The sequence below is a fragment of the Cebidichthys violaceus genome, unplaced genomic scaffold, assembly GCF_023349555.1.
Source record: "Cebidichthys violaceus isolate CVI_PGR_0920_01 unplaced genomic scaffold, fCebVio1.0.p SCAF_37, whole genome shotgun sequence".
Lineage (NCBI taxonomy): Eukaryota > Metazoa > Chordata > Actinopteri > Perciformes > Stichaeidae > Cebidichthys > Cebidichthys violaceus.
This window is the reverse complement of record NW_027176561.1, coordinates 115,037-186,666: the sequence shown is the minus strand read 5'-3', so window position 1 is coordinate 186,666 and position 71,630 is coordinate 115,037. Positions and strand designations below refer to the sequence as shown.

The 71,630-nt window shown below is 41.1% G+C and overlaps 4 protein-coding genes and 1 long non-coding RNA gene across 5 annotated transcripts; 1 reads left to right on the top strand and 4 right to left on the bottom strand.

The window, feature by feature from the left end:
- Positions 1–8,556: 8,556 nt before the first annotated feature.
- On the bottom strand, positions 8,557–10,563 carry LOC137884231 (granzyme G-like). Its single transcript, XM_068725959.1, has 5 exons — positions 10,455–10,563; positions 10,149–10,308; positions 9,824–9,950; positions 9,440–9,667; positions 8,557–9,283 (listed from the first exon to the last, which is right to left on the bottom strand). The coding sequence occupies exons 1-5, from the start codon at positions 10,510–10,512 to the stop codon at positions 9,137–9,139; spliced, it is 720 nt and encodes a 239-aa protein (XP_068582060.1). The 5' UTR covers positions 10,513–10,563; the 3' UTR covers positions 8,557–9,136.
- A 4,633-nt stretch (positions 10,564–15,196) lies between these two features.
- Positions 15,197–17,428, bottom strand: LOC137884242 (mast cell protease 8-like). Its single transcript, XM_068725971.1, has 5 exons — positions 17,347–17,428; positions 16,759–16,918; positions 16,462–16,594; positions 16,040–16,261; positions 15,197–15,872 (listed from the first exon to the last, which is right to left on the bottom strand). Exons 1-5 carry the CDS (start codon positions 17,402–17,404, stop codon positions 15,690–15,692), a joined length of 756 nt encoding a protein of 251 aa, XP_068582072.1. The 5' UTR covers positions 17,405–17,428; the 3' UTR covers positions 15,197–15,689.
- Positions 17,429–43,699: 26,271 nt separating this feature from the next.
- Positions 43,700–48,005, top strand: si:ch211-212d10.2 (uncharacterized protein LOC557710 homolog). The gene is made up of 3 exons (XM_068725975.1): positions 43,700–44,044; positions 45,006–45,121; positions 45,636–48,005. The coding sequence occupies exons 1-3, from the start codon at positions 43,855–43,857 to the stop codon at positions 45,732–45,734; spliced, it is 405 nt and encodes a 134-aa protein (XP_068582076.1). The 5' UTR covers positions 43,700–43,854; the 3' UTR covers positions 45,735–48,005.
- A 4,615-nt stretch (positions 48,006–52,620) lies between these two features.
- Positions 52,621–63,232, bottom strand: cilp2 (cartilage intermediate layer protein 2). Its single transcript, XM_068726024.1, has 9 exons — positions 63,133–63,232; positions 62,134–62,403; positions 61,633–61,815; positions 60,817–60,972; positions 58,801–59,118; positions 58,189–58,297; positions 57,423–57,580; positions 53,050–55,476; positions 52,621–52,956 (listed from the first exon to the last, which is right to left on the bottom strand). The coding sequence occupies exons 1-8, from the start codon at positions 63,230–63,232 to the stop codon at positions 53,060–53,062; spliced, it is 3,711 nt and encodes a 1,236-aa protein (XP_068582125.1). The 3' UTR covers positions 52,621–52,956; positions 53,050–53,059.
- Positions 63,233–63,515: 283 nt separating this feature from the next.
- LOC137884282 (uncharacterized) lies at positions 63,516–65,539 on the bottom strand. Its single transcript, XR_011104719.1, has 3 exons — positions 65,481–65,539; positions 64,413–64,469; positions 63,516–64,150 (listed from the first exon to the last, which is right to left on the bottom strand). It is a non-coding gene; the product is annotated as an uncharacterized lncRNA (long non-coding RNA).
- Positions 65,540–71,630: the final 6,091 nt, after the last annotated feature.

Sequence of the window (71,630 nt, the reverse complement as noted above, 5' to 3'; positions counted from 1 at the left end):
CACACACACACACACACACACACACTGATAGACTGTCTATCTGTGTGGGGAATGACTCACCTCCTCCACCTGGAGTAGAGCCAAGCCTTTCCTCGCCTCCTCCCCCTTCATCTGTGTGAGCCCTTCACTTCACTCACTCCAGCTCCACTATGGAAGCATTTCAATCATTCAAATTAGCTGTAATCACAGCCAAAGGCATAGAGTGGGAATGGCGGCACGTCACTCTGCATACTCGAGAACACTTAATACATTGATTTTTTTTTTTTTTTTTTGTATTGAGCATGCTGTGTTTAAAAAAAGAAAACAACAAAAAAAAAAAAAAAACGGGAAGCTGGGGCGGGAATATATAAGCTATATCCAGGCCGAGCCTCCTCTGCCACGCACATGCTTTCCAAGACAAAGGACGGGAGCCGCTAAGACTCCTTTTCCGTCTTCAGACCTGACATGTGAGAAGCGGAGCATCGGTGGCACCAGCTGCAGTCTTCACATAATGACACAAATTATTGGCTCGTTAATGGGCGGCTTAGCCTTGAGTGTTCAGCCGGCAACACCATTCTGGAGAACGAACGGGGGGAATCACAGGATCAATCTCTGCCTCCTTGGACGCGCGATAAAAACGCGGGATGCATCCAAAGGACATCTAATCCACGTCGCAGTGTCTCTTTCTCCCCCCTCCATCTCTCTCTCTCTCTCTCTCTCTCTCCCTCTCTCTCTCTCCCCCCCTCTCTCTCTCTCTCTAATCCATACCGGCCCCTGGAGACTCATATTATGAGACTCCTACACACGCCCCCACCCACACCTTCTCTCTCCTCCACACATCACCCTCAGAACCACTATCTGTCCACCTCCACAGTCGGCCTGTGGACAAACCCAGAATAACAATGTGATCTTGCCTCTTAAAGGCACACGGGCAGCTTTTCACATCATTATCTTTCAGTTCAGGACTGTGTTGCTGTACGTTTATGTGAGCCTCGTGATTCTGGATAGAGGGAATAAAAACCAGCCAGTCACACGTTCATCTCATGGGGATATAAATGTAAATCTGTGGACTATACCTGTTGGTATTTAAATGTGCTTTGATTTGTGTTGTGCAGTAAAGAATGAATAATCGTATAGATACGATTTTTTTAAAAAAGCATCACGGTCAAACTCCAACCCCGAAGCATCAAAAGTGGAAGCCTCTGCAAAGACTGCGGCTCCGGAATAGCAATCAACATCAAACAGAGAGTCAAGTGCAGGATGCACAGCACTTGTAGGCTGCAGTCAATGAAGCTCTCAGAGGAAGCACTGGTCCAGACTGCAACTCACAGGAGGAACCCTGCAATAGGTTTGTGTACAGTGCCCCCTTCTGTCATATCAATTACAGAAATGACACTGCAGAAATATTATTTACAACTTGATATATACATGTATCTATATCTATGTATGTACGTGTATAAACACACGCATATATACAGTATATATACATATGTACATATATACACAGATATATATACACGCACACACACACACATATATATATATATGTGTGTATATATATAGACACACATACATATATGCACACACATACATACTGTACATACATACATGTACAAACATACATATACACACACACACATACATATATACACACATATACAGTACATATACGCATACATATACACACACATACATACTGTACATACATATACATACACACACATACATATACACACACATACATAGTGTACATACACATACATACATACATACATACTTACATACATGTACAAACATACATATACACACACATACACACACACATATATACACACATATACACATACACAGACATACATATACGTACATACATGTACAAACATACATATACACATACATATACACAGACATACATATACATAAATACATATACATACATACATACATACACGTACATACATGTACAAACATGTACAAACATACATATACACACACACACACACATACATACATATATACATATACAACACATATACACATACATATACACATCTATGTTTATTCATTTCCCTCTCTCTTAAATATCTCGACAGACGTATTTTGCAAGTTCTCACCTGACTGAAGTTGTCAGTGAAGCTTCATTGGCCCAAGTCTACCACAATGGAAACAAGTGGTGCTGCACAGGAAGTCATGAGGTGCACTTGTGTGTAGGAGGTGCTGCTACGGTAGAAAACGGGTAGTTCAGAAGTTAGGGAGCTTACTACAGCAGTATCTACTTCTATTTTTAACCCCACTGTGGTCTTAACTTTCTCAACTCAATTGCCTGCACCAAGCACATTCAGTTTAGAGACAGTCCAGAGATCAAAGCGGCTTATTGCAAGTATATTTGATTGTATGTCTGCTCAGTTATAAAACAATATGTTATAATAGTTAACAAGTCATCATGCTTTTCCTTTACTTTTTTATTTTCAGTTGCTTTGACCTCTTCACAGTCTGCCTCAGAGACTTGATTAAAACGTGTTTGTCTTTCTACCTCATCCTATCCATACACACACATGTCCCTGCCCTGCTATAGTCTACGCTGAAAGGCATTGTTATTCACATATGTGCTGCACCTGGCCTATGGTATCACTAAACAGGTGAAGTGTCAGGTGTTCCTCGGCCCTAAATTTAACCAAACTATGCAGCAAATTGAACAACAGCAAAGGGTACTGTGAGGTTCAGTGCTGCCACCTAGTGTGCTAATGTAGAATAGCATCCGTTTGTTCAAGCTTCTTAATATAAAGTCACCCTTTTCACCATGGCCTTGAATATACAGATATTTGGCAGAGGCCATTTTATATATTTACCTCAAGTAAATATATATATATATATATATATACATATATATATATATATATATATATATATATGTATATATATACTATTGTTCAAACAACTGGAAAGTAAATGTTAACTCTAAATGTTTTACTTCAGTAAAAGTAGGCATACCTCCATATAAATATAAAAAAGTACTTAATTAAAAGCCCTGTATTTAAAGTATTACTAAAAGTAGTTAGCAGACAGTTAGCAGAAAGAATTCAGAGTGTTTATCATATACTATATATTGAAATATTAGAACCGATACCTTCAGATGTAAGTAGCATTTTAATGATGTCACGGCGGAGTTGATTTCCACAACTCTAGTACATCAATTTAAGGAGTTAAATCTACAAAGTGTCTTATTTTATAAACCGATAATGTGTTTTATAAGTAACTTTATCTGAAAGGTAAGTAGTAACCGGCTGTGAAGTAAATGTAGTAAAGTAAAAAGTACAATATTTCCCTCTGAAACGTAGTACAAAGTAGCATAAAATATAAATACTTAAGAAAATTCAAAGGATGGTTCCCAGGGACCAACAACAACCGATTAGTCAACTATTCGTTGAAGAGGGGCAGCTCTGACTGAAAGCTATCACAAGTAGAAGTACTGGTATTGCAGTACAATGTCCCCTGTGACTGTTTATATCATGTACTGATGCAACAATGTGTAAGCAGCATGCTACTGCTGTAGTTGGCGGCTCAAGGTGAAGCTAGTTTTAGGAAGAAAAATATTGATTTTATATTAATCAGTACTTTTTTTTGCAAAATATTAAATTTGACCTTTTTGGGCCTTGAACAATTTTTCAATTTAATCCATAGATGATGGAAAGTGCTGGTTTATTGCAATATATTTCATAAGCTTGCCATTCGCTTTATTTAATGTAATTTAATGTACTAGTAAAGTAACAAATAGCCGCGGCTCTCAAATAACTGTTAGAAGCATGAAGTAGCATAAAAGTAAAGCACAAGTAAGTACCTCAAAAACTGTACAGCACTTGAGTAAATGTACTTAGTTGCTTTCCGCCACTGCTGGCTATTGTTCCTCCCATCGTTTCCCCTTCATTTCAGGAGTCGGGGACGATATGCGGATCCACTGCAGAGCAGCTATGCTGAGTATCGCGGTGATGTAACTAAAGTAGGTTGTTATGGAGAGTCTCCGCTCTTAATGTGCAGCCATGCCGAAACGCCGAAAAAGGTCCTCATCCTCCCTTTCTGCGACGTTGTGGAAACTCTAAAAGCCCTAAACCTCATTCAGTACGACAAATGTTCAACAATCCCCTTTAAATGCGTCCAGCTACCCATTACAGAACAAAAAGTGGGATTACGACTTAGCGGAGTTCATTTTAATTTAGTGGTAGAAGATCTAAAAATCAGCTTATAACGTCCTTCAACACGACGCTCTACTGCTCCGATATGGAGAAAGATTGCACAGAGCTGTGTTATGAAACCTTCTGCTTTGAGCCTAACTGAATATTTATACCGAAGCATCAAGTATATTAAGTGTATTAAGTACAACCATGGACCGCCACACCATCACTGAAGCTATATCCTCTCTTTCTTTTTTTTTTTTTGCCATCCGACATGTTTTTGTTGCTATTTCTGGTTATTCGTCGAGGCGCATCAAACGCTTCAGATCAAATTGTTCCGTCCTTGTGCATTTGTGTCAAAACTGAGGGCTTACATGAGGACGGCTCTCCCTAGAGACTCCAAGGTTACGTCAAAGCCACTCACACATTTTAAAAGTACATCCTGCAGCGGGTTAGGACAAGCTGCACTCAGGTCGTCGTTAACAGGCTGCTTTACACAGAAGGCCACTCCTGAGCGGGAGAAAAAAAAAAAAAAAAAAAAACCACGAGTCAGGTCATTTGGTGATTGACAAAGAAATATTTTATGAGGACGCTGCACTAGAAATGACAAACAAGAGCTCTGCGACAATAAATGTATATCATCCCTTTATCCTGGCCTCCTTCGTGCCCTGCAGCCTCTGAATTATTCAGTGGAGCCATTAGAAGATTTACATCTCAAGAAGATTCCAAATTGGCTTCAACATTGAGTCATAGAGGTTGCATCCTCGTATGAATGCAAAGGAGATATTTATAACCGGCAAAACTTTCCAGATGGGTTTTCAGCGTGAGTAATGGATGGATGTACATATATATGCATATATATATATATATGCATATATATGTAAAGTGTGCACGTGCTGTCTTTATGTAGGTTTTAATAAAAGATCATTATGGTCATGTGACAAAAATTGGAAACTGATGTGTCCGAGGCACAATGCGACTTTTGACTATCGCAGATGAACAAACGGCGGGTTGAATGCATTTGACTGGAATACCAATGTGCCTCACTGCTACCTCTGGATCCAGACCATAACACATTCGGCCCGTTCCAGGAATGTAAAGCGCATGAGATGGTTATCACCACAGGTCGTAGATGAAACTCATACTGCAGGCGTAGATATGCGAAACAGATACCTGCAATACCTGCTGTTAAGATAATACAAAATAACATGCAGTGCAGACACAGACTGTCACACACACACACTACAGCAGTGAGCTGTCGATGTGTCATATGGATACGAATACATGTAGCGTGGATAGATAGAATATAGTCTACAGTAGTGAGACAGACGTATAAAAAAACAACATATACACTCCTACAAAAATGCGGGAAAAGCGCCTGAAAATGCAATGAGAGTCTGGTGACGGCGCACCAGGATAGAGAGAAAAAAACAAATAGAGAAATATTGGTGTCAGCGCACCAGTGAAGCATCAGACAGCAGACGACACAGAGCCAAACACATTTTAAAAAATACATACAAATTAGGCCTATATACTGTATATTAGGGCTGTACTGAATGCCATTTTTTTACGGTCAAAGCTTGTTTTTCGTTGTTGTTTTTTTTAAATAAAGCTTTGAAAATCTGTCTTCATATTTAATGATGTCATCACCGGAAAACAAACAAAGGGAACAACACATCTGTCTGTGGAACAATTCGTTTTTTGACCAGCGAGAAACATTTTTGAAAGGCTAAATGCCAACAAATATGGATTGAAGCAGAATATTATGTTGGATAAAAACATGACTTTTAGACTGAGACAATTACAGCGAGGAGGAGTGTGTGTGTGTGTGTGTGTGTGAGTGAGAGAGATGGAGGAAGGTGTAGACTGTATTGCACACAATGCTTCTGTAGGCTATTAATAATAATAATAACAACAATAATAATAATAACTGCAGAGAGCTGCAGGGATGACATAGGTTTGTAGGCCAACCCGGAGGTTAGCATCCCATTGGCTCCCTCGACTAACAGCCAATGGGATTTTTCCATTGGATTGTGGATATTTGCAGAAAACAAGATCTTTGGCGAACAAACATTTATGATATTTACAGGTTTTGTTCAGCAAGATAATCTTTATACATACAGACACTTTTATGACTTTTGAATGGATGCAATCACCAGAATTTTAAAGCGTAAATGCAATCGCGAGAAGTAAAAAGCTAACGTTAGGCTATAAACAAACTTTGGAAACATTGAAACAAACGTCTGCATGTTTTTTTTTAACCACGTTTGAACTGAAATGATTATACCTGCGTCTCGGTGTCCTCATATTGTATCGTATTTAGATTTTGTTTGTTTTGTTTTTTATATGGACTCATGTGTCTGGAAAATAAAGTTGAATAACAATTCCATCAGCTTATTTATTAGATTTTAAAAGAAGGCACTTACTTTTTTTCTAGACGTCGTCCACGCGCCTTTCCCTCTGGACAAAGATGTCAACGACTTTGTCGTTAAAGTCCTCCTTGTTGGGTGTAATTCCTCAATTTCACAAGCCAAGGAGGAAAGTCTCTTTTGGTCCATCTATGCACTTTAGTGCTGTAAACGTCCTCTCCACAGATGAGGAGGTAGAAGGCAGTTAAGAGCAGCTTTAAAACTTTTGTGGCCTGCAGATCATTGTCTGTCAATAAGAGGTAAGCAGCTGCGCAGGCGTCCATCCTTGGGCTGTTAATGAACAGAATAATCAGGCTTTAATCTAAACCAGAGCAAATCATTGTGCATGTCTGGACAGTTTCTTCAGTTTGTTATCATCAAAGTCAGCCTTAGTTGTTTCATCTTGTTGTCTGCCAACACATGCAACAGTTCACCATATTGTCCATGATTGACAATGGCTGCTGCTCTCCTCATTTAGCTCTAACTTGGGAAGATAAACAGGGAACATCTAAAAGTGCCGGAGGAGAAGAGGACACGTGGAGAGCAAAAATAAATAATAAAAAAAAAGAAGCTTGCTAGTCGTTTATTTTCGTCGTAACACTTTCAGCCCCAGAGCGAGTGGGTGTCACGTAACGTGAGGCGGGGTCTAAAAAGTCCTTTTCGCTTCGGAAGGTTCCCGTAACTGAGTGAAATGACCCGGAAGTGTCTGAGTGGCCGCCATGATAAGAGCCGTGTCTCTAAATGCGAAGGAAAGGCGGTTCAATGCTTCCTTTCTTTGCCCCTTCAGCATAGGACACACTGGACCTTCCTTTACCAGAGGAAAGAAGATAAAGAGCCGCCCCATAATTCCTTGCGGCGGCAACATTTAAAGTGACGCACCATTCGGCCGTCCGTGAAAACAAACGATATGTTTATGTTACACAGGTGTAACGATTATACTCTCATACAGTCATAAAGTAATGGGATACATGTTCATGAACATGAATAGACATTTCGTTACATTTTATATGTATTTATTACTTTGAACATGGAACAAATAAGTAAAAAAGAACAAAACCATAAAAATTATTTTATAAAAATAAAATAAATGTAAATATAGCAAATAAATTCTCATTCTCAATAACAAAAAGCATCAGTAAAAACAAACAAGCTAGGCCTATGATATATTATTAAACTGTTAAAAAGCTAAATATAACCAAACAGTTGAATCTACATTATTGCACAAAGGAAATATTGATATTGAAACAGCTTCATTGATATTGCTCAAGTGAATTGAAGCGGTGTTGATTGTTAAGTGTGACCTCCGTCAGTGACATCCGCCGTCGCATCAGAGTTACGTAGTTTAGTGAAAGTGGAGTCGGATTCTCTAATCCTTCTTTTCCTAACTCCTCCTGAATCCTCTTTCACACTCATGAAAATGAAGACATTATTAATATACACAGCTATCATGTAATCTCAACATTCATTTTTTTTTTATCTTTGGTGAGACAGAGCCAATACCCTGATGCACACTGCCTCCCGTACAACACACTAGTAATCATAATAGTGGACATATGTGCAGTTAGTAAAATAATAAGAGTCAGCATATATTTAATGAAGACATATTGTCTGTTATTAAAGGCCTATTTTGTTATTTTTTCTGATGTTTTTTATTTATTTGTATAGTTTAAGCATATGCTTCAGATAAATGTGAAGTCGTAATCCAACAATGTGGCCTGTTTTAATGCTTAAATTCATTTAATTCCCAAAATTAGAATCACATGCTTGTGTTATTGGAAAGTGACCATCCCTAGAATTGGCCTCTCTGTCAGATATTGCTAAAAAAAAAAAAAAAAAAATGCAATTACATGATCTGTTAAACAGACTTGATTAAGTTTAGAGTTCATGCATGAGAAGAGAGTTTCAGCTGTGACTTCAGTGAATGCATCAATACACACTTTGTTCACCAGGAGGCAGTGTTGTCTTTGTGTTGATTCAATTCACGCTCAAAGAGGACATGGTGAGAGAGCAACAGTTTATTGTTTCAAAAGATGGTACAAAACAAACTGTGTTCTCATTTGATCGAGTCAAAAAGAAGATGCACAAAGCAGACATGAATTTAATGCATATAATGTATTTAAGAGCAGGCTACAGTGTATAATATCAAGATATCACATCTATTAAACAGCATTGAGTCAGCATGTTCAGCTTTAGTACCATACTGAATTTGTGTGCCATGAAAGACCTTGAAAAAACCTGCATGGCATTGATTTAGATTTGCCTAAAATAATCTAAAGGTTATTCATAAAATAAACGTGGTGGTCCAGTTTGTAGCCCCCCCCCCCCCCCAAGAAAACAAGCAGTAACTTGAAAAACCAACACATTTCATTGATGTATATTTTCAGTGATTTGACTCAACTTGCTGAACAAAAATGTATTTTTTTGTATCAAACATCAAACTAAAAGAACATAATAAATCTGTGTAAAGCGAGGAAGTGCAGACTTTAAGTGAGAGTCTCATTGCGAAAGCAGAAGTTGCGATATCAGCATCTCAATTATCAGCTGTGCAACTTTATTATGCAAACAGTGAATTCAAATCAATCAATCGTCACCATGCATCAGGGTTTGTTTGATCCAGCTGGTGCAGTCAGGAATCTTGGCATAATAATTCAAATCCTTTTTCTTATAGAAGGACACCACACCGTACGCCTTTCCACCCTCACAGACCAGTGGGCTACCAGAGTCTCCCTGGAAGTACACACACACACACACACACACACACACACACACACACACACACACACACACACACACACACACACACACACAGTATGCAGTGATTCAACTGATTATCGTTGTTGACCAGCGTTTGTTTGTCCATGTTACGTTACAGAAAATACGTACCTGACCCGGTCCCATCGGTCCCTCAGAGTAGTACATGTTGTCCACAGCATATATGGCGTTGTCACTGAGTGTGATGTTGACCTCCTTGAGTTTGAGAGACAGTGACTTGTTGTTGTTCCTCTCTGTTCTTCCCCAGCCGGAGACGAGACATGATTTTGGAGAGACATCATTTTTGTCTGCCAGAGTAATGGGTTTCACATTTCTGGTGAAAGTTGCTTTGGAGCTCAACTTGAGAAACAGAGAGGGATAAAAAAATAAAATAAATTATGTTAAATAAAAACATCAATCTGTAACATCATTTAATGCTCCTCTGGATTGATGCATAAAATAAAGCATTTGCTAATTACACGGGAAACATATCTCCTCTCCTTTAAATTCTTTTACCTTAAGAAGCATGATGTCATTTTTTTTTTTAGGGAAGTCTTTATGTGGATATGATTGCTTCACATCGAACATCTGTACTTCATCTCGTTTGTGGTAATTGTGAAGTCCTAGGAAGACGGTGTAGGACCTGAAATGACAAAAGTGCAGAGAAGTTATGTGGGAGTAAAATTTAAAAAAAAAATATTAAAAGAATTGATGCCATAATTCACAACGCCGACACGAAACATACTTTCCAGACTCAATGCAGGAGACTGGGTTGAGATGAATCTCACTACGGGGCTCCAGAATTCACAGCTGATAATAGATAGAAGTGTGTTGAACTCACTTGGCTTGGCAGTGGGCTGCAGTCATCACAAAATCCTCACTCAGAAGGAAGCCACCGCAGTGGTTAATTTCACCGTCGGCCTTTACCGCCTTCAGAAGCGCCATGTATGGCCTGCTGTGCGGCACGGCCTCGCAACCTCCGATGATTTCCCCTGAATGAACTGGGAAGAAAAAAAAAGAAAAAAAAAAAAAGGACGAGTGACTGAAACTAAACCGACCAAAGGAACCGATTAAATAAGTTCAAAGAGTTTAAACAGCATGCTATAATACTGCTATTAACATTTAATGTCATAAAAACCAAACTCACCTCGGCCATCAAGAGTCAGCCCAAGTATGAGAACCAGCAGCTCACAGTGGATGAACATGGTGAAGGTCAGAGGCCAGCGGAGCTGAGCAGAAAGTGGCTCACATCACTGACGGCTTCAGTCTTTAAGTACTTCCCTGTATCAGGAAGAGAAGTGTTGTTTTTTTTTACGAGTTTGAATATGCAAATGATGTGGCTCTAAACCACATTCATGAGGACGGTGTCTCTGTCACCTCCAGAATTCAACAAAAGTTAGGTTTTCATAAAGTCTACATTATTTTCAATGCGTAATGGAGCAGATACGTTATGGTGCGTGTGGTTTACAAACATATTAGTGGTGGAAAGTAACTTTGTATTTTGTTACTGCTTTTAGTCAGCTTCATTTATTTTTGAAATCTTTTGTAGCGTTTACAGATTATGATTCATACAGAAGAAAATCAACCAATGCATTGTATTATATATTGAGCCTCTGTGGTAAAACACAGCCGTGAAGGGGTTTTACCAAAGTTGATTGAGTATCGCAGGCTTTTTGGAGCCACTACAAAACCGTGACTCACACCCACTCTCACACTATTCATACCAGAAATAAATTCACATCCGACAACTTGACTGGTGCCGCTGCAAAGGCAGCACCGGCACTCACCTTCAACTGTTTTTAAGAACAGATTTGGATGTACATGAATCTCAGCCCTGCAATCCAATCATTTATCAGCACTCTGAGGAAGTTATACGATGGTGAAATGCAGAACAGTCACTGGATGTAGAACAGAAATCTACTAAAGCAATACTGCTGCAGATTAAAAAGGATGTGGCTCTTTACTAATCGCTAGAGGAGAACATTGAAAAAAAAGTGCTTAATACGTTCTAGTTCCTGCAGGTGGAGGTTCAGAATTCTCCCAATGACAGTTCCTACAAGCAGAGAAAGTCTAGCCATGTAATTCATATTCCAGCAGTGAAGTCAAATGTGCACAGCTCTACAGGAAACACCAGTTTAGAGTACTGAACACAAACCTGAAAGATTTCCCCACCAAAGTTTATTTCATTTTAATTGTCATAAATGAAATTTGACTTCTGCATTCAACCCAACCTGTAAGCATTTTAGGAGCGGCGTGCAGCTTTGAAGCTCGTGGGAGCGACTTTAAGTTCAGTGCCTTGCTCGAGGATGCTTTGACACGCAAACCTCCAACCTTTTTATTAAAGTGACGACCCGCTCTGACCCTGGAGCGGAAGCCGCCTCTTGATGCAAGCAAGTTAAAAACCGATCGAGCTCAGCAGGTGGCACAGATGCTTGGGTCCCAAACATGTGGCTAAAAGTTCTGCAAGGGAAAGACCGTCAAGTCAACTTTCTGAGTGCGGCATCATGTCCCTGGTTTAGAAGGCAAGTGAGAGCACAGCCCAGCAGTTTAAAAAGATTCTCCCCCGTCCCCCCCCGTCCCCCAAATGACCAACGGAACCCAACCTGAATCTAGATGAGGATTAGGCAAGCGTTTTTGCAGATGTCACCGACACAAAGTGACAAAGATGCTGTGAGATTTGCTGTTCACAAGAATATAACAGGAAGCAGTGAGCCAAAAATAAGGCGTTTGGTCCCTCCTAGCAGCAGCCACCACCAGCACACGTCTAAAAACCCATCGATACACATGGTAGAGACCGTAGAATCCTCTCTGGACAGCCTTGTTCCTTGTTGTGTGGTGAGGGCAACAAGGAAAGAGTCAAAGAAACTTGGCCAACATTTTTGCCAAAAAAGGCCCGGACAACAAAAGACAACCCTTAAGCATCTGAAAATGGCAGTTTAATATAAACTAAGCAAAAGTGGAGCCTGAGCCGAGGCCTCTGGTGGAGGAACTACTTTAGGCTTCAGGTCCATCACAGAAGAAAAAAGAAAAAAAGACAAAAAAAAAAGGTTCAATTCATGTCCCAGGGCTTTATTTAAATACATAAGAGGTGTAGTGACCTCAGCACAGGTGCCTGCCCTCCCAACAATATGGCACTCTGCCTCACTGAAAGAAAGGGAAACAAATACAAAATGAATCAATGAGTTGGTTTCACAATGCAGGCGAAACTATGACTCAAAAGGAACAAAACAGCAGCAGGTGAATCCACACACAAAAAAAAAAAAAAAAAAAAAAAGGGGTAAATCAGGTATTAACAGGGTTCTCCATGCTGCATTCTAACATGAAACATTTTGCTGTTGTGACTCTACTCACCACCTCTGGTATTTAGGGGTTAACACATGGGATCACTTAAAAAACGGTAAATGGGGTTCCAACACACAATATGTTCGGCCAACACGTCAGCTCAAAGCTAAAACAGAAGGGAGGGAATTAAGTGTTCTGTAGAAAACAGCTAACATGTGTTACCTGATGACTTTACCGTTAAACCTGTAACACCACACACTACCAGCCAGAACAGGAGCCAAAGGAGGAAGTGCAATCCAACAGGTGCATTATATAATCTGGCCCTAATTGAGGAATTGGTTGTGGGCGGAGTCAGGCCTGGGCCTGCGTTCACCAACACGTTCATTCGCTCGCACTTGAGCAGCGTCCCCCCCATCACACTAGCTGTCCACAGTTGCTTTTGAGGTGTCGGGTACAAACGAAGCGGTAAGCTTCGGGGGGGAACTTCCCTCTCTCCGGGAGAAACAGGAAGTGTTGTAACTCATCGTAAACGTGATTTCGTTTGCAGCGTCTTTCGGAACAGGAAACCTGCGGAGAAGAAAACACAAACCTCTCAAGCTTCTTTGGTGGCATTTCTTTTTTTCTAAACATCTTCTCGTTTTTTAACTCATTTATGAGCTGCTTGTTTTTTTTTTTGCAACAGACAAAATAATAAACTTATGTCCCGTCTCAACCGAGGAGAACCACCCCGAGGGGTCCAGTGTTTATTTATTGCTGTTATTGATTTTTTTTTAAACTTTTTTTAATTTACTACCTTTCTTTGGCCTGAAGAAGCCGTTAGCCCTCCATTATTGGTAATATTTAATTAAAGTCTCCATTTCTATTCGCTATAAATAAAATCTGTATTTTCGGTACAGCAGGGTCTGGGTCTTGCGTATCTAGGTGTCACATAGTCACATCCGTTTGAAATGCTCTTCAGCCGTTTTATCTTGTGTGTAATCAACAGGAAGTTTAGATGAATATCATGAATCATTTCCTCTGCTGTGAGTTGCGAAAAAGCAGCACAGCACCCCTTGGTTACCTCTCCTTTTATATTTATATTCAGAAATAAAAAACTGATCCCGGGGCCATTTAAGCATGCGGATTAGTTTATTGGAGTGGCAGGTGAGTGAATGAAGGGCCGGTTATAATAGACCCTATGGAGAGACTGACTACAGCACAGTGCTGGTGTTATTCCTGACCTAGACAGAACCTGACGAACAGGTTGATGAAACAAACCAAACAAACCAAAAGCTGTGATGGGTTCGAAAGGACTGAATTCGGGTGTAAAAAGCCGGATTCTTTGCTTTAGATTAAATAGGAGGTCATCAGAAGAGGGAATGTCAGCCAGACATGCTGAGACAGGCTATAGGTGCAATGCTGTGAATTTGGAGAAAAAAAAAACAAACCCCAGAAGAACCCCAGGAGAAACGTGTTGGAGTCGATGAAGGGAGATTTATCGGGTGAGGTGCTTTGATTTCGGTAAAGGCGATAGCACGGTGCGAGTCCCCCTAGAACGCGCGCGGAGCTCTCTGGGACTAGTGCTGCTGCAGACGGATGGGCTGAAGGAGTTTAAAGAGTGGTTAGAGAGAAAGAGAGCTGTCGGTCACGGGGTTTGCAATGAGAAAGCTGGAGGGCCGTCAGGCGAAAGCAAGTTAAAGTTCGTGACCTGGGCCTTCTGGGGATCATACAAGTCTCAGTTTTGCAGCCCAGCTTTGGTCACACGTGGTTCGTATTGTTTCCCATTCAGATGAACTACAGATGATTATCATTACGACACATCCTCTGCCTGAGCTGTGAAGCAGTAATATATCAAGCGTTGCTTATCTCTTAAATTCTGCAGGGGATTTTATTTATGGTACATGTTTAGGGGCCAGAATCGCCCCTTAGTTTCTTATGGAAGTACTGAGCACTTGACCTTTGACCCTTGAGATCTCAGACTGGAAAGACATGTAAAAATATGTATTAATTTGAACATTGTGGTTCTAATGCTACTGGCTCACACTCAAAAGACAGTCAGGAAGAAAATGGGCCAATGCACAGGTAACTTCATCCGACAAGGGCAAGTTATTATAACTGCCAGATCTGAAGTTAAATGTATGAACATGGAAGACAAGAGGTAACTTAAATTGGGCCAGATTTTGTCAGCGAAGTGTGATAAAAGCTTTTTATGCGTTTAAAATGGGACCATTTGAACAAAGCAGTCGCTGTGACCTTTCAGCTGATGACATATTTCGAAAAAGTGAATAATATTCACGATGTATTTAGACGGTGGTGCATTTTAGCATATGAAGGAGGTTTGCAGCAACACTGCAGCACAATCGAAGTGAAATAACGAGTAATCATATGCTGATATTGCTGGTAATCAACAAGCCTGTTTATGACTGTTAAATGACGTTTTAAGTGAGCTAACACGCAGCATTCACACATGTGTGTCATCAACCAAACAACACCTTCTAATCCCAACTCTTTGGCTCTTTGAGACTTCGGTTAGTGGAACTCTTCCTGCTGCATCGATGCACTTTGTTCACCAGGAGGCAGTGTTGTCTTTGTTTTGATTCACGCTCAAATATAGCACAGAACACAGCGAGAGAGCAACAGTTTATTGTTTTTAAAAAAAAAGATGGTACAAAACAAACTGTGTTCTCATTTGATCGAGTCAACAAGAAGATGCATAAAGCAGTGATGTATTTAATGCATAGAATGTTGTATTTAAAAGCAGGATACAGTGTCTAACATCAGTAGATACTGCATCTATTAAACAGCATTGAGGCTTCACTTATTTATTTTTTTTAAGCAGTACTTTACGTCTGTGCCACGATCGGCTTGTTAAAGGCCTTGAAAAAAAAATGTGTTTTATCCCATAAATATCCAAACCATGTTACTTAAATGAATTCACATTTATATATTTAAAGTTTTTGGTCTCAACTAAATACAACTAAATAAAAAATTGTTTCAAAGTGATGCACATTTTCAATAAATGTGTGTAAAGCGAGGAAGTGCAGACTTTGGTCTAGCGTCTCAATTATCAGCTGCCCAATTTTTATGCAAACGGCGAATAGAAATGACGGGATTTGACCGATCAGTCGTCACGAGCGTCAGAGCTTTTTGACGCATTTGTCATCTTGGAATGGATCCAGCTTCTGTACTCAGGAATCTTAAGAAAAGTGTAGATGGTCGGGTGACCTGGGCCTTGATGGATCATTGTGGACACCACGCCGTACGCCTTTCCACCCTCACAGACCAGTGGGCCGCCAGAGTCTCCCTGGAAGTACACGCACACACACACACACACACACACACACACACACACACACACACACACACACACACACACACACACACACACACACACACACGCAGTGATTGAGTTGATTATCATTGTCGACCAGCGTTTTGTTTCTCCCATGTTCTGTTACAGAATATACGTACATGACCCACTCCTGTCGGTCCCTCAGAGCAGTACAAGTTGTAATCAGCACACTGCTTGTCGTCAGTAAGTGTGACATCCACCTCCATGAGTACAGAAGAGATGCTTTTGGTGTCTGTTCTTCCCCAGCCGGACACTAGACATGATTTTGGCAGAGCGACGTCGTCTTCGTCTGCCAGAGCGATGGCTTTCACGTTGTTGTTGTATTTTGCCTTGGAGCTCAACTTGAGAAACAGAGGAGGAATAAAAAAAAAAAAAAGAGAATACACATATGAGACTTTTTGTTAAGTGACATGCATTCTGTATATGATTAATGTGTTCAATAGAGCTTTTGCAAATAACATAGTGAGAAAAAGAAAAAAAATGTAGCGGCTTAAATAGAGTAAAGCTTATTGATGCTTTTTAAATTCAAGAATTCTCTCACCTTGAGAAGCATTATGTCATTTCTGTAATCAGTTGCATTGAAGTCTTCGTGTGGAAATGATTTTGCCACAGATATTTGCTGTTTTCCATTACTGTTTTGGACATTGTGAACTCCTAGTAGGACATTGTAGGACCTGAATTAAGAAGAAAAATGTCATTTTTCACAAAATAGAAGTATTATTAAGACGTGAATTTATTCGCCAAATAATATAATTGATTGGTGTATTTTGAAATTGAGGTCTCAGTGGGGCCCCGGGATTATAGTAGGTAGGTGAAAGGTGAAGTGCGTCGAACTCACTTGGCTTGGCAGTGGGCTGCAGTCACCACAAACTCCTCATTCAGAAGGAAGCCACCGCAGTGTCTCACGTCACCGTTCTCCTTGTACCTATTCAGAAGCACCATGTATGGCCTGCTGTGCGGCACGGCCACACGCCCGCCAATGATTTTACCTGCATGAACTGTTTAAAAAAACAACCAACACATTTATATTGTACTCAGTGGACAATTTATTATGTACACCTGTACAAAGTAATGCAATTCAATGCAACTGTTCTGCTATAAAGTCTACCTTCACGATGGCTACGTCTGCTTTATTTTATTATTGTTATTTTCATTTTATCTTATGTTTATTTTGTTTTGTTTTAAAAGGTGCTATATAATTAACGTTATTATAGTTATCATTATAACAGCCAGGTCTGGCATACACGTTTTAGCATTGGGGTGATTTTAAGTAATTGTGATGTACTGGACTGAATATTCGAAACACATCTCTTTATAATCCAGTACACCACTCACCTTTGACCTCCCACAGTGTGGAATGTCGTTCTTCGTCTACAACCTGCAGATAGAATCAAACACACGGCAGTAAAAGCATTACGAGACTCACCTGGACCGTCGAGAGTCAGCACAAGCAGCGCTACCAGCAGCTCACAGTGGATGAACATGGTGAGGATCTGAGGCCAGCTGAGCTGCTGAGAAGCAGTGGCTCACATCACTGACGGCGACAGTCTTTAAGTACTTCCCTGCATCAGGAAGAGGAAGACGCGTTTGTGCGCTTTGCGTATGCGAACGATGTGGTTTTGAACCACATTCATGAGCAGAGTGTCTCAGTCAAATCCAGAACAGTTTGATTTTCTTAGAACAAGTGGTTCATTTTAGTTCAATGGCCACATGCAGCCCAATTTGATCTCAAGCGGGCCGGACCAGCAAAACAATATACATAACCTCCAAATATTTCCCTTTCTTTTAGTGTTAATAAGTACAAATATTCACAATAAATGAACAATCCATTTACAACACATGTTGAGAGCCTGAGATGTCTCGGTGATCTCTCGGCCACCACTGAAACAGAATTTCCTCAATAATAATTCTTCTCTGTTCTCGGTTCTCCTTGCAAATTATTGTATATTTTTTTTGCCAAGATGAGTCTGATGGTGGCGCCTAATATTACATTTCTTGAGCACTGAAAGGTGCTATGAACACACCAAGCACGCTGGCTTCTCTTTTACCTCCGTGAAGAAATAAGAAATGGTTCGTTCCGATACCCATACTACTTAGTAAGCCAGAAAAATATTTAATATGTCCTAATATGTATAGCATGTCAAAAGCAGTAGGCAAAAATACCAGGTTTGTCCTTCTGCATGCGGTAGTATTTTGAAGTATGTAAGCCAGCAATGCTTTTCTGGCTATTCTGACCCACAATCCTCTGCACTGCCAACTTGGGTCAAAGTTCAAGGTGCCATGTTTTTACTTACTTGCGAGAAAACAATGAGCGTAACCGGCAACATGCCATAAACCAGCCTCACTAATACCTCTGACCTTTATACCAGCCCTGTAAAGAAAGAAGTCAAATATTAAATGTATTATCATGAAATACAAGTTGGATATCTTGTAAACAATTTGATTTGGTTGCAAATATTTACTCCAATGTAGATTTCTAAGACCTCTGGTTACTAAAGCATCTAAAAACAAAATCCTCGGACAGGCGTGTAGTTCTTCTGTCAGTGAACTCTTTGACGGTCCTGTCTAGAGCTCTAATTGGGCGCAACTAGTTGCACAAATTCAGAAGTGCGCGCAACCAAGCGGCGCACCGATTTGTGGAGTCTTCGCGAAAGACGCCCCAAATGCCGCGATGACGTCATTTTCCGACGCACCTGCGAGAATAAACCAAGATTTATTCGGACAAAGGGATAAATAGTTTTCAAAGTCATCCAGCAGGCCGGTCCGTTTCAGGCCCTAGGGCCGTATGTTTGACACCCCTGCTTTAGACACTGTGTAGTCAGGTAGATAAAGGTGTATGCGTGTTACATACACAACACGTAATCTAATATTTGAGCTGGGATGAAAAATATGAACATGGGTAAGAACATTACAAAAACGCTGAACTCATTTTTCAAGTTGAGACTGAGGTTACTATAAGTGACGCTTTCCACCGAAGACTCAAATATCTAGCTAATATATCAAAAATCCCTTTTCCATAATTTAACATCAAATGAAAAACAACCCACCTCTTAATTACATCCGTGACCGCAGGTGAACTTCTAATTGAGTGAAATGGCGCAGGCTTGAGCAGCTCTCAGACCGCTGTAGTGAACTGTGATATTACTGGTCATAACTCATCCGCTGATGCGTTCGCGGTAACGTCCGCAGCCTCGAGGATCTCCATTGGACGCTCAAAAAGCCGTGGCTTTCTCAGAGGAGCCTCAAAGTCTGTCCCGCGGCCCCCGAAGGCAACATTATTTCTGATGTTGTCACGTCATAAGACGGTGTGTAAAAATAGCCTTTTCTATGAAAAGTGTGGTTCGTGGAAAGTGAAACGTGAACCCCCCCCCCCCCCCCCCCCCCCCCCTTCCCGAGCTACCAGAGGAATGAAGAAGTCATCAGGATTCTGTTGGAGGGAAAACCAGATCAGTCGGCAGATTCTGTAAAACCAGCATTATAGTAAAAGAAAATCTCAGTCGGGCTTTTTTCTTTTAAAAGCACGGAGCCACTCTAATAATGTCTTTATTGGAAAGATTTATTCGAAACATAAACACAATTCCTTATGTGTGTTCATAGCTCGCGGGCTCTACAGAGGTATTTGTTTCAGCTTGGCAAAAATAAAGGAAAAATACACTTTGTGAGCTACTGACTGCTGTAACCAATGAGAAGGAAAGGAAAGCTGGATATCAGCTTCGAGACAATGAACGAAGCGCTGCAAAGAAAAGATATGAAGAGATTCTTTTTCGGTGACTATATAAGCCATTCCCCGTCACTGTAGTCAAGCCTAAAGTATGAAGCTCACTGACCACAGACATGTCTCACTTCCTCAGTCTAGACTCAAGTATGTCCCACTTGCATCTTCGTCACGAACTTTATCGTCGGTGTTTTGATTGATGGACAATAGAGATTTCGTGTGTTGGAGAAAAGGGGGAGCAAAAAAAAAAAAAGGAGGAGGTGGAGAGGAGGAGTGAACAGGTTTTTTTTGGGAGTTTTTTTTGTGGGATGCAAGCTCCTGGAGTCCAGGGCAGTAATGGGAATCGCAGGAGGGGGATGCAGAGATGGAAGGAGGCCTTCACGGTTAGCCCCGTCGTTTTTTTTTTTTTTACGGGGACCACGGGGCTGAGAGGCCTGGCTGGTTTCGCCATCGGCCACAGCGGCAAGGGAAGAGGGAACGTAATAACAGCCACGGAAATCCATCAATCACGGCGCAAATTACATGTTTATTAAAGAAAAGACGGGAAAAGGGGGGGGACAACAATAAAAGCCAACAGACAGAGAAGCGGACATTCCTCGAGCAGCGATGATAGATCAAACTGCGGGTTTAACGAAATCACATATGGCGACTGAGGTTTACAGCCTCAGAGCCACGCCGACACTGTTCCTGATATTAGCTGACTCGGGTCTTACAAAAAAATCTTTTTTTGGCAAAAAATATAGTCAAAGAGTCATTCAACTTTATGCTCAAATCACACTTGTCTTTCCCGGATGTTTTGTCTTTGTGGTTCCCTCCTGGATCTAGTTTTGATGGTAAACAGCATTTTAACGTAATTTCACGCACCATGATTATACATGTTAAGTTACATAACAGATTACAGTCATTTTAGCAGACACTTTTATCCAAAGCGACTTACAATTCAGTATCTATCTACACACCGTAGACACAGCTACCGGGAGACATTTTGGGGTTAAAGACACATTTGACATGAGACTAGTGGAGCAGGAGCCGGGAATCGAACCGCCGACCCTCTGATTGAAAGGCGGCCCTGCTGGGAATTGAACTGCCGACCCTCTGATTGAAAAGCGGCCCTGCTCTCCACTTATCCACGGTCACCCTTGAGTCTTTGGGAGTGTGATATTACGTCACTCGTTAGTGTGAAACGGCAACAAAACCACTTGAAACACCCTGGTTGCGCTTGACATCAGAACGTAAACTAAGAAAAACGTGAACAACGTAAGAACGGACAACACACAAACTTCACTAAAAGATCTCTTTGGGACACAATCACTGGTCTCCTGGTAGAAAGTCCACTCCCACCCACCATCAGTAGTCTTTGGCACTTTTTAGACAACGTCGCTCGCTCTTAGCGCAGCATATTCACCTGTATGGGTTGACATTGTACTCAGTACTACATGGCGTGAAATGGCAGGAAAAGGAGTTCCTATTTCATTGTGGTTTCATTCATATTCCATTGAGTGAAACTGGGCTGGTAAACCACCAGTTGTCTTTATTGACATTATTACATTTTTTATTTGTTCATAGTACAATATGAGCAACATGACAACAAACATATAAAAACACATGACACAACACATGTGGTAGAACTAGACAGAAACAAGCAAAGCATGATGTTTGGCTTAGACTTTCTTATACTCGTGTGTTTAGCGGTTTGTGTGGTCTTCATCGACTCCATCTGCAAGCTAAACACATAAGAGAATATTTCAGTTTTTTAAATAAAATGAAGTAGTAAGTTAACAGTGTTTGCAGCGTTCAGTTGTGTGTGAGTGTCTCCACATAGCGGCATCTAGAGACAAGCACTATATATATATATATATATATATATATATATATATTTAAAAAATATTATATCTAGCTTCAAATCGTAGAATAATAACAGGTAACAGCAGCAACCGAGCAGGTTTTCGGTCATGAATTAATCTAAAGTTACTCTTAAACACTGTTGTCGGCTGCCAGCAGGTTGGGTTTTATCTCAAACAATCTGTTGCATCTACCACCCTCCATAAAAAACAGATTAGACTTTTTCAGTTCTTTTTTCATACTTGTATCAGTTTCATTACTACACCATAAGCCAAAACAGAGCTGAGTGTCATTTGAAAGCTGGATGTGTACAAAAACAAAGTTGAATCAAATTCAAAGTATTCAGGATTTTCTAACAATGAAACACTTTTACTGGTTTCATACAGGCCAAATCTGGTCCATTGCATTCAATAAAGTTTTTCCTGTGATTAAAAGAACACATTCAGAGGACTGTTTACTGTATCAATACATCTAAATGGTTGAAAACTTGATTGAACGTGAAGTTTTTGCCACTGAATAATTTCACACTTAAATCAAGAAGTAACACATAAAAGAATTGAAACAGCCCCGACGATCTGACAACTGCTGGATCGGGCAGCACTAAAGAAAGCATCTAGGTTTGATTTGAACATTCATGTGAACTAATCCGTGACACTAGGCCACGTAGAGCTGCCATCTTTCTTGCTATCTTGATGTTGTCATTTGCTCTCCACTGAACAGGAAACTACAGAGCAAATGAAGCACGCAGGCGTGCGGTGACGAAGGTCGCGATTCAATCAGGGATGAAAATCGTTTCTGTTTTGAAATGATTCACACATCCTTTATTTGAAGATGTTAAACCTACTTGTTAATAAGATATGAACAATAATACTAAATTGCTCATTGCAGTGAGTTTATAACTCAATATTTAATGCCTAATCCTGGCAAACAGATATTTCCTGAAGGTTTGTCAGTGCGTTGGCCTCATGTTTTAAGCCTGCATAGATAATAATTCACTCGTTAATTATCAATATGTTCACAGCTAGTAAGGTAACGCTGCAGCAGCTGTTGATGCCTGCAGAGAGTCTTTAATAAGAGGAGAGAGAGAGAGTAGAAAGCATTCTGGGCTGCACCTGTGATGTCAACAAAACCAATTTCCACTTGTTACATGAATCCTTTTTCTTCTTAGGGAAACTAATTTCCCCATCTGAGACTGGGCAGAGAAATAACGAGAGCTCTACAGACTACAATCTTCACTAACAACCTGCATTGTATTTGACTTAAAAAAAAAAAAAAAAGGCACAAGATGACATTGTGAGTGTATTGATATTAGAATAAATATATAAATATTCATGTTTATTTGGGACAGTGCTGTAATGAAACATACGTTTTTCTTATGAACTCTTATCTCCGAACACTTTAATCCTTGTGCTGCACATCACAAGATAAAAGAAACACATTTTAAAAAGTTCACTTTCCATCCCCGGACTCATATTTAGATGATAAACTATGACTCAGTCCTTCCGCACCGCCCAAAGCTTCGGGAGATTACATCTTTGTGACTTGAACCTTGGCGTTATCTTATGCTGCTTCTGCTCGTTTGACAGCTTTCTGTAAAGAATGTGCCGCTTTTTTTTTTTGTCAGATCTCCGGCACACTAGCCGGTTCTCTGCTCCACCTGGCATGAAGCTCTGTTCTGGTCCCATATGCTGCTCGTGTCTGCGAGAGGGACACATCTTTAATTTCCTGTCTGCAGTTTTGTTCACGAAACCACAGCATGGCATGCGTGGTTGTGTAAGCACTCCGTCAAAAAAAAAAAAAAAAAAAAAAAAAAAAATACCTGAAAAACACATCGACCTAGAATGATGAAAATATGACTGAGCAGACAGTTAATAACAATATGTACTTACCTAAGGAAACCGGGTGACTCCGCACCTCTACTCAAGTAACATGGCCAGCAAAAAGGAACGAGAAATCCTTTGACTGAGCCTCCAACGACATCAATTATGTCAAGTCTATGGGTGTTTTTCTGTTCAGCTTGAACCATTTCAATCCAAAAAACATATGGTGTCTATGCGCTGTAGACATGGGATTCATATTTAGATGTATCAGATTTACACCGGAATAATGAGAGAATGGGAATTTTCTTCTTTCCTCTTTTCATTTTGTTGAGGAATGAAGCTTTCCCATCAAAACAGTTTTCTTTTTCTTTTTTTTTTTACAAGAAAAACGATACCAGAAGCTAAAAGCTTTCGTGTCTTAAGTCGTGCTATTCATCAGGCCTTTGAAGAGGATCTGTCAAAAATGAAGAAACGGTATGAAGTCACTAAAGTCAACAGCGTGTTTCTGTGTGTTGTTTTAGTCAATCGCTCCTGAATATGCGTGTATAATTTAAAAAGTGAAGATCTAATTTCTCTTCCCCACAAGATTATTGGCATTTTGCTGAGCCCTGCTCCCCGACAGTTACTGCTGCTGTCACTTTATCAGATGAATTCAACATTTTCAAATTCAGCCGAACACAACTCAAGCTTAAAACTATATTTCAATGGTCACATACATACACGACATGTGACCTCTATATTTAACCCGTCCTGATCACTAGGAGCACTGGACTGCTGTGAAGAGCATCCTGGGGTCCAATGTCTTGCTCAAAGACACTTCAAGGAGCCAAGGATCGAACCGCCAACCTTGCGGTCAAAGGACGACCCACTGTAACCCCCAAGTCGCCCTTACAGCTGAGATACAGTGAGATCAGCTGTGACTGCGATGTCTACACATTGGTGTGTCTTAGGCCCTGATCTGATTTTTGATTTATTGTTACAAAATGAATGGTAACGTTTGGTTAACCCAAACCATGAACTGTATGCTACCTAATAGTTATTTGTAAAGTTTAAATGAATAAAAGCAACTTTCCCAAAAAAATCGACTTAAAGGGTCCGTTTTATGTTTACGCTACGTAAAGCCCGACTGAGGCATTCAGGGCCTCCGGGAATCTAGAGATATAACAGAGGGCGACAACAGCGCCTCTCCTCCTGCACACAGAACACAGAATACCTTTGCAGTGTCTCCTCATCAGTCTGTCAGTCTGAGCGCACAGATCCAGTGTTGTGCGCACAGAGAGCGCCGCTGAAAGAAAAGCGCGTCGGTCAAACGGAGTGGAAACAAAAACAGACCGTCGAGAGGATGCTGTATAGGCTTTCACTGCGGCGCAAACGAGGTCTGCAAGTAGCACCAGAAGACTAATGAATCAGCTCTTTTTCACGGGGAGCAAACTAGGGGTCGGATGTAATAGATAGGAATGGTAAACTGATATTTAGACATTCCCATTAGCCGCGGTATAGCTGAGAGAAATGATCGAAGCGCCAGATGTGGAAGTTAGAACTAGTTTGGTCTGACGGTGTCATACTGGGTCATGGTATCCACCACAGAGTTGTTCAGCTCAAGATCCATTTCTATTATTATTGTTGTTATTGTTTCTTTTGGTTACGCTCTCTTTAAAGCCCATGTCTATAATGCATTATAAACACATTTATAATACATTCTAATGTGCTTATAGCACTGCATCATTATAGTAATAAGCACACATATATATTCATATTGCTTTATAACAATAATCAAATTCCCATAGTTGTGAAATACAATATAATCTTTTTATAAAGCATTATACTCAATATTAGAATGCATTATAATGTGGTTATAAGTTACTCTAAGTGCTTATTATTTAAGTATATTATTATATATATTATTTTAGTGCTGCGTTGTTCTTGCATAGATTTTAATAATTAATTAAAAATAAATGCATTGACGCTTTTCTTATAACAATGATAACTTATAGTGACTTAAAATTACATTATAATGCATTTTAACATTGACTATAATGCATTATAGTTGAATTACGTTTTTTTACTATAAACTATTTATAATACAAAAAAGTCAGTGTGTGACCAGCAATTATGAAGGATTATGATACTTAAAGTCATTAAAAAAAAGCTTTATAACATCGTTATCAAGCATTATGAATATTAATCACTGCTTATAACTATGGTTGTGTGCTGTACACAGATTATAATGCCTTTTAAGTATGTTTATAATGCATTGAAGTGTTTGTTTTTTGCATCTAGCTTGCAGTGAAGAACTGAAAAGTCATCATTACTGTAAGGAGGACAGGTCCCAGAGGAAAAGGGAGGACAGGTAGCCTCTCTGATTCTCAGCTTCACCCTCTGAGCCATAACTCTCCCTTCCTTCTCTGCTCTGGAGGGCTCAAGTGAATTTCACAAGACGTCATTTTGCATCTGTTCATACATGGTTTCCTTGAATTTGGTTTGTTTGTGTCTCTGTATAAATGTAACACACGTAAATTTAGTAGGTGTGTTAATCTTCTCTCAGATTGGAAACGTTCCCACCATATTACATTTTCATTCATTTCTTCAGTGGTGATATAAATCAGATCACACTCTCAAACGTCTTCTCTGCGTGTTGCAATGTGGAGATTTTAGATAGTTATCATTTTTGCGGACAAAAAAAAAAAATATGTTTGTGCAAATATCTGCAGAGCAGTTTGGATACCTTCCATTGGGGCCAAGCTTCCAATTCCCATTCTTCACTTTTTAACACAGGAAGCCTTGAGTAGATTGGTCCCACCAGATGGAAAAGGACACTGGTATTCCGGGTATTTGGCAGTCAGCGGGGGGACAGGAAGGAGGTATTTGGACTCATAGACGGGAAGGTGGATAGAGAGGATGAGAGCGAGAACAATAGAGCGTGTATCTTTAGCGTGGACTGCCCTGGGGTGGAAGAAGAGTCAGACGGTCTGTGATTGTCATTAAAAAGGAGATTTTTCAATGGAGAAAACAGACGAGCGCTTGTTATCTAATGACTCCTGACAGTGATCAGACAGGGTGAGCGTCTGCTGTGTACTGCATGAGTCTGTGTGGCTGCATGCATGCCGTGCCCTTTTAATGGACTGTTTTTCTAGTGAGAATACGACATGGCTCATTTTCTCACAAAGACCACCCGTGCTACTGCACATTTGTTCTCCTGTTTGACTGCAGGTCGAAGGCACAACAATAACACACACTGTTATCATCTTACAACAACCAGAGTCATTTAATTGCTGTGCAGCAATTCAGTTTTCAGGCCTCATTCCCAAGTTTGTTTTTGTTCGGGTTGGTTTTGCAGTTACACACCAAAGTGCCCTTTTTCCTTTATGATTTAGTAGTTGACCTCAACAGTTTAGTCAATCTCTTAAGATGAATACTTCCCCCATAAATTGAACATTTGTAAATCAATTACTCAGCCTGTGTCACCTTCAAGAAAACGTTGTTTTTCCACGGTTGTTGGAGAATCATAAAAACGGAGAAAAGTCTTGATGAATTCTTCCCAAACGTGTGCATCTTCGCTAAAACTTTACTTCTAAAAAATATTAAGCCTGAGACTGTTTATGCAGAAATGTCTTCAAATTTGAAGGTTTTAGCAAAGATGCACGTGTTTGGTAGTGTTTAATAGTGCGCATACAAGTGCATAAATGAGACTTAGATTATGCTGCACGAGTTGAGTGAGAGATTGTAAGCAGATGTTTTGATATCGTTTTGATGTTGTAAAACGCCGCCCTCATACACTTCAATTCATCAAGACTTTACTCTGTTTCTTGGTTCTCCGTTCACAAGGTTTCTTTAAGAATTCAAGGTAACATCGGTTAAGTAATTGATATACAAGTGGTCATTTTGTGGGTGAAGTATTCCTTTAATAGCAGCTATTTTCCACCGTCACACTTGCCGTTTACTGACCCAGCTCTGACTCCATTTGGCTGGGAAAATCTACCCATTCAGCACAAATGTTCAAAAAGAAAAGGAATGAACTGGAGGAGATGGTGAAGTAGAAACTTGAGCTGATGGAGAAACAGATGATAGAATGGGATACCTGAGGTGTTGGGGATGACTGTGCCAGTAGGTGTCTTATTCCCGTTATTACCCAGCTGAGGAGGCTTTTTTTTTTTGGAGGTTTGTGTTGCTTCACAGTATGCATTCAAACACACTCTGGTGATTGCGTGATTGTAGATCACCTCTTTCAGTCTCTTTGGCGCAAAATTGCAGCCTCTGTTAGTTTAATTTCTCCTTCTAAAAAAAAAAAAGATATCACATTCTGCTGCAGAAGGTGATTTTCAAGATTACTGAGAATATGAAGATTAAAGTGTTCACCATAGGATATTTTGATTCACTGATGTGGCAAAAAGAATTCCTTCACTTAGATTTTTGGTCCCTATTAATCATCTTGCCTTTATTGGGTAATTGATAGTGTGCTGGCAGACAGGAAATGAGGGGAGAGAGAAAGAGGTAAGACATCCGACAAAGATTAGCTCAGATGGTACGCATAGTTCCGTTAGCTGTTAGCTGCTAGCTTTTAGCTGTTAGCCAAACAAAACGTCCAAAACAATAAAAGTGAGAAAACTGTTTTACTCGCTGTGTCTCACTCGCAACGTTTAAGATACTTAAATGTTTTATTAAGCAAGATAATCTTCACACATGAACAGCACTTTTATCATTTTTGAAGTGTAAACACAAGCTAATAAGCTAACGTTGGTGCTATAAACGAACTACACCGCGGTCACGTGACTTCACGTCACCGCCACTGAGCTAAAAGCAGAGAAGTGTTTTGTAGTCTCATTTTAGGCACTTGTTAGCAACCGCCTTTTTTTGAGACACATGAAAGCTTCAAATATCCAGAGAGGGGTATTAACTGACATATTTGATATTGTAGAACAAAACGTTCAAATCCCTCTAGCAGGTGTTAATCACAGACCTTATTTCAGACATCTAACAAAAAAAAAACATTGTCTTTGAGACGAGGGAAATACTAGAACGAAAATGCAAACTTATTTCCATGTTGTAGGACTCATTCCAGCACTCTATAAAAAGGTGTTTTGAGAAAGTGTGAGTCATTGCAGCCATAAATGAACAGCTCAAAGGCTATGCAGTCTGGTGCAGCACTATACAATATTAGGCGTGGACAGACAAAGTCACACACACACACACACACACACACACACACACACACACACACACACACACACACACACACACACACACACACACACACACACTCTCCTGGCTGAGATAATGATACTTATGTTATATTGTTTGTGTGGTTAAATGTAGTATTCATTCATTCCTATACAATACATATTTGTGCAAATGATTATTTTGATGCAGAAAAGCTTCATCCTCAAGGATAACAGCTTTTCTGCATCCGACAGCTGGATGGGAAAAATTGTTTTGCTTTTCACTTCTTCAGTTTCACATGCTTAAAAGATGAACACACCTTTTTCTGCCACAATGATTCATGTCTCAAGCGTCTGGCCTTCAGCACCAGTCCCAGAATGATATTCCTTTCAAGGTCTCTGACTTTTTCATATCACATCGTGAGCTGGGGAAAGAAATTGGGAAATAAAGCATGATATCGCTCGGGTCAAATGAAATAGCAGTGATGTAAGAATCATAAACAGTCATAAATGTATCATTCTGAACTCCTTTTAGTGCTGACCATTTGTCACAATGATGTCCGAGCAACACACACACACACACACACACACACACACACACACACACACACACACACACACACACACACACACACACACAGTATTTAATCGCTGTAGGATGTTTGTGACTCATGAAGGTTGCTGCACAGTTCTGGCATATTATGGAGAAAATATCAAGGTCAAAAAATTGTCGGAACAAGTGAACTTCCTATTACTTCTGCAGAAGTGTTCTAGTTGCACAAGCAGTATGACCTGTGGAAAAGAAGAGTAAGCAGTCGGGATAGACGGATGGTATTTGGAGAAAAGGAGACTGCTCGAGTTCACCTACTTAAAACTGCAGTTTCAAAACAAGTAAGTGCCATAAGTACGGACTCAGCAAACCCATGCAGTAATTAATTTTTAACATGGAGGAAGTCATATTATCCCCCATTTGTTGAAGTCATTTCAGTGTTTTGCTCATTTGTTCTTCTTCTCCAATCTTCAGCGCTTGTCCCTCCCGAGAAACCTTCAGACAAGTAAAAACTGAAAAAGAACAAGCGTGCATGAGGCCATGTAATGAAGTCATGTTAAGTATCTGAGCAGCTGCTACAGTCATGATTCAATCTGCAACAACAGAAATGAGTTTGCAGATATCCGATACGCTCTTGCATCTACTTTCTAGTTCGCAAGAAGTATAGATAAAAATCAAAAGAACACTTCCTGTCTGAGTCCTGAAGCAGTAGAATATCACAGCATGGTTATCTCTCATAGAATGCTGCTTATTTTCTGCAATAACCCAAAATCCAATGGCAAAAATCCATTGGCTTCTTGTCCAGATAACCAGTGCAATGCTGACTTCCTGTTGCCCTACAAAAACACATTTTAATTCCTACAGCACTCTATTGCCTGAATCCAGACCTTTGAATCCACCCACTCAAGCAAGTTGACTGCTTCATCTGGCATCATGACATGATTTCTCAGTTGAAAAAAAATCAATTTCAAATGAGCGCCGTGGGAGCACTAAAGATTAGCCACCAGCGTCACAGGTGCGACTAGCTCCCATGTCAAGCTGTGCGTCATGTCTTCTAAATGGCACCCAACATCGTAGTCGTTTTTTTTTTACTCCGCTCCACTCCACCTTTTTGCTGTTTTGTTGTTTTGTTGGCATGGCTACGTATCAGTGTTGGCTTAAAATGACGTTTTAATGATTCAGCCAGATACATTGGTCTCTAGTGGGGGGGGGGGGGGGGGGGATGGTTAGAGTGGAGGCAATGTCAAGACTGAAGATGGAAACAGAGTGTAATGACTTGACAATTCTGTCCGATAGGCAAAATCTCTCACTCTTTGAGGGCTTACTTTCAATTATTTATGTTCAACGGCCAGAATCTCTGGATCCCATTCCCTTCAGTTTCTTATGGAAGTATTAAACTGGACAATTGCTGGACCTTTTGCCCTCCAGATCTTTGACTGGAAAGACACTCAACACCTCATTAAGTGTTCCACTGTGACTCTAATGCTCCTATAGCTCAGAGGAAAGTCAGGAAGACATGGAAGGATCTCTGGGCAACGCACAGGTTATTCCAACCAGTCAGCTACTGCCCTGACCTAGTTTTTAGCAAGTGCAACTTATTATATTTGCCAGATCTGAAGTGAAATGAAAGAACATGTGGAAGACCAGAGGTGTCTGAGGTTGGGGCAGATTTTGTTCCAGATGTTACTGCTGATCCTCACTGTTTCACCAGCGCAAAGAAAGTGGGAAAATAAAAGATAAAAAAAACAGTCAGAAGGGACATTCTCATTTAATGTCACACAGAGTGTATTGAGACGGTATTTGCTGTGAGATATGGTTTTGTATCTGGCTGACTATACTGCTGACCAGTTATGGAATTACAGACTGTATATAAGAGATGAACGCAGTCACTGTGACCGTCGCCCATTGGTTTGTGAACTACAGTTTTAAAGCCTCGAGCTCTGCATTTTGACCGTCTCGAGCTGTCACCATCCTGGTTTCTATGGCCATAGCCTTTATACATTATGACCATATAGTATGCATATCATGTATTTTAATGTATGTATATGGCCATAGCCATCTTGATTTTTTTTGGCCTGTCGCCATCTTGTTTTTTTTTTACAACCAGAAGTGACACGAGTGGGTGGAACCAAGTACAATGAAATGCTGCACAAGACATTTTTAGGCAACCAAAATGTTAAAATTAACTTTCATAACCTAAATTAAAAAAACAAACAAAAAAAAAAAAAACACTGAATGCATTAATACACTCAATTCAGCATTACTTTTTACTTTCACAACACGGTAGATGCAGTTTGGCCAGTCTGAAGCATTAGAATTGTAGTGATAAACCACTGTTAACGCTCATAAAGTAGGCAGATAACGTTCAAAATGGGTGCAAAGGGGACTTTTTACAGCCCTGAAACATGTCATGCCCCCACCCCCTCAACTCATACCCCCCCCAACCCCAACCCCCAGTGGAAACTACGCCCCTTGCATGACATTGAATCCAGGCTGTCGTAAAAACTTGTGCGGTTGGAGTCACTTTTACACGAAAATATTGTTTTCAAATGTATCCCCATTTGTGCAAACATTGCGTGAAGACGTCTCCCCGAAGACGGTACAAAGACAGCGAACATGCCGAGTTTAACTCCATGAGACCTTTGTTTCCTGAATGTTCACTTTCCCAGATGGACAAGTCCCCCCCACCTTACAAATCGATCGCTCCTCCATGAGTCCTGCCTGTTCTCATCCTCTGGCTGAAGAGGCCGTTTGATGCGGTGATGTGGTTAGAAGCTGTTGGCCAACGCCGATTTCATCTTTCCTTTCATGGTCTATCAAATGGCCTTTTATGGAGCTGAGCATTCTTTTCTTGAATCCTTACATTCAGTGTGTGACCTGCTTTAACATAAAATTGATAGACATGTCTAGGCTGGTGTTATTTTAGTGATCTTTTACATCTCCTCTGGCCATTACAGCATCCTCTCTGATGGAATTTTGGGGGAACATGTTAGATCGATTGATGCCTGAATGTAATTTAGGCAAAATTTATTCTGGTGGCTTCTGTTGATCTCTTGAGCAAAATAACTACAGACGCAGATGTTTCACAAGCTTACAACCTGGGAGGTATGTCTTATGAAATGGACCGTTTTATAATGTGTCTCCAATAAAACCAGGAACATGCACACATGAATTAATTTGTTGTTTACTTTGCGAGAAGGCCGTTGGTCTCCGTTATCCTGCCTCTGATCCGTCTTGTTCCAGACTATAATGTTCTTTCATGAAATGTGTTCTCGCTTTGTTTTTTGAGGAGAGCACAGCTCGTCTTAAGAGCGCCGTTATGGGACACATGCGGATCAGTGAGGCTTGAAGCCTCCATGAGAAGAAAGACTCCGGTTTGAGCCGGGGATGGAATCTGCAGCAGCAGCAGCAGCAACAGTCGGTCATCAGACGGGAACAGGTTTTACACGTCTCCATGGGCCACTTTCAAAACGCAATGTTCCAACAACTGTTTTTCTCTCTGTCATATGGGGCCCTAGCTACCAATATTTTTTAACACACCTGAATCCATGCATCATGTATTTCATGTCACTTCCTTTATTATCTGCCATCTCAGGGAAGATTGCAGTAGAGTTGCGTTGACCGTGTCGGATGTGTTCTGTGCAGACAAAGACATACGTTGTGGTCATTTTTTAAAAAAATTTAAAATTGGCAATCTGCCGCATAAAGTGGTTCTCAAGGCCGAAACACACTGTGGGCTGTTGGCCTGGTGGAGCCAAAGCGAATGTTTAAGAATCTGCCTCGGGGCTGAATATGAGTAATTATGTTGATGTGGAGGAGCGTGATGCATTTCAGAAGGTCTGGTGTGTAGAGACGTCTGCAGACTGAGCGAGGGTCAAGTGATTATAAGCCTGTTTGGTGGAGTAACTGCTTATCATGGTGTGTGTGTGTGTGTGTGTGTGTGTGTGTGTGTGTGTGTGTGTGTGTGTGTGTGTGTGTGTGTGTGTGATTTTTTATTATAAATATGTTATACAGGTTTGTGAGCTTGTCTATGCTATTGCTTTTTTTCCTCTTCCATCTTTTTTATCTGTGCTATATGACAAGCAACGTATCCTCATATAACTGTTGGTTTAACTTACGAAAAAGTTACCTCATTTTTTGGGCATTTTCTTACAAAAGGCCAGCGTCACGTGTCAATTTCCACTTGTAACATCCATACAGGTTTTTCAAAATAAACTTCTATCTATAGGCAAAAAAACTTTTAGGTTTAGGAAAAGATTGTGGCTTGGATTATGATAACTATAGTGATGTTAAATGACAAATAAATCAACATTGACTTCTCGTTTCAAACAGGAAATGAACAACAGTCTCCCGGGTGAAAGACCGGTTTTTATTTATGACCATCATGCTGTATTGAAGAAGACTTGAAACTAGAGATTGAGACCATAAACTCATGTTAACAATGTTTACTGAGGGAATAAATCAAGTGAGAAGTAGAGTCATTTTAGACTAGATGTCCAAACAATCTGACTTCTTTTTTCAACCAGAGGAGTCGCCCCCTGATGGCCATTAGAAAGAATGCAAGTTTAAAGCACTTCTGCATTGGCTTCACTTTTCAGACCTGTAGGTCGCCGTCTGGCTTCAAGTTATGCGTTGGTCTACGAACTAAACGCCGTCCTTTGATGAGTTAATGGAAGCTACGAGATGCTGCAACAGCATCACTTCTACCAGAAGTGGAGAGTAACTGGAGACATTCCACAATCGCGTCGGCAAGAGTTTGATTGAAATATGGTTCAACCAATCACCTGCCAAGTTTTTTTAGTTTGTGTTTTTTAAAGTGCCTGCGCCTTTCCAAACAGTTTCCATTGACTGCTTCTCAGATGGTTCTGTGTAACAAACATCTGGCGCATCAGGTTATTGTTTGACAGCGTGAGCTACAGAAAGTGAATTCAGTCAGTAAGACACGAAAAATAAACGGGACATAAAAAAAAAGTAGACAAAGTAAGAATAAAAACTCTGAGAACAAACAGGTCATTTCTCATTTATCCGGACTTAAACATCTATTATAAAAAAAAAAAAAAAAAAAACACACCTCTTAACAAGCCGGGAAATTTTACACAGGAAATGATGATCCGCTAAAGCTGAATCCTAATGACGTTGGTGATCCCCTGACTTTTGCTCTAGCGCTACAATGAGCTGAACATTTCATGTCTATTATTTGCTGGATTTTCCACTAAATTTGGTACAGATATCCATGGTGCACAGAGAATGAATGCTAATAACTGTGATGACTTTTCAGCCGCCATGACCACCTGGACAAAGCTTGACTTTTGCCATTTCTTTATGACCAAAACTCTGTGTGTGTGTGTGTGTGTGTGTGTGTGTGTGTGTGTGTATATATATATATATATAAAAAAACATTGTACAGTTCAACAACGTATACAAGTCATTTAAAACTGTTGACTCTATATGACCTACATAAGTACGATCAGCAAGAATATTGGCTATTTAGTTATTCGTAATGCTTGTCATCACTGCCAGCAGGTCAGATTCCAATAAAATCAGATGAAATTGTGAAAACTGTCATACCCCAAAAAAAAAAAAAAAAAAAAAAAAAAATCAAAGTTCCTCAAAGCTTTAAAATCATGAAGTAGCATTTAGTTGTGTATCATGTCTATTTATATATAATTAACTCAAATCGGGGTTTCCAGAAAACTACAGTGCATCACCAACAGCTTACACCTGATCCTATTTCCTCCAATCAACACAATACGGCACATCATTAAAAGCAACATCATAGAAGTCATGACAACTGCACGTCTTTGAGATAATGAACTCCCGCCTCCTCCTCACTGTTCAGACTCTACCTCCCCTAACAGTCCGTCTGCTAGGCTGAGAACCTTGAGGAACAAGACGTATTGTGTCTGGATATAATCAGGACTGAGGACATGAAGGAAGGAATGCAGCGTAGTCTGATCACTCCTGCAGACATGTATGCAGTGGAGGTTGGGAAGCGGGGGAGGGGGAAGGGGGGGGGGGCAGACTTTGCAGAGTGTGACTCAGCGGCTCGATGGTATGCCCTCGCTGTCTCAGGGGTGCCATTAAATGTCGAATTGGTTGGAGAAAAACATTCTAAGGTTTAAAAGATGCTTGCAGGTCAAATGAGGTGCACTTTACTAGGCGATATGCCGTTTGGCAAATTAGTCCGAATCCTGCTCTCTGTGCCCCTTACATTTTCAGAATGTTACACAAAAGGAAATGTTGCTGTATAACATCACATTTACCCTGTCAGACTACATTTACAGGAAAAAACAGCAAAATGTCAACACTAGCCTTTATTCCCGAAGAGTAGCATTGTTAAACAACATTAAGGACGTCAAAGTAGGTTTGTCGAGAGATGCGTGTCGACACGTTGAGAAAGCAGACTGTGAAAATGTGGACGGCGTAGAAAGTAGGAAGTGTCCGTGTTACATTTCAGCGCCATCGATCACACAAAAAGGCCAATCCCAAGAGAAGCAAACAAGGCCATTAATCACCATTTCAAAGTCGATGCTCGTCGGTTTCTATTTGAGTTTTTAATCTCGAATGATAAGAGGCGGGAAAAAAAAAGAGCCAGCTGCGCATAACAAATGACCGACCTTGAAGATGCAGAATCACAATGAAATCGGGAAACACAGATGTCACATATTAAGTTGATTGCCAGTAAGCAGCAAGAGGTCTGCTCGTCCTGTTTTCTGCAAGTTTCTGTAATTGAGACCAAAACCTGGGTCTGATGAGTCATCTCGCCGTTCACCCTTTTTCCTTCGCTCAGGCAGCGCTACCTTTGGAAAAAGCCAAAAGGATGCCTACAGTCTGCGTCGACCGCCGCCAAGGGTTTAATGTTGCGGTTCTGTAATGGTGCGAGCAGCCATCCCGTGTCATTAGATCTGATTATTGCTCAGCATGGTCGTATATTAGCCAGAGAATGAGACCATTTTACGGGTCGAGGTGGTGCAAACGCTGTTCCCCGAACCACGACCCAGGTTTTCCAAGATCCTGATGAGCCCATAAACACTGCTAAACAAATCAAAGAGTGGTCTCATGAACACTTATTAAAAACAGCATCCTTCCATGGCCTCCACAGTGACCAGATTCACACACACACACACACACACACACACACACCTTTATGCGAACCGGAGCATACGAGTGTGTTGTGCCCGTTTTTCCTCCCTCGCAGAGCTGGAGGATTTCCTTCTTGACAAATGATCCAATAACCTCCGCACTTATTTTAGGATTTGTGCGGCTTCCCTCAAGGAGATTTTAGGCCGTTTTCCCATTGTTTGGTGTTTTTAAGTGTATTGCCCACCCCTGACTCGGTATGGACTGCGGTTAGCCCTAATCAGTCCTCTCTTAGGATCTGACATTATTGGAGGCCCAATCCTAATGGCCGGAAACTTCGGTTAAAAGGGTTAAGTAAAGAGTTAAAAGAGGAGATTGATACCACTCTGATGTTAGTATGCTAAATATGAAGCCACTAGAGTAATTTGCATAATGTGTGTGCATGGCTGCGTCCGGTGCATGCATCCTGCCGGAGAACAGGTTGCAGCAAAAAAAAAGAAAAAAAAGACACCGCCCAAGATCCTCTTAAGTGCAGAAGTATTTCAGACAGAGACCTCATACCCTGGTGCTCTGTAAACTGCATATGATAATGGCTGATGACAGCAGTACAACTGCTGTGCACAAAAACCTGCGCTGACAAAAAAAAAGAAAGATGGCAGCAATACAGCACCGTGTCCTGTTCACTTCTTGTTCCCTCCAAACAGAGACTGTTTCTGTTAGTTGTAAATGTTTCTTCATCACACCCACATTCAAAGTCATTTCTGCACCGATGCTGTTATGGTAACGCAATGTTACACCGTATGTCATCCAATATGTCATGATATTTGTCCATTTTATATTTTCTGTTTCCTTTAATGGTCATGTATGAGTGAGAAAATTGCTTACACTAACATCACAGACTGGTGTTACAATCTTCAAATCGTTTCAGTTATTTCCCACACACTGATGCAAATTAGTTAAATTCACAGCAATCCCTCTGAATTTGAGGTCCAGTATTTCTGTTCAAGCTGACAAATAGAAGATAAATAAATACAAATATTGAAATTTTAAATCAGACAAGTTTTTGATATTTATTTTGGGTAAATAATTAATTGTTAATTTATCAGCAATTAAAAAAAAAAATAAGTAATTGGTAATTGTGAGGTGCTGCCATGGTCACAGTGTAGGGAGTACTTGAACACAAATTGGACTCGAATGCAGAGAGCTGAGAAAGCAGCAGGATTACTAAAGTGAATTATTGTAGATTCAGCTGACATGTGGCCAGAGTCCAAACAGGCAGACGGTCCGGCAGGCAAACAGGAAACAGAACGCCACATAAAAACGATGACAAACTGACGAAGAACAGAGGAACCGGGAAGGTATAAATAAGGACTAATGGGGAAGTGAGAACAGGTGAGCAGGAGGTCTGGTGACTGCAGAAGCTAACGAGGGACAGGTGAAACTAATCAGGGCGGGGCAGACAATCAAAACTGGTGGGAAAACACTTAAAGGCACGAAGCGAAGTGAAATGAGAGTAACAAAATAAAAAAAGGGAACTTGAATGCTATGAATGAAATAAGGTAAAACCAAAGAGCAACACAGATTATGTATGACAGCAGTGCTTCACATAAAAAAAAGAAAACATCACAAAAGAAACATGAAAACCTCTAAAACATAAGAGACATTTGACAACATGTTGACAACAAAAGAGACGAGAGGAATAGAAAAGTTCTAAAATGCTGTATTTATTGCACTACGCTCTATTGCAGATTTAGCGTCAGAGTTCAGCGGCTTGATGGAGGCTGGAACAAACGAGAGCTTCAAGCTGTTTGATTTGCGCTTTGGCCCACATAGTCTTCTTCCTGATGGAAGAGGTTCGTATTCAGAGAAGAGGGGATGTTGAGAGTCCGCAATGATTTCTGTTTTTGTTTCATGACTGCCCACTCGGGGTGCAGGTTCTGCAGCGGTCTTTCTTCTTTGTTACCTTAAATAACTGTTTAGGGAGGCCTGCTTTTCAGTCAGGCTGCACCATAGACCATGTGACATATATATATATATATATATATATATATATATATATATATATATATATATATATATATATATATATATATATATATATATATATATATATATAGTGATGGACGCTGCACAGAGGTGAAGCCAAAATATTCTTCTGCAAGAAAGCAAATAAATGTTGTACTATTGCGTTTCCATCACTGGCGTGATCAGTACGAGTGCAAGACGTTGTAAGGGCTCAAAATGTGGCTTTTGAGTACTTTACCAGGTGTCTATATGTCTCACTGCGATAGTGTGTAGTTCAGCTCAAAATGAAGGCCATATGTGAAGATGGGCAAGGTCAGAGCGGGGGGGGGGGGGGGGGGGGTCTAGTTTATTTAAGTTTGCTGCTCACTTTCTGGATCTAATGAGTCCATATGGTTTTATGTTTAATCAGAGCAGATTAATGCAAATCAACAGCATAGAGACTTCATGAAATAAAGAACTAGACCCTGCTGTTGGGTAAACTTGTTCTTTATTTTTGGACTTCCTGTTATGCCTATTTTTAACATGCTATGAATTGTGGGTATGTCCTTGAAGCAGTAAGTCAGCAGCACTGCAGGCTTGTATAAAGTGTGCATAAAGAGCTCCAGCGTTTATTAAAGGGCTTTTGACCACTTATCGTTTTCGCAGTGGGTCCATGCAGAGCATTGGGGCTTTTTGGGAACGCTGGTGTGTGAGGGCAGACATCGGGACTGGGCTTAGGAGTCAGATGTGGGTTCGGTTTCCTGTCCACTAAACATCAAAATTGAGTCTGGATTTGCATTTGAAGTGACATAACGACATTATGGCTATTCACGTTCCACAGTTATAAAAAAGGACATCAGGTACTGAGCAAAAAACAGAGTTTTATCCTTATATGAGCTCCTCGTGGGAGCTTTAAATCACGCCGCCCTCACATCGGTACATGAAACGAGAAGCTCTTGAATGACAAGATCTATTGGAACAAGGAGCAAAGCAAGCAGGTAGCGGCGTTTTCAGCTTGGCTGAAACATTTGCTCGGCTAATAAAAAAGCACGTTGGCTGGAGAGTTTGTCTTCCATCCATCCTTGGCGGATGAGTTAGGAGACATTTGAGGGTGGTTTGCTGGGTTGTGGACAAGATGAGGCTAATGATGGATGAGTTTGGGCTCCGCTCACAGTCTAATATCTCATCTGAGCCAGACTTTCTCAATACCAAATTTTGCCTGACACAAATAGCTTCACTGTCCAGTAGTCGAAGCAGAAGTCAAAGAAATTTATGGACAGCGCTATCCTCATTTTGGCCCGACTCTCGCTGTCTGCACCTTTGTTTACTAATCCCATCCAGCCCACTGATTCAAATTTTCCACAGTACATCATTTTGATGTCTGTAATTACTTTTTTTTCCCCCTCAAACTCAAATCATTTGGAGCTCATTTAATTTGATTCACAGCGTGTGCCTCGCCGTTTTCTCACCTTTCGGCTCGCCAAAGCGGAGCTGTTGGTGACGACTGTCAGTTTGTCACTTCAAACCTGCAGACATGCCCACTCACCGTACAGCTGTTTGGCTGAAATACTCTGAAGTCCGTTTCCTGACCTCAGGACCCCACTTTCTAATTAGTAATACTTGGCCGCGTTGTTGAAAATCAACACCTTTTTGGTGATTTTCCAATCAAACCCTGCTGCGTGAGTGGCGGCGGCATGATTCAAGCCAACCTGCGCTAATCAGCACCCCAAAATATCCCCAGCTGTGTTTAAAATGACTTTCCCATACAACGAAACTGCATTGTAATACGTTTTGATTAAGACGTATTAAACGTATTATGTTTACTTTTGGCATTTCACAAATAAGTCTAAAATGAGTCCGTGGAGCACCGTGTGAACTAGTTTTGTTGACAAAATCATTTTGTTCGGTTTTTGTTTTGTTCTGACTAAGTTTCATTGTAATCTAAAGCCAAACCATAATGTTTTTTACTTGTCCTAAAAAAGTAAATTTGTTGCCTAAACCTAGCAAAGTACATTTGTTGACTGAAGCTAACAAAGTACATTTGTTGACTGAAGCTAACAAAGTACATTTGTTGCCTAAACCTAGCAAAGTACATTTGTTGACTGGAGCTAACAAAGTACATTAATTGCCTAAACCTAATAAAGTGCATTTGTTGCCTAAACTTAGCAAAGTACATTTGTTGACTGGAGCTAACAAAGTACATTTGTTGCCTAAACCTAGCAAAGTACATTTGTTGCCTAAACCTAGCAAAGTACATTTGTTGCCTAAACCTAACAAAGTACATTTGTTGACTGGAGCTAACAAAGTACATTTGTTGCCTAAACCTAGCAAAGTACATTTGTTGCCTAAACCGAACAAAGTATATTTGTTGCCTAAACCTAACAAAGTACATTTGTTGCCTAAACCTAGCAAAGTACATTTGTTGCCTAAACCTAGCAAAGTACATTTGTTGCCTAAACCTAATAAAGTACATTTGTTGCCTAAACCTAACAAAGTACATTTGTTGCCTAAACCTAGCAAAGTACATTTGTTGCCTAAACCGAACAAAGCAAATTTGTTGCCTAAACCTAACAAAGTACATTTGCTGCCTAAACCTAACAAAGTACATTTGCTGCCTAAACCTAACAAAGTACATTTGTTGACTGGAGCTAACAAAGTACATTTGTTGACAGGAGCTAACAAAGTACATTTGTTGCCTAAACCTAGCAAAGTACATTTGTTGCCTAAACCTAGCAAAGTACATTTGCTGCCTAAACCTAATAAAGTACATTTGTTGCCTAAACCGAACAAAGTAAATTTGTTGCCTAAACCTAACAAAGTACATTTGTTGCCTAAACCTAACAAAGTACATTTGTTGCCTAAACTTAGCAAAGTACATTTGCTGCCTAAACCTAACAAAGTACATTTGTTGACTGGAGCTAACAAAGTACATTTGTTGCCTAAACTTAACTAAGTTATTTTCTTACATTATTGTTTTGTATTGTTTCAGTTTCGTAGTTATTTTAAGCCAAACCATAATGTTTATTTTACTAAATCTAACAAATGAAATGTGTTGCTTAAACCTAACAATGTAGTTTTGTAGCATTTTCCATTTTGTTTCATTTTACAACGTAAAACACGTGTTTCAAAATTTTCAAACTGTGAGCGAGAAAATACATTTCCCTCAAAACGCAGCTTGGGAACTTCATTTTGTAGGAGACAGAGTTACACTGGTAGTCATGACTGGGCAAAAACAAAACAAAACAATGAAACTCAGTTGCACAAAGTGATGCTGAGCAATGTCTTTAGAGGCAGAACTAAAGAGTCAAAGCAGCCAAACAAAGATTAGCATGACAATCCCAACTGTTGGCATGTAGAAGTCTTTAGTCAGCATTCACACTTAATACAACACACCATGACGTGTGTAGAATGAGTTATAATGATGATAACCTGTCAGTCTGCTGAGGCTGTTAGAGGCCTTGAACACAACATATTTGAAAATTTGTTCACTCAGCTTCAGGTTTCTTTACACTGGCTCTCCTCATTCTTCTGAGATTTTGCTTCACATTTACTCTCGCTGAGATCCAACTCCTGACAAGACGCAGTGCACATTCTCTCTTCCTGCCCATGACACGCTTTCTCGTCCCTCCTCCTGCTGTAAGGGAGCCTTACATGAGTCAGTTTCTCAAAGTCAGGAATCAGAACAAGCGGCCTCTGTTATGCATCACTCCGGTCTAGACAGCAACTCGCATTACTTCTAGGCTAAACCGCCAGCGGCATTATTACTGGCACAATGAAGCGATGGAGACAAAGCGAATAAAAGTTGAAGAAATACAGATCAGTTATGTTTGGTTTTTTTTTAGCAATTTGCCAATTGGATAAATTTGTATGTGGCAAGAAATCTCAACTTCAATGCTACTGGAAAAGTCAGTTTTATACACTGACGATAATTATGAGTAATAACTTTTACTTTGTCGTGTGGCACAAATATAAAAGGTTGAGGTTGAAGTGATTGACAGAAGTTGGAGATCCTGTTTATTGACGACGAGGTTAAGTTTTTTCTGTTCCATTAACTTTTTATTTGATAAAGTTCTGCTGACTGTAATGGATTTTTGTTGTTGTTGCAGCAAGTGAAAACATTACACCGTCGACACGCAAGCTCAACAACTAAAAACCTGGTAATAATGTTAAGAACCTGCACTGTGGAAACCTGAAGAAATCAGCCAAATACCTGTCTGGAGCACCTATGGAGTCTGCCATGTAGGAACAATAGCAGGCTTTATAGCTGATCATTAAGAAGTGGTTTTGAACCACTTGCACAGAACATAAAAAAAAAAGTAATGATCCTCATTCACCGCACTCTTTGGGAAGAAGTCCAACGCTTTGTGTATTAAAGCGCTCCCAATAAACCCAATAGGGCCACCAAGAAAGTCCGGAGGATTGGTATGTTTGCAGAGTTTTATTGTTTGAACATAAAACATGAAATGTGTGTCTGGTTGTGTTCTTAATGAAACATTGTAGCCTGTTCATTATGATGGACAGAAGTCCCCAAATTAAGGGGAAACACTTCATGTAAATAAGGGGAAAAATGTAACTAATAGATATCACCAGGGAATTTCCCCAGTTGATTAAAACAATTAATCAAATATCAAGACAATTATGTTTTCCTAAAGTTTGTATTCAAATATGTGCTGACACTTTCAGAACAGAAATCTGAACTTTGGATGAAGCCAGGTTCAAAATTCTTCTTTTATTTCGTTTTTACAAAAGGGGGATTTTGAATATATCTTTGTATCACTCCATAAAACAGAAAATACTGTCAACAGCCATTTAAAAAAAATCCATTTTCGCCACGTTTTTAAGAATAAAATGTTGTGTAAATCAGGCTCTGAATGATATTTGAACAAAGCCCTCTGTAAAAACCTTCAGAATATAGATATGAAAGAAACTGGAATGTTTGGTAAGTACTGAAGTGAAGATTTCTGGATCAGTCTGAGAAAAAAAAACAACAGCCTTTAAAGATATGTTTTGTAAAATTGCACACATTATGAAGACTCGACAGGGGAACAGGGTGAACAAATAAAGTACTAGATATCACCATGAAACTTCAGTTGATTACTTACATTAAGACAATAACTGTTTTTATTACAAATGTTCTAAAAAAGGAATGTTTAATTATCAAAGGCATTATCTAATGTTAACTTTAGGTGAATTTAGGGTAAATAAAATGACAAAGTAGTGAAATAAACATCTAAATGTATATTTTGGATGTTTTCTCTCCACTGGTCTGAACGAACACATGTTCTGGAAGCAAAATAGCACAAAATCTCTAAATTAATGTGTATTCAAGACACAGTTTTTTATTTTATTTTTTTACCTAAGGTGTCTCTAAAGCTCTTTGATTTAACATGAAAGGCCCATTTCTGCAAACTGGATCTAGCTGCTGCCTCAAATGTGTAATTATTTTAGCAGCAGCTGTATGATAAAGTGATACAACTAAGAGAACATAATAGGGACGTGAGGAATATCTGTGCCGATCGTTAGCTGTTAATTCGCATGTAGCAGAGCTGCCGCGCTCGTGCCTCTCGGTGTGACGGCGTCACGGCTCGCCGGCAGCAGGCTGCAGTCAAGCCCGGATGGAGGCAGCTCAGTCCCGCACCGCTGACCGTCGCACCGCTGGATAAACCGGAATATTCTCCACGGAGATAAACTGCCCAAATTGCATTTCGCGGCCGAGTCGTAGCGCAAATTAGAAATACAACCTCGGCTCATTTCGCTGTTCTCTTTTATGGCGTCTGGCTCCGGAGATGAAGAGGGAACCGCGGAGGGCGTCTCGTGGAGACTCATAGGCCCGGTAGCGGAGCTCTCCACGAAGCGCTGCCGCCTCATGTACTCCTCGCTCGGCTGCGACTCTGACGTCTGCCTCTTCTACGTGAAGGGGGAGTTCTTCGCCATGGACGCTCGCTGTTCACATTCCGGTAAAAAAAAAAAAAAAACAACATCCACCTTATCAACCTCTAAAAAGACAGAATAGTGCACAAGAGGATACAACACATTTCATTTTTTCTTTTAAATAAACAAGCGAATTCACTAGAATGCATCTGTGCGTCACTTCCTCTCATAGAGGTTCTGGTTCATTTGTCTCTCAGCTGGTACTGAAAGGTCTTATAAAAAGTGGCAGCCTTGCCGTCCTCTCATAGGTTTATCAGCTCCACACATACAGTCTATGGTTCCACACATACAGTATATAAGGAGCTTCCACACCATGTTAACAGGGCCACAACTATAGAGAGTGAGGGCACAGTGGTTGCTTTGGGGCCCCTGGAGCAGGGGAGGGGAGGCCCTCTAACGATGTGTTATATTGGATAACCTAGGATATATGCCTGTGTTCATTTTACTGTTATTTGCTAAGTATAGTATACACTCAAAAAATAAAACATATTATTATACAAATGATAGATTTTTTTAGTTTAAAAAAAAGTCAGTGGCAATCTAAAATTAAATGATATGCTTATTCTATACAAGCTATTACATCTACAAATACATTATTAAAAAATATACTATTTTCACATTTTTTTTATATATACAGCAATTATCGGTTACATGTATGTTGATGTTGTCCAATTTCAAATCTCTATTTCATCATGTGACGATACTTTCCGTATGTCGTACCGTAGCTGAGGACATCTGCAAGTCGAGCCGACAGTCATGCATTTTAAATATGAAAGACGAGAGAGAGAGAGAAAAGAACGGGAGACGATAACAAAGCTCCCTAAATTAGAGCCCAGCCCTCGGTGTGTGTTTGTGTGTCATAACTACTCCACTGCTTGTTATGCAAACCTCACAACACAATCACATTATCTCCAGAAGGACGACAGCAAAAGTCATCTCTTTTGAAAAGACGGTGATTAACAATTTCCTGTCTTGCGCGCGTCCCAGGCGGTCCTCTGTGTGAGGGGGACATCGAGGAGGCCGACGGAGTCCTGCAGGTCTTCTGTCCCTGGCACGACTACGACTTTGACCTCCGGACGGGGAAGTCGGGGACGTCCTTACAGGTCAGTGAAAACATCAGTTGACCCCAAAAAGATGCCCCAAAAATATCATCATTAAGTACTTGGAGACGTGTCAAATCTCCATCGTGTCCTCAGCTGCACATTTGCATCGACATGTAGACAAAATCGTCCACTTCTATCAGAAGTAGGAAGTTCCATTTATTGACACGAGATGAAAAAATAATAAATCACAGCTCATGAGTCAGAGTCAAGATTATATTTCCCCCTTTTTGTTCTGTCGAACATCTTTTCTGTTCCCACCGTTCTGTTGTTTGGATCCAGTGAACGGTCCCAAACAAGAGCTTTACTTTCCATAAACATCTCGTTCTCTTTTCCATTAATCATTTTCATAAACTGATGTTTCTCTCGTACATAACAAGCAGCAGAAGAAACATAAAAACAAAAAGGTTTTCGCAGGAGGGTTTGCTACATTGTTTAACATGAAATACACCATAAGCTCACTTGTTTTGACAGATGTTATCACCTCTTATGTCTTCCTTTTTTTTTTTTTTTACAGCAACGAGTGTATGAAGTCAAGCTGGAGGATGGCAACGTGTACGTGAAGCACGCCAGTCGCCTCTCCCTGTCGCCTTTTCCCGCGGAGCCGAAGAGTTGACCGATTTTTAAGACTTGTTCCACGAACCCAAGCAATCTGAAACATTCCTCGGCCTTATCCGTCTTTTTCACAGGCCGCTTCTACTTTGATTTCTGTGAGCTCAGGATGATGTCGAAGACGACTGTCTTGAAGAGGACGTGACATCATGATACTGAGTTTTGTCCCGCTGCCATTCCAGGTAGATTGTTCATCACAGCCGCTGAACATGGAGAGCACCAGACGGTAGCAAATATGCAACATGAAAACACTAAATGTTACTCTTCTCAGCAGATGTTGAGAGAACTCACCAGCATATAGTATTTTATTATTGGAAGGATAAAACAATTTCGCCGCTTGATCATTCTAGATTCTGAAGGATTCCTAAAGATATTATTTCTGATGAAAATATAACCGGGTCTATTTATTGCCAGTGTTGTTGCACTTGTATTGCAAATCATTTCTGTTTTTGGCGTGCAGAAAATGCTCCCCAAATCTTTAATTTAAAGCTACTGCTTTTTTTTTCTGTTGATTTTGGCGGTCCTTGTGGACAAAAGCGGTAGTGTTCCCGAGCGCCAGATTCCCTTAAGAAAACCTCTCATTTTACCGCAGTAGGGTCTGACAGTCGGCCCCTCTGAGTCCTGGCTCTGGTTCTCCCGTGCCTCCTTTACCTCCAGCGGACCAGCGAAACCGGATCTGTCCGCGGTGGGCCGGTCGCTGCTGGAGCCACCGCTTGAGTCTGAGCTGAAGGAGTTTTTGGGTGAACCTATCGGACCAGAGAACTGCATTAGGAATATCTAAATTTATAAAGAAATAGCCAATCTTCTCGCTGAAGTGCTCGCTTACTTACGTAGGTCATATCGTGGCATCAGTATTAAATTGAGTCTGTTTCATAACCAGTTAAAAGTTTCTCACGCTAACTTTTAATACAAAATTGAAACCATAATTGCAATGAGGGGATGAATTGACAATGCAGCCAGTTATGAAGCCTTTGTGTCATGTTAGATGTAATATTAGAAGAATTACAATACATGCAAAAAGCAGAGATAATCTGGTGATTGGTAACTGTAGTTCATTTGGACAACGTGCCAAAAATCAATAGTATAGATGAGTGAAAAACAATCTTTTTAAGTAGATTTGAATTATCAGTTATGGTTGTAATGTTGAGCTCCTAACAGACCGCCAGTGTATTTCAACAAGTATTACATTCATGAGTATAAAGCTCAGACTCATTTCAGTGGAAGAATCGGTACAATCATGTAACAGCGGAAACGTAATGACAGTTCCTTTCAGCAGCTAATGTCCGACTGTACTAAACAGTCTCATTACCATCAATAACGCTCTTCCATGTCTTCAACTCGCTCGCTGAGTTGTGGCCTTTGGATACATTTAGACACTTGTTCCAGTGATGTCACGCAACAGAAACTCCCTCTCAGAATGTTGTATTTCTGAACGGGTTTAAAAACAGAATAAATAAAAGGGAAAAAAAAACAAACAAGAGTTCCAGCAAGTAGAACACACATGAAGGGCGCTGCAATTAGGATTGGTGGCGGTCCACGGAGTCAAGACGTCTCCATCAGCGTTTCCCTCCGTTCCTGGCCTGTGCACTGACAGGTTTGTCTGTTACTGACGCAATGGGGCTCAAAAGAAATGGTTAGTAAGGCGCCAGAGGAAGGTTCATGACCTGAAATGCACCATTGACTCGAGAAAAGTGTTTTTTCTAGCTTTGTGTGTGTGTGTGTGTGTTTTTTCTCTTTTATTTCTCAGCGGTGGAGGCACTCGCTCACTATATTTTCTGGCAGAGGCACAGCGCCCAGTCAGGGAGGTGTCAGTGACGGTGCGGCTCTCGTTTTCCCTCCCTGCTGCGATTCCTGCGGTGCAACTTTATTACAATAATAAGTCCACTGGCTAAAAAGTGTCTGTCGTGTGCAGCGTAACTCATCACCTGCAGGGTAGTGGGGCGTCCGCGGCGGGGATGCGGCTATTTTGTTGTCGGTAGAAAAGTGAAAGTAAACATTGTTCAGGAAGCTGCTTCTTACATTCTTTCCTCTTGATTAGTCTGAGAAACAAACAGCGTTCAGTTTAACCCGTCGCTATGTTTCCTTAAAAGTTTTAATGCATTTTGCTTCTTGTTTATGTGAATTATGTTTCTGGCCTTTATGTTAATTATGTTAATTTGAACAACCTGATCACTTGAACTGTAAACTGCTGTTTGCGGTTAACTATATTTATTGTTCTGACTCATGCAAAGCTGAATATTTATCTGTATTGTTTAATTCACAAAATTGTATTATATCTTAGCAACGATGTGATGTATTTTAAAGAAAATAATAATTTTCATCAGAAATGTGAAATAGTTTTTTGTGTGTCCTTAAATACATAAAACACAACTCAGAAAATGATATGAATCAGAAGTTTACACAAAATCATTTATTTACAGTTTCTTGTTCGTACAATAATAGTAGATTTAATACAATACACAATTTACACATAAAAACTAGAAACAAGATTGGCAACACCATGCAATAGTTGAGCATTTATTATCAGGAGAACGTTTGTGTAATTCTTTAACTGGAGGTTAGGAAGTCTTCCTGGAGAACAGTGGCAAAAATCAAACTCCACAAAGTGGTGGAAAAGGTTCAACGACGACCTCCTGAATAAATTAGGATCTCTCTCTGGACTGTACAGAAGAGAAAATGGATGAATCTGATCAGGCTGAAGTTACTGATAAATTGTTGGTGGATTGAGAGTCTTTTCTGCCTAAAGTTAAATTTAGCATTACATGCACCCGCTGGAATTCTGTGAACAAAGAGGCAAAATCTGGTGAAGTATTTCAAAAGCAATTAACTTCACCAGATTTTTAGTTTGAAATTCTCTTCATAACAAAAACAATCCAAGTTTAGCCAGTAAGTCTACGGGATTGAAAATACAACAATCAGTGTTGCTCCCTCCCTCCTTTAAAAAGTAATATTTCTTTAAAGTAATTACTTCCGTTAATCATTAAGTTACTTTGGCTCACTTTATTTTTTGCCAGGAGTTAGGTGAGTCTGTACGGTAAATATGAAGCTACAGCAAGCAGCCGGTTAGCTTAGCTTAGCATGAACTCCGCTAAAAAGAGCCTGGCTTTGTCCAAATGTCACAAAATGTACCTGGCAGCACCTTTAAAGCTCACTAATGAACATGTTATCTTGTTTGTTTTTACCTGTCATCTCAGAACCCACCGACTCTGAGGGCAAAGGGGCTTTACATTTGGGGATCCGGCGTAGTCGGGGGATCCCCAGGCCAAGACTCTTCACTGTTTACACGACGATTAGCAACTTGAGATGAGACAGAGTTGGAGTAGAGCAATTACGTCAACTAATAACTGAAAACAAGCTTATTTTAAACCATTAAAAAGCTAAAGATTGCGTTTTGGCTCGTTCTGCCTCCTTTGCTCTCCACACGGATTATTTACCCGCATTCAACCACAGCCTGCTAAAACGTGATCGGTCAAATGAAAACCAGAATGCTTCAGATATCGTCCCATCACCAACAGATTCTCCATGTATGGAGATTATTTTATCTGTACAACAAGTTGTGACTTCCTATAGAGTCCTGTCGTCACTATGAAGTGGCCAAGCTACCAGCGGGGTTTTCAGGACACCCTGGCTAGCTGTTTCCAGTCTTTATGCTAAGCTAAGCGGCTGCTGGCTGTGACCTCAAACTCAACAGAGAGCACTACCGATTGTCTCATCTAAGTCTCTGCAAGAAAGCACATTTCCCAAAATGTCAAACTATTCCTTTAAAAGGTATAAAACCAATTTGCATGAAGCTCCATTAAGCCGTATTCATAATATTGACACTGAACGATTCCCCAGGAAGATGAAACGGTTGCTACTTCTACTGCTAGTTCAACAAGATAAACATTTTCTTCCCCTGCAACGTACTTTATCTGTTGGACTCGGGCTTAAACTCCCTTTTCTTTGATGCTCAAGACTTTGGAGACTTGTTCTTAAGTCATTAAAGCAAACTTTGCAGAGGTTGTTTAATCTCCTTTTGAACTTCCCCAGAAGACGGAGTAAGTGTCTGGAGAGCCCCGCTCACTTTCCCATGCAAAGCCTTACATAATGGTTTACTCAGCCTATTATTGTTACCTTGTCCTTCAAACTCCCCTGATAGCTTATCCTCATGAATAAGCCAATTCTCCTGTCAAAGCATTCTCCTCACAAAAACCCTGCATTCTTCCATGTGCAACCACTTTTGAAGCCCGAGGTTCGTTAAGTGATGGACTGCGAGGCCAAAGACCACAAATATTTTCCCTTCCTTTTTTCTACCAAACAGCTCCCCTAAAAAATGATTAAATCCATCACTTGATAATCTCGCTCTTATTTCTCTTGATGTCTTTGCTCTAACATTTCCTCCAGTTGCTCTCCAGCTGCTGGGCCTCCTCGGCTGACCTCACACAGCCACTGCTTTTGTATGGGACTTATCTCTTCCAACACCTGGAATCAATCATCTTTCTTTTTTTCACAGGGTGGATGCTATGCGTCTGCTGCAGAGAGAGGTTTTGTTTTCATCTGTTGAGTGGTGGGCAGCACTCAGGCCTGTGATTAGAGAGGTCAGTGATAATAGCGACGGTATCACATGTTGTCACCCTATATTACTCCGGCTTTTTCTGGAGTGTGCTGCTCCTACTACATAATGGAAAAAAAGATTTGTTTTTTTTCCCCGATGTGGCCCACCATGGGACCTTACTTCAGGAAAAAATAGGCACGGTAGTCAACAACGACAGACAATAATTCTATGATCCTGTTTGAATTGTGCCATGAATTACACACGTTTAACAATTTAAAAGACAATTTTGCAAGTCGGGAAAGGACCAGTTTGTCACCGGATTGTCGTGGAGTCATTTAGTTTTGTGTGAAGTTCCGGCAGCTTTTGTTGTAAAACTGTTTGAATATGACTGACAATATGTAATTAGAAGACTACTTTACCAAAAGTCGCGTACCGGGATGTACTCGCACCAAACGGGTCTTGCTTGTTCTTTTGCTTCCCCAGCTGCTATAAAGACCAAGAGTCGCTGAATGAAATGCGTAAGGTTAGACGACGTCACATGTGTGCGTGGAGCTTAGCCAAAATACCCAGCTAGCTAGTGTTGATGTTGTATATTGTGTGTGAGGAGAGATTTAGTTCACTGAGCGGTTTAACACAATGTCTCTACGACAACCACGCAAAATTATATATTTTCAAAATTGACAAACATGTAATTCATTCAAAAGAAAGTGTCTACCGTTAGCTACCGGAAATATTTCTTCTAAAACTAGAGCCCATGGGGGTCACCAGAAGAGGAAGGACTTTGCCTCTCTATATATGGTTTTCATTTTATACATACAACTTTACATTGGCAACTTTTAGGCATACATTTAAATAATAAATGTGGCACATTGGGAATACATGTAGTCAGGCTTAGACGGAGTTGCCTGCACAGTGGGCTGGGTGGCATTTTAATGGTGAATATGTTTGACCACAATCCTCCTGGGCCCTGTATATTGTTGATGACATAAGTCCATTTTGCAGGATGAAGTTGTTTGGCTGTTTGTGAAAGTCAGGGTCAAACTGTTTTAATAGTTCTCAAGAGGATATGTAATTTATTTTCTAATTAACAGCAGGCTTATATTTACCTGTAAGCCTCTCCTGGTTTCTCCATGGACCACGGCCCCCCCCCCCCTTACAGTACATGATTTTTGGATTAGTTCAGCTTGAAGAGCTCTTCCCATGGGTCTGCAAGTTCACATTTTGCAGATAAACAAGTTTGGCACTTTTATCACAGAGGGATTAAAATAGCCTAATATTTGTTGTCCAAGTCTACTAATCTGTCTCAATATCTTTAGTATCAAGTTTGACATTTTAAATTGATTCACAGTGACAGTAGAATTTCTGAAAACATGGCCAGTAAATTCACAGGCGTGTCACTTTTTAATTATCACTCATGTGTAAGAATCATACCGTGGTAGTTCTGTTAATGAAGAGAAGGCTCCGCTGAGAGTTCCAACTCCCTCTAAGAAGATCGCTCTCTAAAGTGAAAAAGATTACTGGGATGTACAAGTTGTAAAAAAAAAAAAAAATCAACTGAGTCATGCAGCAAAGTATGAAAAGGTTAATAGACTCTTGACAGTTCAGAGAGTTTAGAGAGTGATTACGTAGTTAAATTATTTGCTTAAAATGAGTCCTGTGCAAGGCCTCATAGGAAACACCTTAACCACACTATCTGCCACACGTACTGAAGGAGTTGTTGCTTCATTGTACTGTAATAGTTGGTTACATGCTAATCTTTAAGAATTCTTAAGTTAAATGATATAGTTATTGCACTTCAAGATACAAAACGCAGCTCACAAAGCACATTACCCAACAACAAAAACAAAGTTAGACCTCAGGTTTTCTGAGAAAGTGACATATTTGTGGTGATTTGCTTTTAAGAAATGTTTCTCTGGTGATGCTAATTTGGAATGTGCAGAGGACAGAAGGAAATTATGTCATACCCCTCAATCAGCTGTCCTCATTTTGGACTGCCTGCCTCTAGTGAGATCCATGCTTTTCTTGGCGGAGGTCTTGGTCTTGCCCCTTCTAAGTAGGTGTGACAGGACTTTTGGCTGATTCACAGATGGCAATGTGGCATGCTAATGAAAAAACATTGAAGAAGCATGACTGAAAACATCCTCTGTTCCCTGGGTGGCATGCCTCATCCCGCTGCATGTGTCTCTTTTTGGTGGAGAGGGATGGATTCAAGTTGTTTCTGATCTTTAAGAAAAGTTCAGTGGAAGGGAATGGCTAGTTATGAAGTGTTCGGGGCCTGGCGTAGTATTTACAGTTTTTTAAATGTTTCAACTTGTGTTGTGAGAAAGAAAAAAAAAAAAAAACAGGTGGGGAAAGTGGAATGCCACTAATTATAACTATAAAAGTTACATTCTCAAACGTCAATTTAATCTATTCATACATAAAATTAGACCAAAGCTAATTAAGTAAATGCCAGTCACAGCGCTACACACAGTCAACGATGAATGTGTTTTCGGAGGGAAGGAAGAAATGAATATACCAAACCCTTCAAGTAAGTCTAATGAATATCTTCAACCACTCATCGATGTTGCTGAATTGCCGTCTGCCTCTGTTTTGTGGTTTTCGATAGTCAAGAGGGAGTTCATACTCATCAACAGACGGGCAACTTTTACTTCCTTGATTCGACGGCATCGTATCGGTCTTGACGGAAGAGCTAGAAATTTAAAAAAGAAAAGGACATTTAAATCATTCCAATATTACTGTCAATGTAAAAACACTTCAAATGATCTTAATTAAACCTGCCTACCTTGGAACATCTATTGCCGTTGCTGTGTGCGCGTGGACACTCTTCTTCTGGTTGTAGAGGTGACTCTGCGATTCTGGGTCCTGCCCTGTTGCTCTGAAGGATAGGCCACAATCCGGGTGGGTACCCTCTGCTCTTGCATACCCTCCGACTCCCTCATGCTCCTCGCCATTTGTGACAGAGTCTGAACCGGGTTGGTCTGCAGGCGTTGGAAAAGGCTTTCTCGGTTAATTTTCCTCTCTGGACAGCTGAAGGTCAGCGCCACTCCGGAGTCCGTCTTCATCTCCCTGGAGAAACCATCCGAGGTGCCGTCAAAGCAGCGGCCGATAGCGATCTCCTTGGCCAACCTGGGGTTCTGGTCCGTGACCGTGTAGATGCCGTAGTTGTGTCCCAAAGGATCGACGGGGGCCAGCATGGTGAACCCGTGGGACTCGTTGTTTTGAGCGATGGGTGGATGTTTGATGAGATACTCTTGGAGGAGGCTGTTGGTGTTGGTCCTGCGACAGTTCCCCTGTGGAAGCACCGAAATGATGGATCTGTCCACCTCGGCTTGATCGAACAACATGCCGCTGCATTTGAACTCCAAACAGGCCGCGGAGGTGTTGGCTTCTCGCATGTCCCGGGTGCTGCGGATGTCTCTTATGCCGTAAAGTTTGCCTTTCGTTTGTCGGTGCGTTCCTCCGAGATTCCTCGACCTGACCATCACTTCCTTCTGGCCATGGATCTTGACCTTAATGAAGCATGCTCTGAACTCCTGGGGGTTGGGCCACCAGGAGAGGTAGTTTCCCATCCAGGTCGTCAAATCGTTCTCCTCAAAGGGAACAACATTGTACTCATACTTGTCCTTTTCCACTCTGAAGAATCTGAAATGATTCGCGTCAAGAGGGGCATTTTCACAACCTATTAAATTCTGATACGGATATATTGGCCCATTCGTCTCATCGAGATTATTTTGGTTAGGCTTTGCCAAGTTGATTTTGAAGGCCGTTTTCTTCAGAGCCGGATCCTCGTGGTCGGAGCGCTGGTAGTCTAGTTTTTCCAGATACGGCTGGGACACACCAATGATGTTTGGATTCATCTTGGGGGAGGACGGAGCTGCCTCAAGTTCTTCCCCACCCATCATTGCTGTGACATAAGCCGTGTACGCATCGGGCCTTTGGGCATCGCAGAAAGCTGGTAAACAGGCCCCGTTGTATCCAGTTAAGACGCTGTCGAAGCGGCCCCATGCCCGAGGGTTAGAGGAAAATCCAGGCTTAGGTTCCAAATTTATCAAGCTGATCACAACGCCCTCCAGCTGTTCACTAGATAGGAACTTGTCGCTCATGTAGGCACGTACTTTGACGTAGCAGCGTCTGTTTTCGGGCACGTCTAGATTGAAGAGCCTACGTTCTCTGATCTCCATGTTGCCTATGAGGAATGTGCGCTCCTCTCGTTTGCTCCGCCCATGACCACCAGCAGTTGTCGCGGTGTAGGAGAAGTCACTCTCCTCCTCCCAGACTCCCGTGTCTGGGTTTAGAGACCACAGTTTCATTTTGGGGATGTGCTCTGGCATTTTGACGTGCTGCGTGTCGAGAAGGACTTGAACAGCTCCAGCTCCGAGCACCTCCTTGTTGGTCTCGTCTCTGAAGTCCACAGAGAACATGCCATAGGTCCTCAGAGGGAGCATGTCCCCCTCACCGTCCACAAAGTTGAGATCGCCAGGCGCTGCGGCCGCCGTGGTGATATTTCTTGGGTCAATGAATGTGACGCTGGCTTTCACGGTTCCCTCATAGATTTCTCCGTTGTCCTTGTGGAAGGAATTGGGAGGAATCACCAACTGACCAATGGGGTCTTCGCCTTTAATCTCCCCTAGGTTAATAGAGTTGGTTTCTCCTGCATTGATGTCAATTGGTGTCTGCTTTCTCATCACCTTCACGTTGTGGTAGATAGACCCACCTTTCTTATCAAGGATGAACACCTTTGGAGTGTCAAGAAACCTTTGAGTGGGGTCAACAAAATTGACCACTAATCTCTGTGTGTCAGGAGGAATTTGCAGCGTGAACCCTCCTTGGTATCCAGTGGTGCCCATCCTCTCTTTACCAATGTAGATGTGCCCAAAACGCAGAGGTTCATCATTGTCAGCTGTGACCACTCTGCCACGGACCAGCACGGTGGGCTGCAAACACTTCTGACAGCTGCAGTGAGTCACGGCCTGGATCGGGAGGCTGTAGCTCCCACAGTCGATGATTCGACTTTCCGTATTTTTGACCCCGCAGCAGAACCCGGCATCGTCTCTGCAGCGCATGTCAAAGTCTAGGGAGCCAGCGCATTTGTTGTGAGGGCAGCGGCCGGCGTTGTAGTGCATGGAGTCCGTCCCGGATTGAACGCAGTCCATCGGCAGTCTGATGAAGTGCGTCTCAGGGGTGGAATTGCACGCTGGCTTTCCTTTCGCTGTGAATAAGGCGATAAATTACATTAGGCTGGTGTTGACACGACAGATATGAAAGTCAGTCATCTGATGTACATAAAACATGAAAGGCTTTTTCTCAGTGCAAAAATTTAACAGACTTGCCATGTTGAAGACTGAACTGTTGAAGTTGTACTTTCTCTGTCAAATCTGTTTGATTGTAATTATAAAAATCGCCGGGTGCTGCATAATCGTATATCACTGCATGAGTGGAATAGGACATGTGTATAGTGAATAAATTGGAACCTGCCAATTGGGTATTTGAAAGATATTATTTCTGCCCTTTTCACACATAGATGCGCACACACACACACACACACACACACACACACACATAATGTATTCATATATACACCACACACACACACACACACACACACACACTGTGTCTCCATGGCCTGAAAGTACCTTTGAGTGGCCAAGTTGAACGATGAAAGGTGCATGAAACGGTAATTAGACATGAAGTTGAAGAGAACATTTATTTACCAACCATCCAGGGAGTTGGAAAGAAAGAATTAGTGTTCACCCAGACATTGGCAGAATAATGAATGTGCATGATATCATGGTTGACTTTATAGTCAAGTAGCCTTGTTAAGCTCCCAATCTCCCGAGTAAGTCCATAATTGCAGACATATGGAGCAGGGCGATTCCTATGAACCATTACTGTATTGCTGATGACTTTACCTAAAAAGGCTTAAAGTTTCCTTTGATGACAAATTATGTAACTCTTAGTCATCTGTATGAACTGTGGTTAAATCATTTTATGAGAAATCAACTTAAACCTCTGCATAATGTCAAACGTGAGAAGAAATGCTGTGTTAGAAGGAGTGCGAGTTGTTCACCCAGCTCTGAGGCGCAGGTGACTTTTGGAGTGCAGGGATTTGTCTGTGGCCTGGGATAGATTACTTTAGCAGTCTTCCATGAAAGCCCTGTTTGTTAACCGTGTCTTAGCTAACAAGCACCTGAAGGGTATAAGAGTTGTGTAGCTCGCCCACGCGGGTGTGGAAACGCGAACTCTATGCGTCATCGTAGACTCCGAGAGAGAAAAGAAACAGGATTTATTGACAAGCTTGGATTTCGCCTGAACACCGGGTGTTCTGGAGAAATTGTGTTTGAGGTTTTTACGGTGTCCAGAGCCATCTCACACGATAAAGCATCCCAGCTTAGGAAGTCGTGGCTTCAACCAACGTCAACATAATAAAAACTTACTCCAAGTGCAACCGGAGTGTGCCAGCCCTGATATTTTTCTCTTTTTTTTTCCGTCTGTAATAAACTATTTTTTTTCCCCCAATGACTGACATTCTATCAACTGACTTTTCTCTCTCCGTAAAGTTGTAGGGCACTGTGGTTTTGTTTGAGTCCTCTTTATGCATGGGCATGGCTCAAGGATGATTTGGCTCTGACATTCCTCTTAAAGTGTATATGCAAAGCTCCGAGGCAGCTGCTTTTTCTCCAGTAAAGTAAACTGTGGCTGTTTGCTTTTTGTCAGCGGTTTTACTTTGAATCTTGTGTCGAACTTTGACTGAACACGTCATTGTCAAAATGCGCTGGGATAGCAGCCATGCTGAGCGATAATCCCCGTGTGCCGCTATCATCGCACTAATGTATTTTCTGTCCAGGCTGATGATGATGAATTACAGTTTACATTACATCACTGTGCCGCTGACTAGAAGGGAGCTTTTGTGTCGTTTTGACTGAGAGAACAAATTAGACCAAATAGAAAGGATGACCCCCCCACCCCCCTCTTTTTCTCCGCAACCTTTGTGCGTTTACTTGTACTGATATGAGTCATCAAAGCGGCCCTCAGACCAGCAGATTAAAGCGGTAGATACCGGCCTATGTGAAGGGGTTGACGTTTAAGTGGAAACATCCGAACTCTACGGTGAAGTCGAGACACAATTGCTTTTCAGTGAGAGATCCAAGACTTTACCGATTACAATGAGGAGGGCTGGAGAGGACTTGATGCTGCCTGCAGAGCTGCTGGTCTTGCAGTAGTACTGCCCTGACTGCTCCGGCTTCAGGTTCCACAGTACAAGGTCCTCTTCGTACTTGTACAACTTCCTGTCCAGAAGAGTCCCATTGTGGTACCTTGAAAAATAGTTACAGAAATTAAAACGGGGTTTTGTGTTTTTTTTATTTTTACCATTAATATATCAAAAAGATGTATAGAAAATGTTGATGATGGTACCGCTCAAATTAAAAAAATATGCAGTTCATTCTAAAAATGTGATTTGATATATAAAGCTAGATCAAATAGCTCTGTGTTATGTAAAAGGGGGTTCTTATAGTGATGAAATCATGGATTAATATCACCCGACTCAGAAGACTCAGCTTTATTAAGCACAGGGGTCCCCATTAAGTAGCTTCCAGTAGCTCGCTACCCGTTTCTGAGTGGCTCGCTTAAGGTTTAAAGAATAATATACTTAAATTTGACAACACAAAGTCACTCAAATTCACAAAAACACCCCACCCCCTTCTGACACAAAACTATTTTATGCAATCAGCTGTCAATTAAAGTAATGCTGCTTTCAAGTGCGGTTACATCCGTGATGCTCTAACATAACGGAGTATTTAGCAGCTTCAGAGACATTATTCTCAGGACATGTAGCTGATTAATGCCACAATCTCACAATATGTAAAAGTAATCACTCCGCTCTGTTGCTGTAGCTATTTATGTGATTAATGATTCCTCTCACCAGTAGTATTTGTCAGGTGTCGGTGATCCCGTCGCCTTGCAGCACAACATCACCCGTCCTCCCTCATAACGCACTTTGTCCTCCGGGTGCTTCACAATGTACGGCTTTTCTGTGGAAAGAGGAAAGGAGCAAACCCTCAAGAGCTTCCTCTGACTGTTGTGAGTTTTGAGGCCTCATAAAGCTCAGTCAGAGATTGCACTTTGTTCTCACATTGGTCCCTGTGCTTATAAAAAATGATTGTTGGGGGGGGGGGGGGGGGGGGGGGGGTTACTTTTTCAAAAGCAGCACTGGGTTATTTTGATTTGGTTTCCATGCAACCAAACAAGTAAATGCTCCAGACAATGTGAAGCCTTACAATAGGCCAGACTGTTTATGTTGCAGCTTTTGACAATTTCCTGTTTTCTACAGTCTGCGAATATGACTGGAGGATTTACTGGCTCTGTAGAATGATAACAAAGGAAATCAAGAAGCTAGTCCTTTTAAGAAATAGCCAACAATATCTTCAATCAATGCTAAATTATGCTTTGTGTTTGGTTTGATTGAAAGCAACAGACATCAATAGAAAAAGATGCTTTTTTTTTTCATTAATAATCTTTTTTTATTAGCACTCACCGGCTGATTTGAGGACCGCTCGTACCCAGGACAACCCTGTGGTGTTGCTGGAGCTGGAGACGGTGATCGGGGCAAACTTCTCCTTCCTGATGGAGATCAAGGTGGAGCTGGAGGAGCAGATTCCCGTGAGCCTGAACTGACCTTTGGCATCTGTAAGGGCACGGATCACCTTGGGCTGGCTGTCCAGAGCCACCCAGGCCTCAGCCACGGGGACGCCGGTCACACCGTGGACTTCTCCGTGCAGCACGTGGTCCTCACACGTACACTGGCTGCAGTCCTCGTTGGGGCGGCCCTCGGTGCACACGAGCTGACATTTGGCTGTTGGTGGACAGAGCAACAAACGCACACATATAAAGGAAGATACACATAGGTAAAGTACATATTTGATTCCACCGCGAGTGTTTCAGAAGTGGAGCGCTCGGGGGCGCCACCCGCGAAAATCGTAAATAAAGAGAACAACGAACACATAAAAGGTTACTCTACCTGTCCGTTGAATTGCTGTTGATTTTGTCATATTTCACTGTTTTTAGAGACATTTTTAAGCTTGGATATAGAATCTTACGTTCTTGTGGACAAAGCAAAATATAAGAAGAAGAAGAGAAGTGTAGAAGAAGAGAAGTGTAGAAGAAGAAGAGAAGTGTAGAAGAAGAAGAGAAGTGTCGCCCCCTTCAGTGAGGCAGAGGTACTGTTTGCCTCTCTGTGCTTTTTCACTGCGGTTTAATGTCAGATCAGCAACACTAAACATGTTCTACACAGACGTGAAATACATTACCTATTGTATGGAAAGAAAGGACATATAATAAAAGAGTCTACAGATATTACAGTGGTGACAAACAATGAGAAAGAAAAAGACTCAACCCAGTTAGTGAGGGATTCACAGTCTGAGGTGAGGAACATCTGGTCTCTGCCTCACCTCACGAGTCTACTCTGTTTGAACAGGACGTGCACTAATTCAGAGATTTAGATTATAAAAATGCTCTAAATGATTGGAATCATACAGAAATTACATTTATAGCGCAGATCAGTAGGGAAATATTAATATTTATTTTATTTTAGCATTATTTGTTTTTTACTTGTCATGTCGTCAGGGGAGGCTCTGCCTCACCTGCCTCCCCTGACCGCACGTCCCTGATGTATACTATAAAAGCAAAATATAGAATTAAAACCAGTTGTTCACAGGTAAAGAGCCTACATAAATGACTAAGAATACTTTCATAATATGCCTATTAAATAAAATAAATTGGATATTTAATGTTTTTTAGTTATTTTTAACAAATGGACATCTGCTGTCATAGCCTGGCTAACTGTGAACTATATTATCTGCCAGTAATTGATATGGCATTATGACATTCACATTGAGAAGATACAGCATCACTAGTAATACAGTGCGAGATTAGATGGTCAGACGTCTCTTGATAAGGTTATCATTAACATACAAGCTCCCAGTCTCCCTCTTCCTACAGCTAGCTGCTCCACTGATAAGCTAACTTGCTAAACACTAGCTATGCACTAGCCTAGACAGCATGCTAGCGTCATTAGCATGTTAGCATCGATCGCTAGCTTGATATTATAACCATCACCATGTACATTAGGCTATGAAGCCAGACCCAGACATTAATTATGCATCCAGCTAGCTGACGTGTGTCTCTCTCTCTCTCTCTCTCTCTCTCTCTCTCTCTCTCTCTCTCTCTCTCTCTCTCTCTCTCTCTCTCTCTCTCTCTCTCTCTCTCTCTCTCTCTCTCTATATATAGTCTGTCATATTTACCTTGACAGACAATCCGCTGAACTTGAAGATCTGAAGACTGAACTCATTAACTGATTTTTGATTTGTGGAGAAAGTATTTTGAGTATTTTAAATACAAAATTACTCCACTCTAAAGTATTTTGTTACAAATTACGTTCGATTTTTTATCGGCCCTATCAAATACAAATTACAAAATACTCAAAAGTAATTGAAATACGTATTTCAAATACAAGTAATAGAAATACTGCCCATCTCTGCTCTGCGTACAGTACCTTGGCATGGACTCTTCCCACACTTCTGTATTTCAGCAGGCCGCCCAGTGCACTGAACCGTCTCTGAGGTCCTCACACAGGTCCGTCTCCTAATCCTGCGACCACCACCGCAGGTCGCTGAACACGTCCCCCACCGACCCCACGGACCCCACTTAGCTGATCACACACACACACACACACACACACACACACACACACACACACACACACACACACACACACACACACACACACACACACACACACACAGAGACAGGAATGACGTGAGTTTGGAAATGAACAAGTAATGCATTCATATTTTCTGTTAAAATCTTTCGTGATTAATCTTTTCATTAACTCCATCATTCAAACTTTAAACAAAGTGGTCTAATGAGAGTCGTTAACTCTCTTGTGTACAGGGCATATATAATCAGTTATTAAATAGTGCAATTATACAGTATTGTGGGCATAAAAAGCACAAGAAAGCCAATTAAGTTGCTGCAATTGAAAGATCGCTGATTACAAGAAGCTCAATCTAGAACACTTGAACTAATGGTTACAAAGTTCTGTGAGAAAATGAAAATGGTATTTAGGCATTTTCAATGTCAGAATGAATAACAAAACTTGTTATATAATAACCTCTGCTGAAACAATTATATATAAAGGAATAATTAGAATTGATTCTACAGTACACTAGATTTCTTATAGCTGTACAAAGCATTATGGTATTTTATTCATCTCCTTATACTGATTCTTCTTTCACATGCAGTTCCATTGCACTGTACAATTTAAAAAGGTACCGGCAAGTTAGGTTCTGGCAAATCCTGTCATTCTCACCGGTACACGGCGGGTTGGAGCACTCCCTCCTCTCTGAGTGGCGCCCGAGGCACGCCGGCACCAGCAGGAGAGGCATGGGCTGAGTGTTCACACATTTCCTCTGGCGGACCTGGATGCCCACGTCGTTGCAGACTGTTGTTGAACAGGGACCCCACTCACTCCAATCCGTCCAGTAGCTCTGCACTAAACACACACACACACACACACACACACACACACACACACACACACACACACACACACACACACACACACACACACACACACACACACACACACACACACACACACACATTGAAGAAGGGAGTGAGACATCCTGAGCAAAGCTGCTGTTATGTGCTGCCGTTTGCAAGCAGAATCAGGAAATAAATACATTATTTAACACTACTTAAGAGCGTTTTATTGAGGGTGACTCCTCCAGTTCATGCATGTGTTTGGTTGTATGTTCATGTCTATGAAGTGGCAGCTTGAACAGCCCTTAGCTGCTGCTGTCAGAGCTACCTGGAGGACACTGGAAGCGGACGTGGTAGTTGGAACAGATGCGGCCCTGAGGCTGTTCCCTGTTGATGCACCAGAAGCCCTTCTCCAGACTGGAGTGGACCACTTCCCCGGTGTCTGCCGCTGCCACCCAGTCCGTAGTGCGAGCTTCCATGGCGGTGGGCCGAACGCAAACCCTCTCCCTGTAATAGAAACGGATCGCCTCCAGGCGCTCGTAGTCTCCATTACCTCCAGGATGGTCGATGTTGAACCAAGACGTCCACTCTGTCACGCCTGGAGGCACATGGAAGGGAGACATGGAGGAAAACCAAAAGAGACGAGGGTTATGAGGGGGGGGGGGGAAATAAAAATTCTCAGGATCCAGAAATAAGAGAGGGGAGTGTGGGGAGGCTGGTTTTACATGTAAAGCGGACATGGGTCAGAACCAAGAAAAAGCAAAGAGGGAGGAAAAGAGAAAGGATGGGCTACAAACTTTAAGAGGAGGTCTGCTACCGCGATTTGAAACTGACTTCATACACCCAAGGGAGCTTTGCAAGGTCTAGGTTATTTCCTGAGCCTCATGCCTTGACTGATGAGGAATATTGTCTAGTTTTTTTAGTCTGCTGCGTGCTCTGAAACCTGAGCACTTCCTCAGGAGAAATACGAGGGATTCAGAACAAAAGAATGTATTAGCAACAAACTGATTATTTCTTTTTGTTTCCAAAGTAACGCATAACTCCGATGAAGTTATTTGGTGATGGGACTCCAAACAATCTGGCCAGACCAATACTGCTGCTCTTTTGTTAAGTCATCACAAACCTCCGCGCCAACAGATGACCGTGTTGATAAGCGGGACAAGCTACAATAACCAAATTCCAGTTTTCAACACCGATGTACAGCTGCCCCTTTCGTCTCACACATATTTCCTTCAGCGACCCCCCCCCCCCCTTTTCGACTCCGCCATGTTTGAAAACCACTGCCATACAAAGCAGCTCTGAATACCACTGCTGATGGATTCAGTACCTGCTGTCTGCGTGTCAGTGAACGTGTTGAGGGCCACTCTCCTGCTCCTGTCTGTCGGGCTCCTGGTCCTCACAGGTCCTGCAAACAGGGAGAAAAACATCTGGATATAAAGCAACACAAGCTATTCAATGGAATCCTACATCTTACAGTGTGTCCTTGAAAGCAACACTAAGAAATTGGAAGTTGGTTAAACTTAAAAACACTAATTTGCTGCTTTAAAAATCTGAGTAAACTCAACTTGAAGATATGTGTTGGTTTAACTCAAAAAGTTAAGTTATACAAGTTGTTTAACTAATGGTGATTTGTTTACACTTGATAATCTGAGTTAAAACAACCATGTTACATTATCCATTCAAAAAATACTTTTATTATCTTGTCAAACATAGAATTTCCCACAATTTCAACTCACAATTTCAAGTTAGGATCATTTAAACTACAATCATACCAATTACCATTTCAAGCTAAGTGGAATAATGTTTTTAAATTGTTTCAACTTTATTCCATATCTTGACTAATAACGGCAAGTTTGCTAGGTTCATTAAACTTCACACACGAGTCAATGTACGATTCATCTATTCAAAGACATACAGAACAATATATTTGAACAAGATCAAAAAAAAATTCTTTACAAATGTCAAAAATTCCTAATACACAGTGAAAAATAAAAACATTTCCATCCTTTTTTGTCTATTTTTTCATAACTGCTCTTCAATTACTCCAAAGCTTACGTACCTTAAGTGAATTTAGTGGCGCTACGGATATTCTGAACACTTTTCTACATGCGACAAGAACAAACATGAGGAATGTTTCTGCCTCGAGTCAATGAGAATGGTTTCCTCCAAGTGAATGCTTGAGGTGTTAAATATAAATCTTGGCCAACATTCAGCCTTGAGAGGTCAGGAGGAACAATCGTCTCCACCACCACCACCACCACAGCCAACGTTGAAGATTTCAAGATGAAAAGCATCGCGCAGGACGTCTTCATGTCCAGTCACCGGTCCAACGTTTCACCAAGAACCTAAAACATATGGACAGATTTAATCATGGCCTACAGAGCATGTGCAGAGCTTATTATTCATCATTTGGAGTAAACAAAGAAGGAAAAACATAGAATATCCACTTACTACTTAATTATAAATATTCTTTAAAAAACAACACTACTAATTAATTTCTAGAAAAAAAATGGACGTGGAAAACATTTACTTCAGAGACTTTTAAAATGAATACCAGTGAACCCAGTATGATCATTATCTTATCAACGTGTCAATATATTTCCTCACATCACACATCCTGATTATCTCAGAAGTTGCAGCTGTTCTTCTGTCCTCGTTTGTGTCCTACATTCAATTAAGAGACGAGAGTGAGTGAATGCAATATTACACTGTGGTAGAAATAATGGCCGCCCCCTCTAAGTCGATTAATCAGGCGTTTTGGTCTCAGCCGACTAATATTTCTTTAGTCGATTAGCTGTTTTTAATGCTTTTTTTTTCCCTGCTGAGTGACATATTTCCAAGACACTTATGAGCACATCTCTTTTAGTGTGGTGCTTTTTTTTTTTTTTTTTTTTTAACAGATCTGTCAATTTGTCGCTTAGTCGACAAAATCATGCAGCTGCAGAACATCGCTAAAGGTCAACCTCCTCCTTGATGAAGCGGCTGCTTTGTACGGTTCTCAGGAGACTTGGCAAACAAGGCGTCTAGTCCGTTTAGCTGCAGATGCATGATGCGGTGACCATTGCTGCATGACATAATATAAATCCATATAAAAGGCCGAGGAAAAAGTCAAATGGCATGAATTCATCTGTAATGTTGAAGACACATATTTGACACACATGCAGCACAAGTCCTCAGAGGAAATAAAATAAGTGCAGGCCAAGCCTCTATTGAGACAAACGCAAAACTATTTACATCTTCGCTTTTTCCATGATTAGTGTCCACTCCTTTGTTTTATTGGTGCCAGATAGAGAAAGGGGCACGCCACGAAATAAACACAAATATAAATACTCAGCAAAACTCTGGGCAGCATCGCCATGTGTGTTCACTAAAACATAAATCAATTCTCTAATATTAAACACTCCAGTATGGGGAGACGGTTAATAAAAAGCAGCTATGGTGATGAATCAGATGTTTGCACGTCATGTCCAGTAACGCTACTCCTAATTAACCCACCAACCAAAATATGTGGACTAGAGTGGTGCGTTTCGTTATTAGCGTTATCAACCGTTTTATCATTTGAGGCCTTGAGCAAAGAATTAGCATAATTAGATATAATGCAGTCACGTTGGCAGAGCACGGAGAGCTACAATGTTAACTAAACACGTATTTATTAAAAAAATAAAACTCACTCACCTCCTTTTTGTCTTGTTGAAAACTTCACGTAACGTTCACGTTACTCCAGGTTGCGTTTGCGCTTAATCCGCCGAGTCCGCCTCAATTTGCGACTGTCCTCCGTCGTCTGAAAATAACCCTCCGCCGCCGGAAGTAGTCCACTGTTGTTCGCTACAGTGTCCATATTTTAGCGGTTGTTGGAAAACTATCACCGTATTCTTTTTTATTACAGTTTAACTTTCTAACTCTTCTGTCAAACCCCACAATGGTGGCCACATCTCCATTCCTGTTTCCATTTCCGACTAATAATTTAAGGTTCAAGGATCAAGGATCATTTATTGTCAATATGCAACACAGGGATGGACAACGACAGTCAGCCCATTGTACCACAACAAACAAAAACAGTGCTATACATTCCTGTGGTGCATTTTTTTTTGAATTTGCATGTTAAGGAATGTAAACAGCAGCAATAAAAACAACTCTCTGGGCAGATAATATGGTCGACATCTTCGCATTAAAAACTCAACATGAGGAAAACATTGCCCGTCAACTTTGACTGTGTTTGAGCAGCGAGCATCAGGACGTAAACACAGAGTCCAGCTCCTCTAATCCTCCCGGAGTCCTGCAATTAGTAGACAAAGGATAACTTCATGTCAAGAAAACTTATGACCTTGAATTCATCATCAAAACCTTCATCACGGCGACGGAGTTATAGAGAAGAAATAAGTTCACACAACTTAATGTGATGTAAGATGTGAGTGTATTTTATTCTAAAATGTTATTGAAAATGAGTTAAACTCAACCAAATCAATTGGTTTTGCTTTCTTAGACTCTGTGTTATGTTCTGCAGAAACGTATACAATGTTTGTGTATACACACACACAATCATGTGCGCACACACACACACACACACACACACACACAGTCTGAGCACGTTTTGCTTTTTCCTCACGGCATGAAGGCTTTTCTAGCGCTCACCTTTCTCTATTTTTTACTCTCTCCATTTTTTCCACTTTGCTCATATTAATCAGACCTTTATCTGCTGAAACAAAGACTATAATGAATAACTTAAACTAAAGATGGCAAGAAATCTTTTGCTTCGTTTTTCTGTATTTCTTCTCTTGCAAGCTTTCATCGTTCTAATGTCTCCTCTTCCACCTCCTCTTCCTTCTCGTCCTCTATCTGCTCCTTTTCCACGTCTCGGTGTAGATTTCTCCTCCTCCTTCGGCGACACCTCCTCCCACTCTTCATCCAAACTGTGGAACGTCCTCTCCATCCATCCCCCCCCCCCCCCCCATGCTCTTCATCAAACCTCTTTCCATCCCTCAGTCCTCTCCTTCTCCTCTTGATCCATCAACAAGCAGCTGCTGTTGAGGATGCTAATCAAGCTCCAGCTGTGACAAATCAGGGCATGCAGTCATCTGTTCACCAGCGGCCGACCCAGAGAGCTTCACTTTAACTCGCTCCATCACCTCTCTCTCACACACACACACACACACACACACACACACACACACACACTTTATGCAGCGATTTGTTGTCGATTTCTTTTTTTTGATCTTAATGATGTATGATTATAATGTATACACATACCATGCACACACATACAGCATGCCTGTATCAATGAGTCATTCTTACATCATCTTCCCCTTTCATGGACACAACAGCACAGCGAGGATCTTGAAGAAGGCAAATGTTGCCTCAATAGAACGAGAAAGATATTCAACCTGACACGCCGATGTAAATGTGCCTCTTTGAGTTATTAAACATGCAATATGATGTGTTTTCCCTCCTGCTTTGAAGTTTAATGATTCATTTTCCTACAGTTTTTTGTTGTTGTTGTTGTTGTTCTTGCTGTTTTCAAAAAAACGTGAGATGTTTGCTTGACATTTCATCTTTGACTTTAATGGGGAAAAAAAATAAAAGTCATGGTGCGTGACAGAAACAAAAAGTAGCTTGTGCAGCCTCTGTGTGTGCGAGTGTGTGTGTGTGTGTGTGTGTGTGTGTGTGTGTGTGTGTGTGTAATAGGTGCAAGCAGTTAGCACTTTCGGAGAGACAATGCTGAGTTTACGAGCAGAGACTCCCAGCGCAGAGGCCAGTATTGATCCCAGTCCCCATTGTTTTTTTACGGCTCACTTGGAGTCTTTATTGTCCTGCCAGCACATTTCTTCTCAACCCTTTTGATGAGATTTAGCAAAAAGAAGGCTAGCAGCTCAACAGAATAAAGATCCACTGTCCAAAAAAAGAAAAGAAAAAGTATTATAAGTTGTAGGTGTAACATCGACAGTCAGCTGACCTTCATAACCTCTTTTATGCCCCTGGCTTTAAAAACCATTGATAGGTGTCCATGTCGGCTTTGACTCTCTGATACACTGGAATAGTTGGGTAAACAGAAGCAAATGCTTTCACACCGATCTGCTGGGCAGATGTGGCTCTGCCTCCAGGTTTAGTTTAGTAAATCAAATCGTTTTTCCACCCTTCTCCTTTTGTCTCCTGAATTCTGTCTTGATTAAATTTTGCCAGTTTTTCTGCCAGTTTTTCCTCTCTGAGAACTTTCAACAAAACTTTTCTCAGGGTAAGTATGCGGTGAGGGAACACAAACAACCCTTTTGTTTCACTTAATTAACTTCTAAACTTGTGGCTAATTAATTACCCTCCACACTCTAAAGGGCATCCATTTGTATCCAAGCAATTATAAACCCGTTTTCCTGCCCTTGTTAAACAACGTTTCATCTTCGCTCACACCGAAACAAAGCACAACCGTTTTTGGCTCCTGATTATCATTTCAAGATGTTTGACAAGGAAATAGCAAACGATTCTTAGAGTTTTTAGGAGGAGATTAACGGTCTCAGAAAGTCAGAAGAGGAAACCCAAATGTTGGGGTAGTGACCTCAGTCGTGGCTGGTGTGAACTGGCCCGCTTCCCGTGACGGACTCACTGAGCTTATTGTGCTTCTGAGTGGCATGTTAACACTTTATGAATTTTAAAAGCTGGGAGGTTTTATTGGGGCACTGTTTCATACAGCTGGTATGTGAGGAAATTCACCTCATCAAGAAGCAAGCCAGAGGGAGCGAGGTTAGAATTTATGATTTCCTCAATAATCCACCCTAAAGTGCTCCACTGGTGCACTTTATCTTGTTTGTTCCCGTTCATGTGCTCTGTGTGGGTTTGGTTTTGTGCTTCTGGTGACACAGCTCTCTTTACAATTACTGACCTTTCACAGCTAATGTGAACACGTCCTCCACAGAATATGTCATGACAGTGTTCGTCTGTGTTCGTCTGTTACAAATTACGGTTGAAAAGTAAATCCGTTTTATGACGTGAGCGTGCTTCAGTAAAGGTTCGGTTGGGTTTTTTTTGCCGCAGACACAACTTGGTTAACCAATCATTGTGGTTTAGGTTGGAATGACAGACTGTCTCCCATCATTTTCAGCAAGTGCCGCAAAACAACATACTTTCAAAGCACAGGGTGCACCATGTATGAGACGAACCGGGCTTTCAAGTAACAACACAAAAAAAGAATTACAACGTAAACCAATCCACATCATTATTAGACGTAGGACCTCCCACGTTGGGGGTTTCCCATTCAATAAAGAGGTGGTTAAGGTGATCTTGGCCAAAAACGATGTTGACTGTCAGTTAAGATTTGTCTATCTTGTTTATATCTGATATTTAGTTAGACATATCAATCCTCCATCCCGACCTCCTCCCTCTGGAGACTTCGTTGCTCCAAACCATCCTCTGACTTCCTCCTTTGCTCTCGTCATTGCTCTTTTGGCCACTAGAGGGCTTTAAATGTAAACGTATGTTGTTTTGGGGCACTTGCTGAAACGACTGACGCTGTCGTTTTTTTTATTGAGGACAGTATCACCTTAGTGGGTTTGGTTTTTTTGCTTCGCTCACACAAAACTCTTTACGAGTTTGACTTTTCACAGCGAATGCACATACAGATGTATCCATTTTCTCTCTCAGTTCCACCTTTGACATGAACTCTGCCATTGGATGGTTATTATAAACCTCAGCCAGCATCACCGTGACCCTCATAAACCATAAACGCGGTAACAAGATACATTACAGTGGCACTGATATATTAGAGGAGACCTGCATCTGTGGACTGGTTAGCATCTCGGCTCCACATATAGCCCCATGGCGAGCATCTAAATGACTATGACAGCAACATGTCTGAAACATAAAGCCACTGGATTACTTTGTTGCCTACACTGGAGCCATTGTCATCTCCACCCACTCTGTTGTGACAACTGCAATTCTTATTTTAGAGGACTATATTTGGATTCAACAATTTACGTCACAGTGGCTCGTTCTGAAATACAGCCGGTGTACTTATACATCCAGCCAGGCATACTTCCCACACAAAGGTAAATCCTCTACCAGTAATTATCAATTCCTATGCAAAGGACTGTCTCTCTCTGCGTCACTTTACAAAGCAGTCGGCATAAAAAAATTGTTGACATTGTACGTTTCTGCAAACTACGGATACATTGAATGTCGCCGTTTCTGAACCAAAAAACGTACCATGAATAAGTTTCATTTAAGCCGCTTATCACGTATTCAGAAACGCACAATGACGCAACAACGTGACGCAACAACGTGACGCAACAACGTGACGCAACAACGTGACGCAACAACGTAACAACGTAATGTAACAACCGTAACAATAACTAACAACTTCTTTTAGCGAATTTCTTATGTAAAGATGAAGTTAAACGTAACAAGTGTAACAATGTTACGTGACCAGCGTAAAGTTAACATTTACTTTTGTTTTTTTGATTCACATTGGACATGAACAGCGACCTCCTGGGTGACAGTCTTGTGTTTGTTTGACTGATCCAGACTAATAAGCACTTTCTTGCTTGTTGTATTCGTTATTATACCACTTTCAATAATGGTCTCTCATTTTACCTCACTTGCTCAGACCAATTGCAAAAATGTTCACGTTCAATGTATCCGTGGTTTGCAGAAACGCACAGTGCCAACGTTTTTTTCCTGGCGATTGGGCTGCTCTTTCTGAGCGGGAGTTTTCGCCAGAATCTCATAAAAAAAGCTGCTGAGGAGAGGAAGAGGGGGAAAAATAAAGGACTTCTTGAAGTTGCACCCAGAAGGGTTTCAGTCAGATTAGAGCGGCACGGTTGTGCCAGATGTATGTTGGCAGAGAGACAGGGCTTAAATAGAAAGTCTGGGTCCTGTTTATGATATCCCAGATCCTTACAAGAAGGGAGAAGATTTGAAAACAAATTTGGGAACCAGGTTGTACAGTATTTGACGTTTAAGTCAGCGATATTTCACTCATGAATTCGGCGATGTGAGTGTATGTATTTGTGTGTGTGTGTGTGTGTGTGTGTGTGTGTGTGTGTGTGTGTGTGTGTGTGTGTGTGTGTGTGTGTGTGTGTGGGCTTGTGTATGTGACGATTTGTTTGCCATGTCATATGGAAGCTGTTTATGTGTTTGGCCAAATCCTTCGCTGAGGTGTGTGTGGTTGCAGAGGAGTCTGCTTTTTCTCTCTTGCATCTATCTCGCTCTTTACTCCGGTGTTCCCAAAAATCCAAGACTGAATCCTAAAACATCTGGAGCTCATTAAAATCGGCAATTTTGTCCTTGACATTAACTAATGATGCAAATCAACCACATGATTTAAGGATTTACAAAGGTATAACAAAGGCGTCGTGCGCTCAAGCATTTTCTCCCCCCGATGCTATTAAAAACACAACTGGGCCGCTTTGAATCATTTCTGCATTAAAAATGTCTGGAAGTCCTCGCATGAACCTCAGCACCTGTGCACAGGTACAGAGCCAGGAGCTGGAAATAGCTCAAATGAAAGAAGCTGATTAGTCCTGCAATAAATAATATCTTGGCTCACTCGAATATACACATAAATAGAAAAAAAAAGAAGAAAAAAGAGAGATGTGAAATGGCTTGGAGGTTGTTATTAATGGGAATTTGCGGATTTTCCCTTTGATCCATTGTAATCCCTGTCTCAGTCATTAAAGTCAGCTGGCCAGACAGCTCTGTGTTTGGAGCAGACAGTGGTCAGCATCTGGAGAACTAGCCCCTGCCTTTGACTCGCCACGGCCCTCCAGCTGCTGCTCGCATACACCACCTAGCTTTGCCTGTGTGCAACAAGAGAGGACGATTGGAAGTCCTCCGGTTAAAAGG

Coding starts and splice junctions, on each gene's coding strand:
- LOC137884231 (XM_068725959.1), bottom strand. CDS start 10,512: ATGTTCATCCACTGTGAGCTGCTGGTTCTCATACTTGGGCTGACTCTT. Junction 9,668..9,823: donor ATGACATCATGCTTCTTAAG/GTAAAAGAATTT, acceptor CTGTTTCTCAAG/TTGAGCTCCAAAGCAACTTT. Junction 9,284..9,439: donor GACCGATGGGACCGGGTCAG/GTACGTATTTTC, acceptor GTGTACTTCCAG/GGAGACTCTGGTAGCCCACT.
- LOC137884242 (XM_068725971.1), bottom strand. CDS start 17,404: ATGTTCATCCACTGTGAGCTGCTGGTAGCGCTGCTTGTGCTGACTCTC. Junction 16,919..17,346: donor GCTGACTCTCGACGGTCCAG/GTGAGTCTCGTA, acceptor TTTTTTAAACAG/TTCATGCAGGTAAAATCATT. Junction 16,595..16,758: donor GCAGCCCACTGCCAAGCCAA/GTGAGTTCGACG, acceptor TTCTTAATTCAG/GTCCTACAATGTCCTACTAG.
- si:ch211-212d10.2 (XM_068725975.1), top strand. CDS start 43,855: ATGGCGTCTGGCTCCGGAGATGAAGAGGGAACCGCGGAGGGCGTCTCG. Junction 44,045..45,005: donor CGCTCGCTGTTCACATTCCG/GTAAAAAAAAAA, acceptor CGCGCGTCCCAG/GCGGTCCTCTGTGTGAGGGG. Junction 45,122..45,635: donor AGTCGGGGACGTCCTTACAG/GTCAGTGAAAAC, acceptor TTTTTTTTACAG/CAACGAGTGTATGAAGTCAA.
- cilp2 (XM_068726024.1), bottom strand. CDS start 63,232: ATGTTTTTCTCCCTGTTTGCAGGACCTGTGAGGACCAGGAGCCCGACA. Junction 61,816..62,133: donor CCGCTTCCAGTGTCCTCCAG/GTAGCTCTGACA, acceptor GTGTGTGTTTAG/TGCAGAGCTACTGGACGGAT. Junction 55,477..57,422: donor AGCCCTCCTCATTGTAATCG/GTAAAGTCTTGG, acceptor CCTTATTCACAG/CGAAAGGAAAGCCAGCGTGC.